Below are 72,089 nucleotides of genomic sequence, written 5' to 3'. Positions count from 1 at the left end.
AACTTATCAAATTTGAAATTTGGGTGGATTTCCCACAAGTCACACATGCTGTGAATTCAAATCACATCCTTGTCTCTCATAAGTACTGTCCTATTTTCATAGATTACACGTCCCAGTTTTTGGTATAATGTATAGGGTCCTTGGGGTCCAGATATTAACATGTGTATTAATGTGTATATGTGCCCTTGGTATCAAGAAATTGGCAATATACTGGGGACATAAAACGTATACAATAAAAGCTGACTTGCTAAGTAAGGGACTAAATGTCAAGCGCCATAAGTTCTACAGGGGTTCAAAATTAGGTGAGACAGCATCAGACTCAGAAAAAAACTACCCGCAAAAAAGAAAGGAAACCTCTTTTTCTGAGCTTTAAATTATGGTTAGGACCTTGGATGAGGGAAGCCCCGGTGGCTCAGCAATTTAGCGCCTGCCTTTGGCCCAGGGCGTGATCCTGGAGTCCCAGTATCAAGTCCCCCATTGGGCTCCCTGCGTGGAACCTGCTCCTCCCTCTGCCTGTGTCTCTGCCTCTCTCTCTCTCTCTCAAGAATAAATAAATAAAATCTTAAAAAAAAAAAAAAAAAAAAGGACCTTGGATGAACTGATGAGTAAGAGAGCATCTGGAATCAAGATAACAAGTGGAGTATGACATAGAAGCAAACAACCTGGCCAAAGAGGGGACTTCAGGATAGGAAACAAAAGATGAGGAAAGAAGCAGAGGTGTGGACCAAACCGGGAAGAGGCTTGAACCAGGGTCAAGTACTTTCAGTTTCAATGGATAGACAGTCCTTGAGAGGCTTTTTGAGAAGTCGAGTACTAAGCTACTAAGCGGGTTGCTCTTGTAGAACACATTAGAAAGACAGGATGGGGGGATCCCTGGGTGGCGCAGCGGTTTGGCGCTTGCCTTTGGCCCAGGGCGCGATCCTGGAAACCCGGGATCGAATCCCACGTCAGGCTCCCGGTGCATGGAGCCTGCTTCTCTCTCTGCCTCTCTCTCTCTCTCTCTCTCTCCCTCCCTGTGTGACTATCATAAATAAATAAAAATTGAAAAAAAAAAAAAAAAAGACAGGATGGAACGTGGAGAGAGCCATTAGGAGGAAATTATTGCCACAGGGCCCCAGGAATCTGGTAATAGGAATGCAAAAGAAGGAAACCAAACAAAGGAAATATCAGTAGAGCCTATAGAAGCTGTGATTGCTTGGCAAGGAAGAAGAGATGAAAGAAGACCTAAGAAAGGAATTGTATTGAAAGAGGAAGAGGAATCAGCAGTTTGGGAAGAGAATGGGATTGATTTTCAAGCTTGGAGGGGCAGCTTTTGTGTTCAGGTGGTCATGTCTGGGGCTGCTGAAGATACACGGAAAAGACAAAGCTAGAGAGAGAAATCTGGAATTCTGGTCCAGCCACAGTAGCTGGACAATGAAACGGAATGAAATTCCCTGAGGAGGATAATGTAGGTAGAGAAAAACAGAACTTAGCAAATGCCTCTCCTAGAGGAGGAGAGGAAGGGAGGCCTTTTGTGGAAGCCAGATTATCTGTCATAGAGGCGGCTTATGGGCAAACAGGCTTAAGCAACGGAATGTAGAAAGGACCACAGAGACCCCCCTGGCCAACTACACACAGGTTCATCGGGGGATGCACCTCAAAATACCAGCTACATGGGGTGCTTGGGTGGCTCAGTGGTTGAGCATCTGCCTTTGGCTCAGGTCATGATCCTGGGGCCCTGGGATTAAGTCCTGCATCAAGCTGGAAGCCTCCTACTCCTTCTGCTTATGTCTCTACCTCTGTCTTTGTGTCTCTCATGAATAAATAAATAAAATCTTAAAAAAAAGAAAAAAAAAACTAGCTACTTACAACCAGGCACGGTTACCAAAAAAGAGAATTAAATATGCTGCTGCACTTTTAAGTACAGCCCCACCCACTGCCTGCTGGCACACAGCCTCTCCTCTGCTGCCCTGCCCGCAGCTCCCTGGTCGTGTATTTAACAAACTTCTATCTCTTTTGTCCTGCCTGGGGTGAATTCTGTCAACCTCCCCCACCACCCACTTGTCACCCAGTCATCACCCCACATTTGGGGCCCCCATCTGATCAGGAGAGATACCATATTTAGACACAATAGATGTCAGTGCAGGAAACGAAATATGTAATATGAGTGATGATAATTATTATCTTAAGTTCTTCTCTCAACATTATTAAAATAATATTATATATTATAATATTATTATTGATATTATTCAGGCAAATATAAGATGCTGAAAATTTACTGAAGAATAATGAAAAAAAAAATATCAATCAAAACTCTTCATGAGGGGGATCCCTGGGTGGTGCAGTGGTTTAGCGCCTGCCTTTGGCCCAGCACACGATCCTGGAGACCCGGGATCGAATCCCACATCGGGCTCCCGGTGCATGGAGCCTGCTTCTCCCTCTGCCTGTGTCTCTGCCTCTCTCTCTCTCTGTGACTATCATACATAAATAAATAAAAATTAAAAAGAAAAAATAAAAACCCTTTAAAAAAAAAACTCTTCATGAATGCTGCCAATAGAAATTATAACATATCAAGAGAGATAACTATGGAATGTTTTCAAATTAAATATATATATATTGTTCACTTACATGAGATATGGGCTAGTAAAGTATTTGGGTTGTGTTTTTTTTCTTTTTAAGATTTTATTTATTGGGATCCCTGGGTGGCGCAGCGGTTTGGCACCTGCCTTTGGCCCAGGGCGCGATCCTGGAGACTCAGGATCGAATCCCACGTCGGGCTCCCGGTGCATGGAGCCTGCTTCTCCCTCTGCCTATGTCTCTGTCTCTGTCTCTCTCTCTCTCTGTGACTATCATAAAAAAATAAAAAATAAATTTTAAAAAAAAGATTTTATTTATTTATTTATTTGACAGAGAGAGAGAGAGAGAGAGAGAGAGCATGAGCAGGGGGAGGGGCAGAGGGAGAAGCAAGCTCCCCACTGAGCAGGGAGCCCCTTATGAGGCTCTATGCCAGGACCCTTAGATCATAGCCTGAGCCGAAGGCAGAGGCTTAACTGACTTGAGCGACCCAGGCACCCCACTAATAAAGTATTTATACAAATACTTGAGTTAATAATGAATACAAAATTTCTAGGAAGAATAAGATGAAATTATCCCTAATAATTACATATTTATGTATGGGGAAATAAATCACTTATGCTAGCTCCCTAGTCAATTAACTAGTTTGATTTTTAAAAATAAATTGACCAATAGGATTCATGCATGTGATTGATTATTTTAGAATCATGTGTCCACATGGACAAAGCCAAATATATTCAAAGATATGCTTAAATCCTAATTATTCACTAACAATTTATAGAAACTTCTCCAACCTACTCAGCTATGAGTACCTGAATTCTAACTGCATTGATCCCATTTGTACCTTATGTCAAAAAACAAAATAAAATTTGGAAATAATTACTTTGTATACAAGCATGAAAGTACTGTTGATGAATTTTTATGGAACTGCTGAATTATTGGTAGAACTTAGAGATTGATATTAAAACCAGGAGGCTATTTGGTAAAATAGTACGGATTTGGAAGTCAGGCAAACTTAAATCCAGACAGAACATTAAGAGGATTACATGAGTGAATGAGTAGATGTATACACATAAGTGTTTAGTTAAAAAATTTTTTTTAAATAAAGAAGTGTTTAGTTAATGTTGCTTAATAATTAGTTACGGATATTCTGATTTCACAAGCTCATGAACAACACAGAAAACCAGACATATTAATCACCAATTAAAAGAAAGTAAAATGGGGGCACCTGGGTGGCTCAGTGGTTGAGCCTCTGCTTTTGGCTCAAGTTGTGATCCCGGGGTCCTGGGATAGAGTCCTGCATCGAACTCCCTGCAAGGAGCCTGCTTTTCCCTCTGCCTGTGTCTCTGCCTCTCTCTCTGTGTCTCTCATGAATAAATAAATAAAATCTTTTTAAAAAAATATAAAATAAAGTAAAATGATGCAATAATGATAATGGTTATTGTTGTTATTATTATTATTATTATGTGCTTACCGTGTTATTGTTATCCCCATTTTATAGAATGAGAAACTGAGACCTAGAGAGGTCATATAAATTGCCCAATGTCACACAGTTAATAAAGACTACATTCAAACCCAGATTTGCTGACTCCACAGTCTGGGATCTTCAACACAAATGGACTCTGGAAGGAGAAAGGAGGAGGTTCTTGATGCAAGAGGCAAGAGACAGCACAGAGAGGGTAATAGGAGATCAGGAATTATTTTACTGAGTTTAAAAGGACAGCTGCTTAAAGAGCAGGGGTTTGGTAGACAAAGAAATAAAATTTCGCAGGCAAAAAAAGAAAAGAATTACAAACACCCAAGATGTGGCTGGTTCACAGAGGGCATGTGGAGAAGATAAAAGACAAGGTCAGAAAGATCAGCAGGAACATGCCCTCAAGAGCTCAATACCCCCTGAAGAAGCACGGGAATGTCATGATCTTGGGACATTAATGTGTGCAAAAGATAGGAGGAGGCAGAAACTGTAACAGTCCAGGCGAAGATAACAGGAGCCTACACTACGGATGGAAAGGCAGGAACAGTGTGAAAATACGACAAAGTAGAATCTACACAGTTTAATGCTGATGGGACATCGTGGGTAAAGGGGATGGGTGGGGGGTGGGGGAGACTCTAGACTAACTTCTGGCTTCTGACTAAGGCAACTACACAAAAGATGGCTTTTTCCTCTTGAAGACTCTAGGGAGAGGAGCCAGTCTGAAAGGGGAAATAATGAATCTTACATTGGACTTTTTGTGTTTGGAATGCCTCTAAGACATCCAGACAGAGATGTATATAGTAAGGTAGTAAAAAAAAAAATACATGTCTGTCACTCAGAAGTGATTTCTTAATATCTATTAATATCAAATGGATGTAGCCCTTCCAAATGTACAACATTCTTTTGTTAATTTGAAAAGCATTCTTCTATGTATCGAAATACAAAGCTATAGATTTAATAACATACACCAGTGAGCATAATCATACTACTGGTCAACAACAGATCTCTGATGTGAAAGCCAGTCTGTCAACCTTGGATCTGTCCATTAGACTACACTGCCTCCATGTGTATCCACTCTGCAATAGCAGAAGCAAAGTACATCATCTACATCGTTTTAGGAAATATATTCAAATGCTTGGAGGCCAAATGTAATCCAATGGGACAGATTCTTAGTCTATGTAACCTTTTAAGAAATATTTTGGGAGTTCTACCATAGTTTGGTATTTCCCAGAATAAACCCTTAATTCAATAATAATTTCTGTATGGCCTAAAAAAGAGTTATTTGGTAATCTGAAAGGATTTTATTCTTAGTTTAATTAAGTTACCAAGAAGTAATGGACCAATTAGAAATAAGGGCTAGAAGTAAAATGTAATTACTTGCTATACTATCTTCCTGTGGTCTTCAGCCAAAAGCACCAAAGGTCAGAATTTATGTCTGTATCAATAAAAAAACCAAAGCATAGTGAGCATACTCTGAAGATTTAGATTTTTTAGATTTGTCTACCAAGACAATACAGAATGATTTTTCTAGACTGTGGGAGAGAGGACTCACACAAATTCTACAGAATATGGTTAGCACTTACCCAGGCAGACAGAAAAAGAAATGCCTCCTTTCTACAAAAGTAGACACTGTAAAAATCCAAAAAGAGGTGACAATTATGAGGGGAAGGAAAGAAGAAATTGAAAAGGATATACTGATCTGGGGTTTTAAAACCCAAATTTTCTTACCTTCTGAGACTTTTGATAAAGGAAGAGGATGCTATGCAGATTATGAGGTAGCTGGGATTTGAACCCAAGACTGAAACCTATGTATGTCTTCAAATTTTATCCTTTCAATCACCCTGTTTTCTGCCTTTTAGCAAAGAAGGCTAACTATTATCTTCCCAAACCCCAAGTCAAAATATCTGAGTTCTTCTCATCAACCACCACCTGGAGAAGAGTTTGTCACTCAGGATTCTAAGTCCTAAGAGGGGAAAATCTAAGATATAGGTCACCTACTTTTTCATTAATGTAGTCAGTGATTAAATATTGACTACTTACTCTGTGCTAGGCACTGTTCTAGTTATTGCATATGTACAGCATGGAAGATGGGTTAGGGGATCCCTGGGTGGCTCAGGGGTTTAGCGCCTGCCTTTGGACCAGGGCCTGATCCTGGAGTCCTGGGATCGAGTTCCGCATTGGGCTTCCTTCATGGAGCCTGTTTCTCTCTCTGCCTGGGTCTCTGCCTCTCTCTCTCTGTCTCTGTCTCTCTCTTTGTGACTCTCATGAATAAATAAAATCTTAAAAAAAAAAAAAAGGAAGATGGGCTAGGGAAGTGAATGAATGAATGAGTGGATGAATGATACACAGGTAGTTATAAGTGCTGGTGGTGTGGGGGAAGGAATGCTAAAGCAGAAATTTGTACTAACCTTAACCCTGAAATCAGAAGAACTAAGGACTAGCTTTGCTCTGCCACAAACTAGTGTTTGGACCTCATTCCCTGGATCTTCACTCCTCACACATCAAATGAAAGTCATTTTAAAATATAATGTATTGAAAAAATAAGTAAATAAAATACAGTATATTGAACATATATGTTTCTCCTTGTTCCTTTCCAAAACATGAGGGAGTAATATAGTAAATAGATTCACCAAAAAAAGGAAGACTTAAACCCACCAGGACAAATCGAAGAGAAGACAGGAAACAGCAGACAAGAGTGTCAACCAAATTTTAGAAGATAAAAGTAGCTGAACACTTGGTAGTTGACTTTGCAAAATTAAGGAAGCTGAAACCTAGAACGGAGAGTCAGAGGCCAAAACAAACCACTAGATAAAATAAAATGAAGTCAGAGGAAGCAGACAACGCTAGGACCAAAATGAAACTTTGGGGGCATCTGGATGGCTCAGTCGGTTAAGGGACCAGCTCTTGGGCAGCCTAGGTGGCTCAGCAGTTTAGCGCTGCCTCCAGCCCAGGGCCTGATACTAGAGACCTGGGATCGAGTCCCACGTCGGGCTCCCTGCATGGAGCCTGCTTCTCCCTCTGCCTGTCTCTCTGCCTCTCTCTCTCTCTCTCTCTCTCTGTCTCTCATGAATAAATAAATAAAATCTTTTTTAAAAAGGTGGAGGGGGGGGGAACCAGCTCTTGGTTTCAGCTTGGGTCATGATCTCAGGGTCATGAGATAGAGTCTGGCATTTGGCTCTGCTTAGCTGGGAATCTGCTTGGGACTCTCTCTTCTTCTTCTAATGCCCCTCCTTCCTGCTCTCTTGCTCTCTGTCTCCCCCTTTAAAATAAATAGATAGGGCAGACCTGGTGGCGCAGCGGTTTAGCGCCGCCTGCAGCCCGGGGTGTAATCCTGGAGACACAGGATCGAGTCCCACATTGGGCTTCCTGCATGGAGCGGCTTCTCCCTCTGCCTGTGTCTAAAATAAATAGATAAATCTTTACAAAAACAAAACTTTGAAAATAATAATATTACTGAAGAAAAAATATAATAATGTATCCATTACATTATTATATACACAGTATGCTGTAAAGAGAAAATAATCAGAAGCCATCAACAAAAACTTCTCAGAAATTAAAGGATAATAACTAAAAAAAAAGGATAATAGCAAAAATTTTAAATTTAACAGGAAAGGCGTACCTAGATGGCTCAGTCAGTTAAGCATTGGACTTTTGATCTCAGCCAAGGTCTTGATTTCAGGGTTGTGAATTCAAGCCCAATGTGGAGCCTACTTAAAAATAAAAAATTAATACATCAGAAAGATTGAAAGATAAGTTCAGAAAATCTGCTAAGAAGGGAAAAACAGATGCAAAGAGATGGAAAATGGAAGATAATAAGAAAATGAGAAGATATACACAAAAGATCTTACATCCAACTTTCAGGCATTTCAGGAAGTGAATGAAGACATGAAGAAAAGGAAATTCTTAAATCAAAAATACAAAGAATATCCTTGTCTTGTAAAGCAAGAATATACATAATGAAAGAACCCACAGCAAAAGAGAAAGTCACATCACTGCAACATTTTGTAAAGCCAGACATAAAGAAAGGATCCAAAAAGCTTCCAGGAAGGATAAAAGCCGGTTGTTTCCACACAAATGTTGAAGAATGAAAATGGCATTGGACTTTTCTCAACCACAACACTGGAATCTAGGAGACAATGCCAAAATGTCTTTGCAATTTTGATGGAAAATGACTTCCAACCATAAAATATTATGGCAAACTATTAAGTAAATATGAGGGTAAAATGAAAACACTTGAGACAAAAAATTTCTCAAAACTTTCCTTGCTATGCATCCTTTTTTGGGAAGCTGCTGGACAATGTGATCCACCAAGTCAAAAAGTCAAAAAGTCAAGAAAGAAAGAGAAATGGTGTGGCAGACGCAGTGGATCCGCTCACTAACTACTCTAACCTCCTGCTGTGCTTCTCTCATTCTTTGAGGAGCTGGAAAGCTAAAAACCACATTCATCCAATTCTCTTGAAGACTTAAGTTTTATTAATCTCGTACATGCACAGAGACTTGAGTTCAGGTCTGAGTGAAGTGGAGAATGAGAATACAACATGCATGGTATCTTTTTTGCTGCTGTGACTGTAGCAGGTGTAAAATGGCTCTGGAGCCAATGGTTGCAGTGGCAGCATCCTGAGTCCTGTTCCTGCAGACAATAGCTGTAGCATGGCCTCCTGCCCCCTCCCCCCAGCACCTTGACCAGGGCACACATGGCAGCAGCCCAACAGCCAGTCTTGTCCTATGAGTCATCCCTGGAGGCTCCATCAAGAGCCTGCCCCCCTCTCAGCTCTCTCAGCAATTATTTTCACCACTCAATTCCCGCATTAAATAATTTTCTACTTAAAAACAGCTGGAGTGGTTTTTGTTGTCTGTCCGTACCCTGACGGATTATAGGCAACAGACATTTAAGGATAGAGATCTGGGATTATGTGACCCAGGCTTTAGGAAGGAATGGGGAGCAGTTACAACTAGAAGATGAGATCCTGATAGACCATGATACCCAGTGGCATGTTACCTAAATGTGAACTGAAATGTGCCTTTTGTAGGCATGGCTTTGGTGGAGTGAGAAGCCAAAGCTCCAGCACTGGGTGCTATACAAGGCAGGGCTGAGAGGTCCAGGGGATTTTTTGCTCCCTTGGGTCCTCTTAAATCCACTCTGGATTTAAGACTTCCGCCCAGGGTGTGATCCTGGAGACTCAGGATTGAATCCCATGTCGGGCTCCCTACATGGGGCCTGCTTGCTTCTCCCTCTGCCTGTGTCTCTGCCTCAATCTCTCTGTGTCTCTCATGAATAAATAAATAAATAAAATCTTAAAAAAAAAAACCCACTCTGGGGCACTCATATCCTCCCAGCTCTGAATAAAAAGTCAGACCAGTGAGTTTCAGGCTGTTCTTAGGTAATACGATGTCCTTGTGTTCTCTTTAGGTCACACAACACACAGTCAATTCAATAGTAAGACTTAGGACATCTGGGTGGCTCAGTCAGTGAAGTGTCTGCCTTCGACCGGAATCATGATCTCGAGGTCCTGGGATTGAGTCCCGCATCAGGCTCCCTGCTCAGTGGGGAGCCTGCTTTTCCCTCTACCCTATCCCCTGACTCATGCTCTCTCGCTCTGTCTCTCAGATAAATAAATAAAATCTTAAAAAAAATAAGACTTTCCTGTCCCCGACACAGCTCTGGCTGTTGTTGCAGTGAGAAGCCTGCTATTGGGGAGAGGAGAAGGCAGTTCCCACCCTCCACCCCACCTACTTCTCCTCCCTCATCTCCCAAACTTGGGTTTTGGCTACTCATGGAAAAGAAAAGAAGGAAAGAAAGGAAAGGAAAGGAAAGGAAAGGAAAGGAAAGGAAAGGAAAGGAAAGGAAAGGAAAGGAAAGGAAAGGGGAGTGGAGAGGAGAGGAGAGGAGAAGAGAGGAGAGGAGGGGAGGGGAGGGGAGGGGAGGGGAGGGGAGGGAAGGGAAGGGAAGGGAAGGGAAGGGAAGGGAAGGGAAGGGAAGAGAAGAGAAGAGAAGAGAAAAAGCATACCTAACTGACACTGTGGTGTCATGCTTTCTGATCTCAGAAAAGATTTTAAACCAGCTTTTTTTTTTTTCCTCCTAAGCAGCTTGGTAGATTTTGTGTGCTCTTCATAGATCCCATATCACTAGAAAGCTTTCGGTGGCAAGTCCCTTCCCGTGGGTGCATGATCTGTATTCTGGCTGGTGTTTGCTACCCCTGCTGCAGTCCACAGGCATCCAGTGGTACAGCTTCAGGACAGTCCTCGTGGATGCAACCTGACACATGCATCCTGCTGCCCCAACAAAGTAGAGAAATGCAAGTTAGTCCTAACACATCGGCAACCTCTCCTTCGCTCCTCCGCTGGAAGAGATAGCCAGCAAGGCTCTCACTCTTTAGATTGCTCAGGTGTGGTTAAAATACATTCCCAAACTGCTAGGGGCACATGTGGAACTCTGTGAGTGCTCCCTTGGGGAGGAAAAGAGGAGTTCACAGAACATGACTAGCTCTCTCAAAAACTCACCTCTCATCACCAGCAACCCATAACTTAAACTATCTACATAGACAGGAGTATGTGAGTTGAATGACCAGTTTTGGGGTGTCTCCTGAAATTTCTGTATCTTAGTCTGAAAATGCTTTGGAATATGTGCTCCCATATGAAGAATTTAGGTAAAACAGCCACTACATATTGTTTTGGTTTTGTTTTTTAAGATTTTATTTATTTGAGACAGAAAGAGAGAGAGCACAAGCAGAGGGGAGGAGCAGAGGGAGAGGGAGCAGACTTGCCACTGAGCAGAGAGCCTGAAACAGGGCTTGATCCCAGGACCCTGAGATCACTACCTGAGCCACTGAGCAAGTCATACCTTAACCAACTGAGCCACCCAAGCGTCCCTAGACTGTATAATTTTTAAGGTTTCTTCTAGCTCTAAAAACTGTATGTGTGGAGGTGGGAGGTATATTTGAAGAGAAGAATAAAATGCTAGTGGTAATGGCACTGAGTTGAGGACAAAAGTTGTGCACATGTGCGGGGAGGGGTGTGGTTGGGATAGGTGTAGCAGTTGGCCACACAACATTTATTCCCTGTTCACTCTCCCTGAAAGCCTTGAAAGACAGGCAGAAAGAATGACCATTCAAGACTTCAAAGACCTATTGGCCAGACACCATCATTTGAAGAGAACTGAAGATGGTGGTTTAGGAAACAAAAAACCTTTTTTTCCTCTTCTTTTTGAGATCTTTAGGCTCTTAGGGAAATATCATTTTGTATATTTAATTAAGGGAGGATCATAACAATGACTCTTGTAATACACTAGGTCTCCAGGCACCTGGCTGGTTCAGTTGGTGAAGCATGCAACTCTTGATCTCAGGGTTGTAAGTTCAAGCCCCACGTTGGGTGTAGAGATTACTTAAAATCTTTAAAACGTCTCTATGTTTTTAATAAAAATAAATGGGTGCTCTTTTGCAGCAACTCCGTGAATGCATTACTGAAGAATGCAGGCTGCATTTCAAGCTGCCATTCTTAATGAAATGTTGCTTGAGAGAAAATGTAGTAAAAGCTAAATCATTTCTTAAAGAATAATAAGAGCCTAAGCATTTAGCTTTCGTAAGATGAATAGGTCCTGAACACTCTTTGGTGGACTTCCAATCAGAAATAAATGGCATCTGAGAAGGTTTAGAATTGGAAGAGAGCCAATTCTTTCTCTTTGCTCCCCCTCAATAATATTGGTTTTTGAGCATTTGTGTAGAGAAAAATTTTCTAAATGTTTTAGGTCTGTGATTAGAGGAAAATTTGCTTCTACACTCACAGTTGAGAAATTCCAACAAAATTGCTTTCTTTAATGATCTTGAAATTCATTGTGTTGATTTATACCCTAACCTTTGAGTCATTTACTTTCCAGTGATGGGAATCATGAAGTAAGGAAAAACTGAAGTGATCAATCATCAAGTAGTCACCCTTAGCAAAACTGTCAATTTGATAGGTAAAAATTGGGTATCATTGATTTAATTTGCATTTCTTTGATTACTAGTGAGGTGGGGCATTTTTTCAGTGCTTACTGGCCATTTATATTTCTTCATATCTGAATAACCTGCTCACCGATAGAAATAATCTTTTGATAAGTCAGATGGCAATTTCCACCAGAATAAAGACAAACTATATTTCAGCACCTCTCTTTTTCAATTTGTACCTTAATGATACTGCTTGTAGATGAGTAGATTACAGGTATCTAGCCATAAAACAAAAAACTAACTAAAAGATTAACCTTCTTAAATGTGGATAACTTTTAAATGCTTTTGCTAGGGACACCTGGGTAGTTCAGCGTTTGAGCATCTGCCTTTGGCTTAGGGTGTGATCCTGGGGTCTAGGATCAAGTCCCACATCAGGCTCCCTGCATGGGGCCTGCTTCTCCCTCTGCCTGTGTCTCTGCCTCTCCCTCTATGTCGCTCATGAATAAATAAATAAAATATTTTTAAAAATTTTTTTGCTATAACTGATCTGCTATTTTCAGACAAAAATGCTTCTAAAAAGTCAACTGTTCTAACAAATTCTTACCCTTAAAAGACAGATATCAATGTTTAATTTGCTTATCAATTATAAACTTATACAAGTTAACTTCTTGAGTTGCTGACATGAATTTTCATCTTAAATGATTGAGATAGACACGTAGTTTCATCTAATGTAAAATTTTTCCAGGTTAAGCTCCTAAAGTCATGCTTCATTACATTGAACTTTAGGGTCTGAAGACCCTTGCATCTTTGTGCTAGAATGAATTCGAAACTACTGCTTGGAGATAATCTAGGCTCTACACAAGAGTATTCCCTGGCCTACCTCCATGACCTTCTAAGACTTTTCTGCCCTCAAAAGAGGCTGTCAATCCTATTCCTAGCCCAGATCACTATTAATATTTATGGATCTACCTTGAACTCCACTCCAGGTACATGTCATTGAGAATGACATTGAACACAGTACTTATCCAAAGTAAGACATAATATTTCTGGAAGATTGACTGAATGGGTTATTTCCCCCATTCGTGCTAAGATCTATCCCTAGGAAAGACCAAACCAGAAGAGAAGTGGACGTTGGCCTCTGACAATTCTGTTCTTGCTAAATTAAACTCAGACATGATGTCATTGGCCTACACCTAGGGGAATTGATATGAAACAATCAAACTCACTGGCTTCTCACTTTCTTGACCTCCTCCTCTTTGTAGACATTCTTCATCTATACCACCTGAGGTATCTATTTTCCAGAGTCACGTCCTGAATATCATCACCAGAAATGGTACCACCTACTTCCAAATTCACAAATATAACATCCCAACCTCTTTACTGCCCATCCACCTTCTTTACCCAAGGAGTGCACTCCCACAATCTTCATCTCATTGAGTACCTATCAATACCACTACTACCACCATTTCAATTGATCATTTCAAGTTTTGTCCTCACTTTCTTCTTTACCCACCTTAGGTACAATGTCCTAAATTTATGATCATACATGTAATTTAAATTTAAAAATCCAAGGGCAGGGGTACCCAGGTGACTCAGTCAGTTAAATGTTCGACTACCTGGGTGGCTCAGTCAGTTAGTTAAGTGTCTGACTCTTGATTTTGGCTCGGGTCATGATCTCAGGATCCTAGGATCTAGCCCTGCAAAGGGCTCAGGGCTCAGTGGGGAGTCTGCTTGAGGATTTCTCTCCCTCTCCCTCTGCCCCTTCTCTGCTCATGTGTGCACACATACTCTTTCTCAAATAAATAAACCTTTAAAAAAATAAAAATAAAAATCCAAGGGTGTATCTTGCTTTAGCTATAGCTTGATGCTAGGATCAGATGTCATAAGGACCCAGTTTCTTTTCTGGGTTTAAGAGCTGTGCTTCCTCTGTGTTGGTTCCACCCTCAGGCAGGCATTCTCCTCATGATGGCAAGAGAGCTGTATTCACTAGCCTCAAAACTCCAAATCCAACTGAAAGAGAGATTCTCTTTTTAAATAGCTTTCACTAAAGTTCTGAAATTCACTGAGAATCACTGAAACAATGAGCATGTAACATCTCCTTCTGGTTTTCAAGAATGTGAATATGATGCTGGTGCTTCTATGATGGCTTTGGGGGTGAAAACCACATGTGGAGCAGGGCAGAACAACAGTATCGATAGAGCCTAGGTCCCTACCTTTGTAAAGCTGCCCTGTTTGTCCTAGAGAGCCCAACTTCATACTTCCTTTATATGAAGGAGAAATAAATTTCCATCTTATTTAAGCCATTGGTATTTTGTTATTTTTGTGTTTTCTGTCACTCATAGCCTAATCTAATGCTAACACTAATAGATGCAAAATATATGGTGTTGAGCCTGACCAAGGCATTTCAAGAGCTCTGTATAGCATGAAAATGTAAAAAGCAAACAGGAAATAGAAGATGAAGGAAATCCAATGGTACCGAAGCATATCTGTTATGCCATCCTCAAAAGTTTAAATGTTATTCTTTAAGCAATGCGTATAAGTATATACATAGGGTATTTGAAATAGTTTGAGATAGCTGTACTATGATTAGATTATTCTATGTTAGAAAGCTTCTTGAAGATCTTTTGGAGTTGAACAAAACCAGAGGAATTGAGTTTGTAACAACTTTGGTAAGAGATAAGAAGGGTCAAAGTCAGGGCAACAGTATTGAGGAAGGCAAAGTGTAGACAGATTTGAAAGATATATACAGGTAGAACTGACCAGAGTTTGGTCAACCTGAATAACTTCTGAAGCAATAGAGACAGACAGACACTGTTACAAGACTACAACCAACTGGGCTACCTGGGTAGCATAGTTGGTTGAATAGCCGACTCTTGGTTTAAGCTCAGGTCATGATCTCAGGGTCCTGGGAATAAGCCCTAAATCCAGCTCTGCATTCAGCATGGAGTCTGCTTTAGGATTCTCTCTCTCTCTTTCTGCCCCTCCCCCTGCTCTATCACACACAAGCGGACAAGCCCACTCTCTCTCTCTTTCAAATAAATAAATACATCTTAAAAAGAAAAAATACTACAACTAACTGATATAGAAGTCCAAACAAGCATTCCAGAGGGATAACATGAAAAAAATGCAGCTACCCATTCCAGTAGATTTTTCATTCATCACCCAAGTATATATATATTTCTCACAAAAGCCCTGAGATTCACATGCATGCTGTGTCTGAATGAATGTACATAGTTTATTGGAGTGTACACATATTTAAATCACTCTTACATATCAGTTATCATTTGGATCAGTTCTTCCTCTTTTGGCAGGTAAGATATCTGCAGTCTACTGCTTCAGGCAGGCATATGAACTGTAACTTTCTCACTTTCTCTTTCTACAATTCAGCTTTTTCTTTGAGTCTCCATTCCACTTAATGACCTAATGTAGTCATTGAGGATCCCTCCCACCCCGCCCCGACATCACAGGTTTAAACTTTGTCTATTCAGTACCTTTTTTACCTTTCCATGTTTTTTTTTTTTTTTTTTACCTTTCCATGTTTATTCAGGTCATTTAAATTCCTGGAAGTTGATATGAGCTCACTGTATTGGAGGCTGAGAGTGGAATTAGACATTGGTCCAACTGAAAAATGGCAAAAGCCTTCACTAATGCAAGGGCTAGAATCGTATCTTTTAAGTATAGAGGAGTATATAGAATAAATTCTACCATTCACATGCCCTTCAAGGGACAAATAAAACAAAATAAAAATAATGCCTACACATGTGAGAAAATTATATTTTTAAAGTGTGAATTGACTTCTGATTCACTTTGGATGAAATGCCCTATTCAGAAAAGAACTGTGAAAATCATAATTTTTTAGGGTATTGAGAATGGCATGAACATATACTTCAAATTGACTTCTAATTTTATGCAATTATTTTAGTTCACTCTATTCATAAACTTGGGAAAAGTCTATTTGTCTTGAACAGTCTCCTAAGACAGTTAAATGAGACTAGCTATCCAGTTCATTTTTTTTTTTAATTTTTATTTATTTATGATAGTCACAGAGAGAGAGAGAGGCAGAGACACAGGCAGAGGAAGAAGCAGGCTCCATGCACCGGGAGCCCGACGTGGGATTCGATCCCGGGTCTCCAGGATCGCGCCCTGGGCCAAAGGCAGGCACCAAACCGCTGCGCCACCCAGGGATCCCCTAGCTATCCAGTTCAAATCAGAACTTTGGTGCCAACGCAATCAGCCCCTGATTTTGAGAATCAGGTATGGAGTGTAGTGAGGATGTTAATCACTTCATATGGAGCCTTTGGCCATCTGTATCATGACTCCCCTGGTAGAACTTTTAGGAAAATAGCTAGTTTTGACGTCAAATTTATGATCAAAATTAATCCTTAGTAGGCAAAGATTATACAACACTTAACTTATAAATACAAAACTGTAACTGATACACCTCGTTTGTATTCTCCATACCCAGAAATATTTTTAAATCCCATCCAAAGTCTTCAGTCTTCATATCTGAAATCAAACGTCACTTTTTTTTTTAAGGATTGTATTTATTTATTCACAAGAGACACACACACACACAGAGGCAGAGACGCAGGCAGAGGGAGAAGCAGACTCCATTCAGGGAGCCTGATGTGGGACTCAATCCGGGCACTCCAAGATCACGCCCTGGGCCAAAGGCAGACTCTCAACCACTCAGCTACACAGGCATCCCTGTTGCTATCTTTTCCATTTAAAGACCCCTTATCAGGGGCACCTGACTGGATCAGTCAGTAAAACAGGCAACTCTTGATCTCAAGGTTGTATGTTCAAGCCCTATATTTGATGTAGAGTTTACTTAAAAATAAAATCTTGAAAAAGAAAATAAATATCCTTTATCCTTTATAAGGATATAAATATATCCTAAAGGATATATAAATATCCTTTATAAGTTACCCTGATTTTATCTTCTAGAGGTAACCTTATGGAAACCTTAAATTTATTCGACAAATACTTATTGTCTGTTATAATCCAAGTACTGTGCTAGGCACTGGGATACAACCATGAATAAAACAGTCCCTCTTGGGGGAGGCAGACAATAAGTAAAATGCATATCAAGTTATGTGATGATAAGTGCTATGGAGAAAAATAAAGCAGACAAGAGGGTTGGGGTACAGTTTTGCATATAGTAGAGAAGGAAAGCTTCATGAAGATCTTCAAGTGGAGCTTGAGTGAGGTGAAAGAGCAAGTCATGCAAAGATGAAATGAAAGAGCCCTTCCAGAGGGAGTAGTGGGTAAAAAGGTGCTGAGGTGGCAGCCTGCCTCTCATGTTTGAGGAACATCAAGGAGCCCAGTATGTTGTAAAGGTAATGAAGGGAAGATAGAAGATGAGGCCCAAGAGGGAATGAGAGATCAAGGAGTTTGACTTTTCCTGTGAGATAAGAAGCCATTAGTTCCTGACCACAGACGTGACAAGATCTGACTTACATCTTGCAGGATCACTGTAGCTGCCAGGTTAAAATAAAAAATGGTACTAGCATGGCAAGACCTAACTAGATCTATTACAGTAATCCGGACCAGAGCTGATGGCAGCTCAGACCGTGGTGGCAGAGGTGAAAGTGGTGAGAAATGGTTAGAATCTAGATATATTTTGAATATATAACCTATGGAATTTGTTGATGGAATACTTATGCGGGAAATGAGAAAGCGTGGAATCAAGAATGAGATGTTTGGCCAAAGAAGACATGCAGATGGCCAACAGACACATGGAAAGATGCTTGACATCACTCATCAGCAAAATACAAATCAAAACCACGATAAGCCATATGACACCTGTCAGAATGGCTAAAATTAACAACAGGTGTTGGAGAGGATGCAGAGAAAGGGGAACCCTCTTACTTTGTTGGTGAGAATGCAAATTGGTGCAGCCACTCTGGAAAACAGTATGGAGGTGCCTCAAAAAGTTAAAAATAGAGCAGCCCGGGGGGCTCAGCGGTTTAGCGCCACCTTCAGCCCAGGGCATGATCCTGGAGACCCAGGATCAGGTCCCACGGCGGGCTCCCTGCACAAAGCCTGTTTCTCCCTCTGCCTGTGTCTCCGCCTCTCAGTCTGTGTCTCTCATGAATAAATAAATAAAGTCTTTTTTAAAAAAAAGTTAAAAATAGAACAACTCTATGATCCAGCACTACTAGGTATTGAGCCAAAGGATACAAAAATACTGATTTGAAGGGGCACATGCACCCCAGGGTTTATAGCAGCATTATCAACAATAACTGAATTATAGAAAGAGCTCAAACGTCCATTGCCTGTTGAATGGATAAAGATGTGGTACACGCACACGCAATGGAATACTACTCAGTCATAAAAAGAATGAAATCTTGCCATTTGCAACAACATGTACAGAGCAAGAGATTATTATGCTCAGTGAAATATGTCATTAGAGAAAGACAAATACCATAAGATTTCACTCATTTTGGGATTTAAGAAACAAAACAAATAAGCACAGGTGTTTGGTGAGCAACTAAAGTACAATGCTTCCATTTACTGAGGTGCTGAAGACTCAGAGAGGAACAGGTTGATCTTGCTGTTGTCTCACCCATAAACCCTAACACCCAAACTGAGTATATGATATACAAAGTACGTCTGAGTGTTCAGTGTAGCATTCATATAGACCATGGGGACAACAGAAGATGCATTAGAGATCGTCTCACTCACTAACTTTGGAAATGTTTTAGTTTCAAAAGAAATTTTACATCTTGAACCAGCACACCTACATGTAAGTACACACAGAGACATATACATTACTGAAACAAAAGTCTCATGAAACAAACATCTTTATTAGGTATGATGTATTCTGGTATTTTTTAAATATTTTACTTATTTATTCATGAGTGACAGAGAGAGAGGCGGAGACACAGGCGGAGGGAGAAGCAGGCTCCATGCAAGGAGCCTGATGTGGAACTTGATCCCGGGTCTCCAGGATCACGCCCCAGGCTAAAGGCGGCGCTAAACCGCTGAGCCACCCGGGCTGCCCTGGTGTTTTGTTTTGTTTGAATTCTGGCAGTTACCCCCCAAATTGATTTTATAGCCCCCAGTTTGAAAAACACTGATATAGATCAACGTTTTTAGTGTCTAGATGAGGAAACAGAGAACCAGAGAGATTTAGTGACTTTAAAAAGTCTCCATAGTTAGCGGCAACATGGGAACCTCCATGTAGGTCCCTTGACTCCTGGTCAATAAACAACAAAAAGAAGGCTAGATCCTCCTTTCTGGCATTTCTCGTATTTTCACTTTCCTTTAAAAATATATACATATTAAAGCAGAATATCCTGAGTAAGTTTAAGTAGCTTTCTTAAATAAATGTGCCCTCCCTGTGTGACTTATTTATTAAGCTTAAACTTCTACAAACACTTCTAATTAAAATATTATTTGTACTCAGCATAACCCAAATATACTTAAAATTATAATTATTCATGGATTAGTCAAAGGCAAATCTTAGGGATCATAAAATCATTTAATTTTAGTTCATCAAGCAGCTCACTGGTTCCATGAAGACTACGCATGTACAGAAGCTCAGGATCATAGAGAATTATGGTTAACAGCTCATTTCCACTCAGTGAGCATTTATAGAGCACCACAATGTGCCAGCTCTGTGTGCTGGGGAAATAACAATGAATTACAATGTAGTCAGCCAGTCAAACCAATAGCCATAATTCAGTAATGAGACATATTATAGAAGATATGAGATATCATAGAAGTACAGAGTACTCTTTGCTTAACTGCTATGAGAACACCGATGAGTGAAAAATCAATTTTCCTTGGGGGCATGAGTGGTTTAGAAAGATTACAAAGGGGAGGTAATATTTGTTGTGGGCCTGGAAGATGAATAGAAATTTGCTGACCAGGGACATCTGGGTGGCTCAGTGGTTGAGCATCTGCCTTTGGCCCAGGGCGTGATTCTGGAGTCCCGGGATCAAGTCCCACATCGGACTCCCTGCATGGAGTCTGCTTCTCCCTTTGCCTGTGTCTCTGTCTCTCTCCCTGCGTCTCTCATGAATAAATAAATAAAATCTTTTAAAAAATTTGCTGACCAAATGAATAATGAAAAGGAGAGGATACAATAGCATGGGGGAAAAAGGTAAGGCTTGAGTAGCATATCATGTAGAGGAGTCATTGACTAAATCACAGAAGCCACACTCTGGACCTGTATTACATGATTAGGTATTCAGACCTTATCCTGGGGTGAATGAGTCACCAAAGGCACTCAATGTCATAATTCTAGAAGCAATGTGGATCTAAATGGGAGGCCGTCATGGAATGAATTCTATCCCTCACAAAAGATGCAAAGAAGTCCTAATGTCTCATACTTCAGAATGTGCCTTATTTAGAAACAGTCTTTGCAGATGATGAAGCTAAAATGAGGTCATTATGGTGGGCCCTGATCCAATATGAGTGGTGTCCTCATAAAAAGGGGGAAATGTGTGGGCAGCCTGGGTGGCTCAGTGGTTTAGTGCCACCTTCAGCCCAGAGCATAATCCTGGAGACTGGGGATTGAATCCCACGTCGGGTTCCCAGCATGGAGCCTGCTTCTCCTTCTGCTTGTGTCTCTGCCTCTCTCTCTCTCTCTCTGTCTCTCATGAATAAATAAATAAAATCTTTAAAAGGGGGGGGGATCTGTGGACACAGACATGTACAGTGGGAAAATTTTGTGAAGAGACACAGGAAAAAAGCCATGTCATAATGGAGGACTGGGATGATATACCTTCATGCCACAGAATGCTAAAGACTGCCCAGCAAACCACCATGAGCTAGGCAAGGGCCTGGAACAGATTCTACCTCACAGCCCAAAGAAGGAATCAACCCTGGAACACCTTGGACTTCTAGCCTCTGAGGCAATAAATTTGTTACTTTAAGCCATTCTGCTAGTGGCACTTTGTTACAACAGCCCTGGGAAACTAACATGGAGGTCACTGAGCAGTACAGTCTGAAGTGATAAGAGATTGAACAAAGACAATGACAGTGGGAAGTTCAGAAAATGTCATAAATCTGAAAGATACTGCTGAGGTCAAAGTGCTGGGATTTGATAATTGGCTGAATATGCCAAAGGAGAGAGAGAGAGAGAGAGGAGCCCAAGATGGGTGCAGCTGTTATTCTAGCTTAATCAACTAAGCATAGTGTCTAAACTACCTTAGACCTATGGAGTCTTATGTGAGATCTCTCCTGAGGCCAGGGACCTTATAAATAGCCCCATGCCTCTTCCTCTGGCTAATAGTATCTAACTATGCTTCTGAGCTCTCATTCAAATCTTTCTTTGGGCTGGTTTCCCAGTTGACTTGTAGCTATGGTCTGCTCTATCTACCTAGTCCCTGTAAGAGGCTTCACTTGACTTGCCTACTTTCCTTTCCATTTTTGTTTTGTCCAGGATGCTACATATTAGATTATCCTTAGCTCTGCCTTTAGACCAATTCCATCCCTCCCATATACACAGCACAAACCACTAGCCTCCAGATTCAGTACCACCATCTCCCATTTATTTAGGGAGCTAGAATAGATACTAAAGACATTAACCCACTAGGAAAGGAAAACATAGCAAGAAATATGATTTCAAGGGTGCCTGCGTGGCTCAGTCAGTTAAAGTGTCTGCCCTCAGCTCAGGTCCTGGGATAGAGCCCCACATCCAGCTTCCTGCTCAGCGGGAGTCTGCTTCTCCCCCTCCTCTGGCTGCCGCTCCCCCTGCTTATATGGCTCTTTCTCTCAGATACTAAAATCTTTAAAAAAAAAAAAAAAAAAAGAAATATGATTTCACTTTTGGACATTATAAAGATTATATTTTTGACACAAAAGGAAGCCACTGACCAATCCTTTCTCCAGAACTGCTAATACCCCATATACCCCATCCAAAGGGGATTGGCTTGCTACATGTTCCTGTCTTGCTGGCCATACTATCTTTGGTATAAACACCTGTTCCAAACCAGGCCAACAAGATTGTCTCTGGAGAAAAATGGAAATCGGTCTCTGTATGTGTCTAGATATCTAAGATGGAACTCGAGACAACTATCATTTTCTCTAAGGACCAAGCAGGAGACAAAGCTGGTTTGCAGAGAGGTAAAAAGTAAGCAGATGTTAAAAGGAAGTAAATATCAGAGAGACAGAGACCCACACTGACTGTGCTTCTTTACAGCTTTCCCTTTCCCGGTTCCAATCCCTTTATGACACCATCTGCATTCCTGCCTGTGGATTGTGTAAAAATACCTCTGTATCTTTATGATAAGTGGATTTGTCTTTTTATATCACCCTAACTGGAGTTTGTTTCAAAGAATCCTAACCAACACAGATGTGTTGAGTTTGAAATGTGTATCCAACACCTAAGTGGAGAGGTTGTTGGAAATGTGGGTCTGAAGACAGAGCAGAGGTTGAGGGCGGACACATGGTGTGGGTAAAGGAGTAACTGAAGTCACGAGTTGATGAGGTCACCAGAAGCAGCTCAAAGTAATAGAAAAAAAAAGGAGAGGAAGAAAGGAAAAATGGGTCTCTTAGGAACGTTAATATTTAAGAAACAGATGAAAGAAAAAGGAAATAAAATATCCAGTCCAGTATGGCTGCTGGACCCTTATCAGAAAAGCAAAAGCTTTACCAAAGGCCCTACTTTAAGTCTCATTGGTCAGAACTCTGACACTGGCCATCCCTACTTAGAGAAGGACTCTGCAGATGGAGATGGATAGGAGCTGACACCCAATCAGCTTTTAACAACAGATTATAATCAACCAGAACTACCGGGAGGTGAAGAATGAAAGCTACAGATAGATGTTGGGGCAGCCCCATAGGGGCTTTGATAAAAGTCCCTGACAACCTACCAAAAGCAGTTCCAGAGGGACACCTGGTGGCTCAGTCAGTGGAGTGTGGGACTCTTGAGCTCCAGATTGTCAGTTCAAGTCTCACCTTGGATTTACAGTTTACTTAAAAATAAGATATTTTTAAAGCAATTTCATTAAGTATGGAGAAGGCTGCTGTTGAAGACTAACTGGTGGATGGAAAATGAGTACAGATGGTTCTTTCCTAAAGTCTGAAAAGGAGAATAATGGTGGGAGTGAAGATCTAAAGAAGCATAAGGTAAAGTTCTGTCTGGCTTTAGGATTTGTGACTACATGAGCATGTTTATAGGCTGAGGAGCCCAAGCGATTAGAGCTATACATACTGTGATAAAAAGATCAACTATTGGGTAAAAAAATGCAAAATCCCTTGGGTGATGGGGATTAAATGTGATATTGAAAGTGATACCTTTGTCTCCAAAACAAGAGAGGAAGATAAGGATGAACGACAATTGTGCAGGTTCGGTTATGGGTATGAAAAACAAAAAAGTGGAGTTGTCGAAAACTCTTATTTTGGCAAAAATACACTTTAAAACTGTTTTTAAGTTTCAAAAGCTAGGCCATAAATTCACCATTCCCCGATTTGAAGAAAGGCATGAAGCAACAGCAAGGTCGCATCAAAATTCAGGTGTGCTTATCTATATTTGGATCCCGGATCTGACTTGGCGAGGTAGAGACCCCTCCAGCGTGAGCATCTCCACATTTCACTACCCCCCCTCCCCGGGGCTGGGAGACCCGGAGAGGATGCAGCAGCCCCCGGCATTCTTCTCACTATTCCGCGGCACAAGGAGTGAGGACGGTGCCGGTGGAGCAGGAGCCATGGTCATGACGAGCGCTTGCTAGAAGCATCCAGAACTTGCTCTGCAAATTTATTTCGATTCTGTTCTTCGCTCCTTCACCTTGAGCGCGGCGGAGGTGGCGCCGAGCGAAGCGAGACAGCAGCACGCCGTCAGCGGGCACCCGCAGCGGCCCGGGACCGCGGCCGTGCGCCTGGGACCGCTCTGGCCCGCGGAAGGAAACGCAGCCGACGGGGCCGCCGCACGGCCTCCGCGACTTGCACGCGCCCCGCCACTCTGGCCAGCCCGCCCCACGCCCGCAGGAAACCGACTCTCACTTTTCATTGGCTGAGCCTCGCGGAGGGGACCCCTTCCTTCATTGTCATTGGCTGCCGCTGCCGTCACGTCCCCTCGCCACACCCACCTTCCCGGCGGCGCCCAGGGAGCGTCGGGGGAGAGAGAGTTCCCGGGGGCGGGGCCGGGAGTCGCGCGCATCCCCCCCCGGGTCCCCTCCCTCCCCCTGTCCCTCCGCCCCGCGCCGCGGCCCCCGCCCCGCCCCTTGGCCCCAGGCCCCGCCCCCACCCCGCCGGGGCCCGCCCCTCCCTCCAGAGAGGGCGGGGACCAGGCGGCGGCCGCAGTCGCCGGAAGATGCTGGAAGCCGGCAGGCGGGCGGCCGGGCGGTGCTGAAGGGACAGTTCCCGCCGCCAAACTTGCGGGGCGGCGGGAGGGCGGCTGCGGCTGCCCCGAGCCCGCGGGGGGCGGGAGCCATGGAGACCATCTGGATCTACCAGTTCCGCCTCATCGTGATCGGGGACTCCACGGTGGGCAAGTCGTGCCTCCTGCACCGCTTCACCCAGGGCCGTTTCCCCGGGCTGCGCTCCCCCGCCTGCGACCCCACGGTCGGCGTGGACTTCTTCTCGCGCCTGCTGGAGATCGAGCCGGGCAAGAGGATCAAGCTGCAGCTGTGGGACACCGCGGGGCAGGAGCGCTTCAGGTAGGGCCGCCGGGACCCCGGGGGACCGCCCCGCCCGGCTGGGAGGCGGCTCCGGCCCTGCCCTCTCCAAAGTGCAAACACTCCGCCACCCTCGCTTCCCCTTCGCCCCTCCTCTTCCAGGGACGACTTCCTCCTCCGCAATTTCTCACTTCTTTCTTTGGCGCCCATTTCCTGCGCCTTGCCTTTCCCGCCTCAACAGGGCCCCCCCCCCACTCAGGACACCCCCACTGCGGGACCCCCCCACGACAGGGCCCTCCCTCACTGCGAGACACCCCCCCCTGCACGGCCCCCCCCGACTGCGGGACCCCCCCACTCTGGGACACCCCCCACTCCAGGACGTCTCCCTCTTGCCCGGCTCTGCATGCCCCTGGCTCCGTCTGCCGGTGCTGTGGTCCCCAACTCTTCAGCACCCCTCCCCCTGCTGCCTGCTCCCCAAACTCGGCGCCCCTCGCCGCGCACACCCCGCCCCTCTGGGCTCCCCTCCCGCGCCTCTGCTCCATGCGGCCCGGGAGAACTGCAAAGTGGGGTTCCAGCGAGCCGGAGCTCCAGCCCAGCCTGCTGCATGAGCTCATTGGGCCGCGTTCGGAGAGGGAGGAGGAAGCGGTAATGGTTGGAACACCTCGCCCCACCGAATGTGGTCATCAGAAACGCTGGGCCATGTGACCCGTGGGAATGTGTCTTAGGGAGCAGCTGGATGGATCATGGGGGCACAGGCACAGCACGAGGGCGGGGGGGGGTTCCTTGTTTGTGTAGTAAGGGCTGAGTTGTCTTTAGAAGTTTGTCATCATTGGTGGTTTGGTGGAGAAGAGAGAGACACTGAGATTTTGTCACGAACTTTTTCTTTATGCTATCTGTAATGGGTGCTTAACGTTCCAGGGTGAGCATGCATCAGAAAATGCGATTTGAATAGAGAGGGAGGGATCCAAATGAAGAGTCTCCTTCTAAATGTGTTCATTCAGACCCCGAAGGAAGGATTTTGCAAAGAACTCATGTTACATAAATAAAAACTAAATGCAATTTGTATGCATTTCCTGGGTGTTTGAAACTGAACCGCATAATAAAGCATTATTTCAAATTCCTAGGATTTGGGAACACTTTTTTTTTTTTTTTTTTAGAGGAAGGTAGGAAATCTGATATACCATGATGTTTTGGGTTGTTTGTTTTGTTTGTTCTTAAGACTGCATTGTCACCTGAAACTCACTTAAGCAAGCATTTCGCAATCTTCAGCAAGTACTGTTTGTGAAATGCAGTAGTCCATGAGGGGCCTTCCCAAACATGGCTTCTCCTCACCGGCCCTAGCCAGCGTCCCTTCCAATGAGATCAGCCTACTCCTGTGAGGATGTTCCAACTTTTAAAGTTCTGGCTTTCATTCCCAGCTGCACACGGATTCAGACAGATGATAAGTGAACTGCTTAGCTTGCTTATACCTTCATTTACTCCTATATATGAAGAGGAAAGATGGTAAGGCCAGCCCTTCTGAGAGATGTTAAAGGCTACTCTTAAAGCTTTGAATTGTACAATACCTAGAATTCCTTGAAGAATTTTGTTTTTCCTTTTCAAGAATCCTCTTTTAGTTAAAATGGAATTTCACATTTGTGATTCTCATCTGTAAAATGGGGTCATAAGGGTCTCTTAAGATTCCTTCTAGTTTTACCATTGCAAGATTGATTGTAAATTCCTTCGCTTGTCATCTCAATCAAATGAAACAAGATACTTTGTGGCCCAGGGATGCCTGGGTGGCTCAGCAGTTAAGTGTCTGCCTTCGGCTCAGGCCGTGATCCTGGAGTCCCAGGATCCAGTCCACATCGGGCTGCTTGGAGCCTGCTTCTCCCTCTGCCTGTGTCTCTGCCTCTCTCTCTCTCTCTCTCTCTCTCTGTGTGTGTGTCTCTCTTGAATAAATAAATAAAATCTTTAAAAAAAAAAGCATTAAAAAAAAAAGCATTTACAATAGGTCTTATTCTACCTTTTAAAATGAATGTAATAAAAACATATTCTTTATGCCTTAAACTTCTAAAAACTAGTGGGTTGCAACTACAAGAAACATAAGTAGCAAAATCTTACTGTATTATTTCCTAAAAAGTAGACCCTCAACTTATTGACAAGAAGGTAAAGGATAATTCATTTGTTAGACTTTAAACTCCTTCCTGCTAAATAGATCATTGTTTTTTAATGCATTTGAGCACATGTAAATAGTAATTTGTTTTATATACATTATTAAAACCAAACAATACCTCTCCCATAATAATACAAGGACATTTAGGGAATGTTTACTGACAATGAGTCATGTTTTATTTTGTCTGGCTCTTTACCAAAGATATATTCATAAATACATACATATTTCAGTAGCTACGTCCAAATACTTGGTTTTCTGTTTAGCAGAATGTTTCACCATAAAATTACATTTGAAACAATCCTTGTTAAGCCATTCTGTATCTTTAGCAAAAAAAATTGATACTTCTTTGAGTAGTAGATTTCCTTACACATTTTATTTCTTAGAAAGATACTCTAGTTCATAAAGATATTAGTCATATCATATCATTAGGAATTCATGGGAAATTTTATATTTGAAGGCTATTGTTGATTAGATATAAATTAGCAAAAAGGAATCTGCTTTAGACAACTAGGCTATAGCTTGAAAGCATTAAAAAAAATAATGAGCGGGTAATTATGACCATACTTAGCCTTAGTTTTCTTCCCCCTCCACTTGAGATATGACAAATAAAGCTTTAATTTTCAATGTTCAGATTAACACAGCTAGAAGACAAGAATTACTTGCAAAAAGTAAGAGGAACCAAATCAAAATGATAAAGGTTTACAAAAATAATGTATACATGAGCACATAAATTTTAATGTTTTTATTATGTGTGTTAATGAGGATAAATGTCAAATTACTGTATTAAAGAGAGTCAAAATTACAGCGCCTTCATTAAAGATAAAATTTATTTCTCTGTGTTTAAGAGTCTCAAGGTAATTGGTCTGTGTTGGTGGAGGGACTGTGCTCTGAGCCATCATTCAGATACTTTTCTTTTTAATTTTCTGCCAACCCTAAGATATCATCATCTTCGTGAACACTGTGTTCCTGCACATCGGAAGGAAAAAGAAAAGCTCTAAATCAAGCAACGTTCCCTCTTTTTTTTAAAGTAGGCTCCATACCTAATATGGGTCTTGTACTTACAACCCCAAGATCAAGAGTTGCACATTCCACCACCAGACAGCCAGTCACTCCAAGCAATATTCTTTATAAGCAAGTGAGACCACTATGGTACAGATCACTTCAGCTCTAAGTACACTGAGAAGAAATTAGTTACAAGACCCCAGTTTGACTGGGCTTACCATGTGCCCACGAAGAAGGGAAGGTGGATCTGGCATTGTGGGCTTTGCAGGGAAACTAGCAATCACCACTTTTAAATTTTAATCATCACAGTGGACAAAGTTTAGCAGGAAAGGAAGCAAGAATATCATATGACACAGCATCAATAAGGATAAATATTAGAAGGTGCTAGAAGTATGGAGAGCATCAAATATAAGAATATAAATTTTGAACTTCCCGTAGAAAGCACTTATAGCAACATGAAGATAAAATGAGATAAAGAAGTGGCAATGTTGGCTGTAAGGATAGAAAACTTCAAGGCTTCAAACCAGATTTTGCCTTTTATTTCTTGTTGTCTGATCTCTGATATGTTATAGATATAGCCAATGATTATAAAGCTCAGACATAAAGAGAATAGTATCCTCCTGGTGCAGTGCTTCTCAAACTGTGTCCTGCAGAACAGTTAGCCCTTGGGATTCTTTTTAAAAATGAATTCTGTGACCAGGTAAATTTGGGAATCCCTGTATTCCATGTAACACTCTCTTAGAAATTGATATCAAAAGCTCTCAGAACTCTTGCAGCAAGGAAGCCTGTTTAACTTGGATTAAACCATCATGTCTCAAGTTTATTTGACAGGTTATTTTTAAAATGTAAAAATCTATGATAACTCATGTTCAGAGGAGTCTAACCTGAGAGAAGCTCTGGTGATGAGTTGCTGGAGTCCCATCCTTTGAGCAGAATCCCTGACCTGTTGAGGTGTAGAGCAATGGAAGACCTTCTGAGGTTCCTCAGCCAGCTAATTAACTTGGCAAAGGGCTATGACTCATATGTGCTATCTAAGGGACAGCCCTGCCCTTCACTGGCCCCCCCAAAATCTGAGGGTGGCCTCGAACTAACACAGTGAATATTCAGGGGTTCTCCCTAGCCTTCAGTCTGCCGTGTTATCTCCTTTGACTCCTCTTCTGCTGAGTATCTTTCTCCTCCTCTCTTTCAGCTGCTGATTTTTATTTTTCTATTACCCCACTCCTCTGTCTTCCCTCTTCCCTTTCCTCCCACCCTCCATCCTTTTCTCTCCTCCCTTCTTAGTGCATCTCTTACTCTCTCATTTCGCTTCATCTATCCCCTGGCTGCCTTCTGTCCCTGTCTTCCCCTGCCCCTTCAAAACATTCATATGAACTTAATGTTGAAAAGTAGCTTAATTTATGTTCTCTGTTTTTTGGTTTGTTTGTTTGTTTGTTTTAAGGGCAAACAACATGAAAGTTTTATATTTCTCCTTAAGAGAACTTTTTTTGGGGACTACTGGATGAATCAGTGGTTGAGTGTCTGCTTTCGGCTCAGGTCCTGATCCTGGAATGTAAGATGGAGTCCCACATCAGGCTACTTGTGGGGAACCTACTTCTCCCTCTGCCTATGTCTCTGCTTCTCTCTCTCTCTCTGTGTCTCTCATGAATAAATAAATAAAATATTTAAAAGAGAGAGAACTTTTTAATTTATTGATTGGTTTTAAAGATTGGTTTATTTGAGAGAGAGAGAGCATGCCCACAAGTGGGAAGAGGGGCAGAGGAAGAGAGAGAGCCCTCAGGCAGACTCCCCACTGAGAGAGGAGCCCAATACAGGGCTCGACCCATGACCCACGAGATCATGACCTGAGCCAAAACCAAGAGCCAGATGCTTAACCGACGGAACCACCCACGGACCCCTTAACAGAACTTTTAAAATCCCTACACGAAAATGGTTTGTTTTTTGATTCCTACCCTCTTTACTGCAGTTCATAGTCTTCAATAGAAAAAGATTTTTAGATCCTGGATTGAAAGGTTCATAACTACATATGTTTCAGAGCGGAAATTGTTGGCAATTAAGTGCCATAGTCATTGCCGTCGTCTCCTGTCGTTCAAAGTTTTTAGAAACCATAAAATCAACACTCTATTTGTGTTGAGTAATCAGATAAAATAATGTCTTGGTTAAAATTACTTGTGTTGTAAGTAACAGAAATCTAGCCAAATATGTTTGGGTAATAGGGGATAAATCATAAATGACCCAGATCTCATGAATGACAGAAGCTCATGGGACATGCAGGTGTCAGGAAGTCTGGGAACCCCAACAGCAAGCGTTTGTGGGTTTTCCCTCTGGTTCTCTGACTCTGCCAACTCCCAGTTCTCTCATGTCTGAGCCTCTACTCAGATTCTGGGAAGAAAATAGTCTCATGGGCTACTTGACAATTTCATTTGCTCCTTATTGACTACAGCTAATCAGCTTTCTCATAAAGTTTAAGATACATATTACACAGATATAAATATACTAGGTATGGATCATGTGTCATACAATGGAAATATATCTACAAGGATCTACTTTTTGGAAAAGAGAAATTCACAGAAGGAAGTGAGCAATCATCCCCCAAAGTATTTCTTTTGTGGTGTTTCATGGTAATATGGTATATGAGAAGGAGCAAGCATCATTTCTACCAGCTGTAGCAGGATGTGAAGCGATGACACATGTAGCCAGACATATTCTTATTCTGTAAAGATTATTTTTTTAAAGATTTGTTTATTCATTTGAGAGAGAGTGAATGAGAGAGAGGGCAAGAAGGGGGAGGGGTCAAAGGGAGAAGCAGGCTCCCCGCTGAACAGGAAGCCCAATGCAGGACTCCATTCCAGGACCCTGGGATCATGACCTGAGACCAAGGCAACCAACTGAGCCACCCAGGCGCCCATATTCTGTCAAGACTACTACTGCCCTGTCCCCTCAGGGAATTCAGCCCATTTTGAGTGACTATATAGTCAACACAATCCAGAAACTAGCTAGTAATTTGAAAAATCTGTAATTATCTTTCTTTTTTTAAAATTTTTATTTATTTATGATAGTCACAGAGAGAGAGAGAGAGAGAGAGGCAGAGACATAGGCAGAGGGAGAAGCAGGCTCCATGCACCGGGAGCCCGACGTGGGATTCGATCCCGGGTCTCCAGGATCGCGCCCTGGGCCAAAGGCAGGTGCTAAACCGCTGTGCCACCCAAGGATCCCCTGTAATTATCTTTCTTAATGTCTTTTTTCTTCAAAAACTCAATGAATTTAACCACAACCTCAATGCCCTATTGGTATATGAAGGTGACTGAACCTCCTGAGCTAAACTAAATATTGTTCCCCAGAGGTCTCAAGGTCTTGGGTGAACAGTAGGCAAAATTACAAAGTAAGCAAGGTGCATTCTTGGGGACCCTTTGGGCTTCCCCACTTTTCTTCCCTTCCACATTCTGGGTAGCAAGACCTTGACCTATTCATCCGTTCTCCCTCACGTCCCTTAATAGTCTATCTTAGCTTCAGAGACAGACACATGATTATTAATGTTTGAAGACAACTTAATAAGGGTCTTGCCAGGAGTATTTATATTCTAAAGGAGGATGACCAGTTACCGAGGGAATGCCGCCTCATCTTGATGCTTCTTTGAGGGCAGAATCATAGATGATATAGCTGGTGAGGGGTGGAAAATCCTCTCTTGATGCTACAGGGATGACCATCTCTTCTGGCACAGGCCCCATATTTTAGCTTTCAAAACAAGGTGTAGGAAAAAAAGTACAGAGATTACCACAGTAGTTTTCACTTGAAGAAAAGCACTTTGCTCAGTCTGTGAGAAAGAGAGGAAGTTTCTAGCCATCATTAGGCAGTTTGGCTAGCATATACAGATTTCTGAACATTAACCTTTCATAGCCATGTTACTTAAAAGTTTAAAGATTTTAAACTTTCTTGGGGATGCCTGGGTGGCTCAATTGGTTAAGCATCTACCTTTGACTTATGTCATGATTTTGGGATCCTGGGATTGAACCCCACATGGGGCTCCCTGCTCAGCGAGGAGTCTGCTTCTCCCTCTGCCTCTAGTACTACCCCCACTTGTGCTGTCTCAGTCATTATCTCTGTCTTTCAAATATATAAAATCTTAAAAAATAGTAACTTTAGTTAACCTAATCCTGACTTAGAGGAATCTTCTTTCTTCTAGTCTGCTCTGTCAAGCAGTGGAAAAGGTGAGCCACCCAACTGATACTGAGGTATGCACACACCAGGGAATAGCTGAAATTGCTTTAATAAGGTATTTTAATTATTTCCAAAACGAAGTACCTGCAAAGCCTATACTTTATCATTTTAATAAATCTCTAAATGTCAGTATGTTTTAATCAATTCTGATAATATTATAATTCAGGGAAGTTCACTTTAAAAATTACCACCCCACACACTCTCTCTGGCTTATCATGAAACATCTTACAATGGTGGTAAAACATTGTTTTCTGAAAGGAATCACTTTATGTAATAAAGTACTGATTTGACCTTCAAGAGTTTCAGAAAAGCATGAAACAAAGATCAAAGTATGTTTTAAATTTACAAATGTATTTCTAGTTTAAGCTGTGAAAGAGTTTCAGAGTACAGGTAAGTGGTTCTGTGTTGATTGCTACCTGGCATATTTTAGTTTGGCTTAAAATCTCAACAGCGTTCTCAGAAGTGTTCTTGAAACATAGTGAAGGTTTTCTGTTTTCCTTCCTATGGTAGCAATTCATTTTTAACTTAGGAACAACTTGCTAAAGTTAAATTACTTTATTACTGACAGTAAGACCATCCACTGGGTTCAATAGCAAAGATATAAAGAAGCTATCAAAAATATCTCAGTGCCAGCTCATCAGGCTCCCTGCAGGGAGCCTGCTTCTCCCTCTGTCTATGGCTCTGTGTGTCTCTCATGAATAAATAAGTAAAATCTTAAAAAAAAAAAAAAAAAAAAAGTCTCGGTGCCAAAAAATACTGAAGTGAGGGAACAGACATTTCTCTTAGGCTTGTTTCTACCTCGCTAACATGGTGAGTGCATCAGAAATCATGTGTGAAAGTCTTTGTCAAGCCACGCCCAAAAGGTCAGCAATGACTTTTCTTGGCAAAATGTGCTCTTTCACTAGGCTTATTTTTTTAAATTTATTTGTTTTTGTTTTAGTAATCTCTGCCCCCAATGTGGGGTTCAAACTTATGGCCCCTGAGATCAAGAGTTGTGTGCTCTTCCAACTCAGTCAGCCGGGCCAATTTTTTTTTCTAATTTTTGGATGATTGGTCATAGTTTCTTCTTAAATTATCTTCCTGGACTAAGAATGTTAGTGTGGTTTTTCTTTGATTTTTTAGTTGTTGTTGTTTCTAAGATTATTTATTTGAGAGAGAGAGAGAGAACAGAGACAGGGGCAGAGGGAGAAGGAGAAGGAAAGCCAAGCAGACTCTGTGCAGAGTACAGAGCCCAATGCAGGGCTCATTTCACGACCCTGAGATCATGACCTGAGCTGTAAGTAAGACTCGAACACACAATCACCTGTGCCCGATAGGCGCCCTTAGTCTTTCTAAATGTATTTTATTTTTGTAGGACTTAGTGTGCTATAGCCCAACATAGGTAAAACTTAGGGACAGCTTTAGTGACAGATTCCTGCCTCAAAATGCAAAAGAATGGCCCAAATGGAACCCTCTCGGAGAAGAGACTAAGAAAGAATACTCCAAACAGGAGTTAGATAGATGTTAAGAACTTCCTGGCATATTGAAGAAAGATTATAATTTCTTAAATTCTAGGCATTGCCTCTTGTTTTTCTTCAGTGTAGTGTTTTTCAGAGTGATGTTAATAGGTGTAATTTGAGAAGTTTCCTTGGTCAAATAGTTTGGGAAATGCTGGGCTGTTGCAGGATTTCTCAGAGCTTTTAATATATAGTTATAATAATAGACATTGTGAATACCCAAGGTAGGTACAGTGTTTCCCTAACCCAGAGTCCTTTTACATAGAGCATTTTAGGAACTGATAGGTTGGTAGGTAGAGCATTTTAGGAAACAATGCTTAAAAAAAAAAAGTATTGGCAATACCTTAAATTTTAGGAAAATATTTGAGAATCTCTCAAGGTTTCTTCGTTCATGTGATTCTCCATGTCTTTTTCTGGTGCTTCTGGGTATGATTTTCATCAGGTTTCTCTTTTAAAACTCTTGCTGTTTTAGGAAAGGATCCAGTAGCTTTTGAGAGTCCCTCAAGTTTTGTGGCCTCATTCAAAATTAAGAGGTTGAAAAAAAAAAAAAGAAAAAGAAAAAAAAAATTAAGAGGTTGATCTTCTTGCCTGGCTTCTAGCCACTTGTCACACTTTTACAGTATCTTTAGCACTTGTTCTAAGCACAAAATCTCCCAGGTAGAATCAGTAGAAAAACTGGAAAAAAGGTTAAAGGAGTGAGTGGATGGAACTTCTTAATTTTGGATTTTTTAGCTATAAAAGGGCTACCATAGAAAGGCTTTAGGAAAGCAAATGTTGGGCAGCCCTGGTGGCTCAGTGGTTTAGTGCTGCCTTTCGCCCAGGGCCTGATCCTGCGGACCTGGGATCAAGTCCCACATCAGGCTCCCTGCATGGGGCCTGCTTCTCCCTCTGACTGAGTCTCTGCCTCTCTCTCTCTCACTGCGTCTCTCATGAATAAATGAATAAAATCTTTAAAAAAAAAAAAAGGAAAACCAATGTTAACAAAGCAAATATGAGGTGAAATTTAAGACCAATTTGGTAGAATAGATGGATAGACTCTGAAAAGAGAATTAAAAGTGAAAGAGAAGATATGGTTAGTTGTATAGCAGAGGACCATTGGCAGCAAAGAAAAGTAATGAGAAAGTGGGGAAACAGGCGCATAAAAGAAGCTGCCGAGGGTTGTCTGGGTGGCTCAGTCGGTGAAGTGTCTGCCTTCGGCTCAGGTCACTATCTCAGGGTCCTGGGATCGAGACATGTCATCTGGCTTCCTGCTCAGCAAGGGGTCTGCTTCTCCCTCTCCCTCTGCTACTTCCCCTGCTTGTGTGCACAGCTTACTCTCTCTTTCTCTCTCAAATAAATAAACAAATAAAATGTTTAAAAAAAAAAAAGCTGCAGGGGTCAGCCACACTGATATCCACATGCTGGCCACTTTAATATATAAATAACTGCAGCCACAGGACCAGGAAAGAACAGACAGGTGATCTGATAACAACAGTCTCAGTTTTCTTTTCTTTTCTTTTCTTTTTTTAAGATTTTATTTATTTATTCATGAGAGACACACAGAGAGAGGCAGAGACGCAGGCAGAGGGAGAAGCAGGCTCCATGCAGGTAGCCCGATGTGGGACTTGATCCTGGGACTCCAGGATCACGCCCTGGGCCAAAGGCAGGCACTCAACCACTGAACCACCCAGGCATCCCCTCAGCTTTCAATAATACAGTCAATGTCCAGAAAGGCTTTAGCTTGCCCCAGAGGGATAGCTCCTCAGCAGTTTTGCTCAAGGACCCGTTTCTCTTAATTCCATCTGTATTCAGTTATCTTCTGCACCATGCCTCCTGTCATGATTGAGAAGAGTTTTATTGGCATATTGTGCAATTTCTGTCCTGAAAAGTATTCTGTTTGCACACAGTCTCCCCCTGCTCCTGTCTTCTCTATACCCGCATTGATTAACCTCTCCACCCAAACCATTATTTTACTGCTATGTTCAGAAAACAAAGGGGAAATAGCTTGACACAACAGTAGCAATGGTGATCACTGATAGCAAACATTTGTGCCCACACTGACCCTTCCTTCCCCTCCATGCAGTACTCAGGGATTGCACTGCTACATTTTGTGGCAGGAGTCAGCCCTGCCGCTGCTGTGGACAGACAGACTTGTAGGAAGCATCTCACCTTGTTAGACAAGGAGAGCTGTCGAGTATTGGCCAAAGCTACCAGCAAACATTGGCTCTGGTGTCCTAAAATTTCATACGTGCTGCAGAGTAGCTTTCCAGTCCTTAATGCTGTCCCATTTTTTTTTCTGAAGAAGTTGAAATCAACTAGGATGATTTACTTATGGAAATCCTGGCACTGATGTAGCTTAACTGTATGTCAAGCACTAGATGTAATAATAGATACAAAAATAAGTAACATATAGGGACACCTGAGTGGCTCAGTGGGTTAGGCATCCAACTTTTGGTTTCAGCTCAGATCATGATCTCAGGGTCCTGGGATTGAACCCCACATTAGGCTCCGTGCTCAGTGCAGAGTCTGCTTGAGATCTCTCTACCTCTCTCTCTCTAAAATGAATAAATAAACATTTTAAAAAGAAATAAGTAAGATATAATCTCACTTTCAAGGTCCATGCTGTCTCTGTACTGAGTATAGACTATGCTCCTGTAACTAAGAGACTAACCAATTAGGGCACCTTAAATAATGCAGGACTTCATTTCTCCTTCTGCAACAGTCTGAGTGAATGGTTCTGGGCTGTCAGGGTGGCTCTGCCTCAGGATTCTTCAGTCTTTGCCATTTCCCAGCGAGCAGGAAGAAGGAGAACCCCTACTGCAAACGGCTTCTCCAAGTAGATGGGTCGCAGACTGCACACAAAACCTCTTGTGTCCCATTCATCTAGATTTGGTGACATGACCACAGCTGACTATAAGAGAGCTGGGGAGCACAGTCTCCACATGAGTGCTAGTGCCAGCTAAAACTGGTGGTTCTGTCACTAAAGGAAGACAGAACAGACCCTGGGAGATAATTAGATGTCTTTCTCACAGACTTGTGGCAAGAAAGATAATAATCAAATAATTGCAGTAAGGACTGTAAGTACTAAAATAAGTTCCAGTGGCAGAAGAAAGGGAGGATGGGGGCTCGTTTCAGAGGACATGTCACAGAGAAGATGGCTCTTGATGCTGGGACATGTAAGATGTATGAGTAGTAGGAGAAATAACAAAAGGACTAAGTACATTGGAAAAAGAAGTGGCTTCCAGTAATAACAGCAGATTGAAAACCTGTACCTATTTTTGTCCCTTTTCCTGAAATCTCATGAAAGTGAAGATAGTTTTGTTTTGGAACCATAGACCCTCAAACAAGGAGAGTAGGTAAGGAGACAACATCAACAAAATTTTGGAAGCAGGAAAGCAGATGGAGGAATGTTAAATGAATTGGCAGATTCAAGAAAACTGACCTCTGGGATGCCTGGGTGGCTCAGCGGTTGAGCACCTGCCTTCAGCCCAGGGCATGATCCTGGAGTCCCAGGATCGAATCCCACATCAGGCTTCCTGCATGGAGCCTGCTTCTCCCTCTGCCTGTGTCTCTGCCTCTCTCTCTCTCTCTCTCTCTCTCTGTCTCATGAATAAACAAATAAAATCTTAAAAAAATAAACTAACTTCTGAGCAATTGATGGAAAAAAGCTAAAAACCAACCCAATATATGCAGCCCCAATGACTCAGGAAATGATTGGCATCAGATACTTCTGGAAGTATAAGGATGATTATCAGTCTAGTTAAGAAAGATTGGATTCTCACATCCCCACCACCATCCCACACATCAGGTGATGTCCTGTCCCCCAACATTGGCAAAAACTGGGAATCAATTCTTGGAAAAGAATTAGAGTCTCCAATTGGAAGAACCAGGCATGACTGAGGTTGGGCTCCCTTATTAGAAGTAAGGGCATTAAGTGAATGCATGTATGTTGGATGCTAATATGGTCTAGTCATTTCCCTCTGCCCCTGCTCAGCTCTCAGAATGCTGGCAGTCAGGCCGCAACCTTCAAACATTGGTGAAATTATTTCTGAAGGATCTGACTAGCCCAAGGGGAGAGGCTTAAGATACTACCATGAGTGGCACCTGGGGGATTCAGTCGGTTAAGTGACTGCCTTCAGCTCAGGTCATGATCTCCAGGTCCTGGGATTGAGTCCCGTGTTAGGCTTCCTACTCAGCAGGGAATCTGCTTCTCTCTCTCTCTTCCTCTCTCTGCCCCTTCCCACTTTTTGTTCTCTCTCTCTCTCAAATAAATAGATAAGAACTTTTTAAAAACAACAACAACAAAAGATACCAACTGGAGAGTTCTCTCAACTAAAGTGAACTAGCCCGATTTTCTGGCAAGTGGGTCTTTTGATCTCAATGAAAGATTGCAAGAAATATTAGGAGATCTGTACATAAAACCTAGAGACCAAAACAGAGACCAAAGCAACCAGAGAAACAAATTTAATAAAGGGGAAGGGAATGTTAACAAAATAAAACTGTCTTTAATTTCCTCATAGAGATAATGGGAAAATATTACAATCGAAAGAAGAACAGGGTACTATTTTTTAGAGGAATATTTTGAGAACAGACAAGCTTTTAGAAACACAGTAGAAAAAAAAAACACTCCAAAAGAGAAAGAAAATAGAGGGGAAAGATTATATTAAAAATTAGAAGATAGTCCAAAAGGTTTGACACACAAGTAACAGGTGTTCCAGAGAGAAGAGAAAAAACAGAGTGGAGAAATCCTCAATGAAGCAATTCAAGAAAATTTTCCAAGATTTAGGGACCTGAGTTTTCAGATGGGAAGGACCTAGCACAGTAGACAAAGGTGGACAGAGTCTAAGGGACGTGGTCGTGAAATTCTAGAACACTGGCACCACAAGACCTTCAGTGGGGAGGGAAAAATCAGGAATCATGTTGGTTTCAGGTTTCCTGAAAACATCAGTGGAAGGTAGAAGGCAACAGAGAGACTGCAAAATTCTGGAAGAATTCTACGTCTGACTCAGTTGAGTCATTCATTGAGTCGTCATTCACCTGGGAGAGCAGAATAAACCACACATGCAAGATTTTGAAATAGTACCCCCTGTGTCTCTGTAAGGAAGGTGCTTGAGAATGTGCGCTCCCCACACACACACACATAGAGGAGGAAGCCAGGAATGAAGAACACGGAGGATCCAGGGATGAGGAAGCTACGCCGGAAGACAGGCAGAGGTAATGCCCAGGAAGATAACAGTCCCCTCTGCTGCAGGTGCCAGGGACAGCCCAGCTGGACTGTTGGAGCAGATGGCTGGAGGGGAGACCCTCTTGGCAAGATGAAAAAGAAATGCTAATGAGAACTCCTTAAAAGAACAAAATTGGCAGAGAGTTTAGAATTGGATTGTTGTTGGTTTGTTTCTTTTGTATATATATTTTTTATAGAAGTTCGATTTGCCAGTATAAAACCTAGTGCTCATCCCATCAAGTGCCCTTCTCAGTGCCCATCACCAGTGGTTGTTTTTCTTTTCTTTTTTTTTTTTTTAAAGACTTATTTATTTATTCATTCAGAGAGAGTGAAGAGAGAAGCGAGACACAGGCAGAGGGAGAAGCAGGCTCCATGCAGGAAGCTGGATGTGGGACTCGATCCTGGGTCTCCAGGATCACACCCTGGGCTGCAGGCAGCGCTAAACCGCTGCGCCACTGGGGCTGCCCCCTGCTTGTTTTTCTTAAAGAGCTTAATTATTTGAGAGAGAGTTTGAGTGCATGAGCAGGGGGGAGGGGCAGACCCCACTGAGCAGAGAGCCCAATTCAGGGCTTGATCCCAGGACCTTGAGATCATGACCCAAGTTGAAGGCAGACACTTAACCAACTGAGCCACCAGGCACCCCTGGAATTGGATTATTCAGCTTAGCAAAAAGAAAAAGATGTGGGGGTGGATATCGGATGTTTCTTTTCTTTAGGACACATGGGAGGAATAGATTCCCCCTCTCTCTTACAGAGACAGAATCGTGAGGTTCATTGTGGCCAGTGGATTTGAGCAGAAGTAGCACATGGTGGTTTTAAAAATCAGCCCAGATTCTTTACAATTCTTCCCTCCAGCAGGTGGGTGGTTTGTTATTAGGACAAGCCTGGCCTATCTTTATGAATACACAAGGTAATTATTAACTTTAGAAAACGTTGTGCGGGAAAGGAGAAGTCACAGTGTAGTTCAGGCTCAGCAATGAGATGAATGTCCATGATCAGAACAACACGAATGCCAAGAAATGATCTACCTAAAATTATGATGTAATGATACTGGCAAGTTGGGTCCTGGGGGGATATAAGGATGTGTGGTAAGTGCACATGTAACTTAGATAAAATCACGAACTTAGACAAAGACAGAGGGATGCCGGGGTGGCTCAGTCGGTTGAGCATCCAACTCTTGGTTTCCGCTTGGGTCCTGATCTCAGGGTCATTGGGTCGAACCCCATGTCAGGCTCCCCACTCAAGCAGTCGGCTTGTCCCTCTCCCTCTGCTCCTCCCCTGTTCTTCTCTCTCTCAAATAATACATAAAATCTTAAAAAAAAGAAAAAAGAAAAGAAAAGAACATGAGCATAATCTGTTCAAATGACTTGAAAATAAAAGCTGCATAATTTTAGAGATAGAATGAAATGAGAAAAGGCTAAACACCAATTATAAATTCTAAGATGTGGAGAGGTATACAAAAGTATGTGAAACAGAGCAGCACAGAGGAAGTCAAATGGAACCAGACATAAGTCACAAAAATGGTGGAAGAGTTATAACCCAAGATATTCTTTAATTGTGTTAGATCACATGATGCACTGTATTATATGGAGAATAAAATAATTATGAGAAGATGATCATCATCTTATTTTAATTTGGCAGAGGATGCCAGAAAGTGTTGGAGTGAGTGCTGAAGTCTTTTGTACATTTTCTGGTCACATACTAAAGAGAAAACAAGCATCCTTTCATTATCACCTTGCAGACAATTAGCAAAGTCAGAAACCGTTCCCATTAATTTCCAGATAAACTATTTTGATTTTCACACATAACTTATTCTACCTCCCATAATCCACCTGCAAAGTACAATTTGAATTACTACCAACTTTAAACAGTAATTCTTCAGAAAATGCAGATGATTTCACCTATATGCTTATAAGTATGTGCAATTACTCAGCCCATTTCTCTTTCAGCTTCACAGATCCCTACTATGAATATTGAAAGAACAGTTTTTTGGTATTTTGGTATTTCTCTGTTACTCTCTCATTTGCTTGGCATTTGCATGCTACTTGGGCACAGTCTGACAGTATAAACTTACTCAGTTGTTGATGTATTCCTTACAAATATCCGTAGGACTCATCGTGCCTGGTTCTGTGTTAGACACTAGGGTTACAGCATTCCAGAAAAACTGACAACAATCATTGCATTCATGGAGTTCGTTATATAATGAGGGGAGTCAGGCTAGAACCAAATATACTAGAAAAACAATCTAGGAGATCAGTGTTGAGTGCTGTGGAGTAAAATGGAAGATGAGAGGAGATGAGAGCATGCAAGGAGATGGAATGGCCTCGCTATCATCAAGTGATGATATGTCATAAAAGGAAAATAGAAGGTGGTCATGGGAATGGACTCACATTCAGAGAGAGGATATGGCCCGTTAGGTCTCATCGGTTATGTATATATAGCCTCTGCAGCCTCAGACTTCTATTTTATGCAAAGACCCTGGGATTGCACAAAGAAAAAGCACTTTAACCTTTGTATGTATGGAGAAAGGTGTCCGAGGTTAGGAGCTTCAAGCTTTGAAATCTCAGGGCAGAGAGAGGGGCTGTTAGAGTCACTAATAATAAACGAAGAGGAGAAACTTGTGTTTTTGCCTCTTGAAAGCAATCATAAGGACTTGGATCACAAGGCAAGTGAGGCAGGTAAATACAGCATCAACACAACGATGGTTCCCAGAAGGGCAGTAGCAATGTAATGTCATGGAGGGAAGCACTCGCCAGGCTGATGCATTCGTAGGCTGCTTGCTGCTGTCAGCCTTTGGCATCAAAGTACTTCTATCCTCTAAATGCCTATTTTACAGCTGGCAAAGCCACAAGAAGGGCATTTCCAGGATGGATCCATCATCTGGTTCTTTTTACCCAAGTAAGTCAGCAAGTGCTCTGTATTTTGTTGCTTTTTTAAAACGCCTGTGGACATCCACCACAACTCATATTAATAGCATGTACGATTTAGATAGTCTTGCCACTTTCAGATAAAATTTTATAATAAGTAAATAGAACATAAATAATCGTGTGCACTCCAAGACCTGTGGACTTTTGTTGTTGACAACAGCATCTTGTTTTCAGTTTCCTTCAGGAAACTAGATAACTGTTTGAGATACTTTACACTTTTTAGAATCTCAGTAATCCTGTCATTTGGGTCACAAAAATTCCAAATTCCCCAAGGCTAATCATTCACACCTGATTGCATTGCTCCTAGTTAAGGAATTCCTTGTAAATGTAAGTGAACCCTAGTACTCTCTATATCACTTGTCTACATATTATTTTAGGGAAAAAAATTAAGAGGAAAATTAACATAAATTAGTTGACCATTTTTCTTTCCTAAAGCAAAAATACTATAAGAACCGGCTTTGCAGATGATTAGTTAAAAGAAAATGTGGTATATACATACAATTGAATGATTATTCAGCCATAAAAAGGAAGGAAATGCTGTCACCTGCTACAACGTGGGTGAATCTTGAAGACATTATGCTAAGTGAAAGTAGATTGGTACATGGGGCGCCTGGGTGGCTCGGTTGGTGAAGCATCTGCCTTTGGCCCAGGTCATGATCTCAGGGTCCTGGGACAGAGCCCCGAATTGGGCTCCCTGCTCAGTGTGGAGCCTGCTTCTCCCTCTTCCCCTCCCTACTCCCTGTGCTTATACTCTCTGTGTCAAAAAATAAAATCTTAAAAAAGAAGATAGCCAGTTACTGAAGGCAAATACTATGTGATTCTATGGATGTGAGGTATCTAAAGTGATCAGACTCTGAGGATCAGAAAGAATAGTGGTTGCCAGGGGCTGGGAGCCAGGAGGAGGAAATGAGTTGCTGTTCACTGGGCATGAAGTTTCAGTCATGCAAGATGAAACAGTTCTAGAGATTTGGTATACAGCTTTGTGCTTACATTTTAAAAATTGTTAAGAGGTGATGGGGCACCTGGGTGGCTCAATCAGCCAAAAATCTGCCTTTGGCTCAGGTCATGATCCCAGGGTCCTGATTAGCCCCGGCTCTCTGGCTCTCTGCTCAGTGGCGAGTCTGCTTCTCCCTCTGCCCCTCCCCCTACTCATACACGTGCTTTCTCTCTCAAATAAATAAATAAGATCTTAAAAAAAAAATTAAGAGGTGGATCTCATGTGTTTTTACCAGAATAATTTCAAAAAAGAATGAGTTTTGGCCTCATGAAACTATGTTGAAGATTATAAAATATTTGTGTTTTATGTCCTCCTTCTCTTACAAAACATGGGGACTATTATCAGCCAGGTCTGTGGTTGCCAGCACCAAAACCAGCTTGAGGACCATAATCTAAAATTAATGTTTCTGGAAGCATGTCTGAGGCACAGAGCCTTGACCGGAAGCTAGAAAGACCAGGCTTGGAATGATTGAGAAGATCCCAGGAGCTCTGGGCAACAAGAACCACAGGAAGCCAGGATGGTCCTCATGATCTTGTTGCTCCCTTGCTGCCATTCGCCCACTGCCATAAGAAGCTCCAAATGACCAATTGGCAGTCTCAGCTAGTTCAGTAGAAGCATCACAGGGTTCTCTGGTGAAATCATTCCTCCCTTGGATAGTAAAACCTTCCCATCAGCAGAGTTCAGAGTCACAGGGATTAGGAGCAACAAAAAATTGTAGTGACTCATTAAGTGTAATTGTGAGAGGCACCATCACCCCACTTCCACCCTTTGTTTGCCAGACCACAGCATCTGTTTATGAGGAAACCACCTCCTACTCTAGCCCTCACTTGTTTAAAACACGTGCAGCCTGAATCATGCCAAAATCTTACAAGGTATTTTCTCCTGGATGGCGTCAGCCCACTTCCCCGTCTCTGCCTCTGCTAAATGAAATCTTTGGTCTGCAGCAAAGTGTGGGATATCACATCTGTATATAAGGGATTCCATAAGTCCATGGATGGTGGTACAGCATGTTTTCAGTCCAGATTAAATGTGTGTTACAGTGTCCCCTCCATGATGGTCCCCCCCCCCCCCCCAGAGAAAGATACCACATCTCAAGTGTCAGCAGCTGCTGGAAAACCAACTTGAACAGTGACAGGGAAGAGAAAGTCTTGTTGAGCCCAATCACAGCCTCCATCTCTCTGCCATGATCACTTTGAGTCCAAACTGGGGTAAAAATACAGACCAATAATTACACCAGGATATTTTGTTTCACCAGTTACTAGGAACTCCTCCACAGAGGGGAGGGAGTTCGGGGTGAATAGTCACATAGAATACAAATATTCACATGTCCTAGACACATCAGCATACATCTCCCCAGACCTCCTTATCAGTCCTCCAATCTTGCTTTCTCCACTGTGCCAAACCCTTGGCCTCTGCTCATGAATTGGTGTGGATCCTTACCTACATCTTTCCATCTCTCTCTCTGGAAAAAGTACAAGAAGTCCACAGGTGGGAGGGGCTCTCTTTTGCACTAACCTTCAAGTTCACTATTGAGTGGGGCTGACCAATGCCAGTGTGCTATGCAGAACCATCTGTAGGGTTTTTTTTCCTCTTTAGTTATAGGGAAATCCACATAGGGCCACAGGTTGAGAGGGTCCTGCAAAAGTAGGCTTTCTGAGTGTGTGAGCCTTGTTAGTGTGGGTCCCCTCAGGTTCCACTCCCATCTTGCTTATGTTTATGACTTACACTTATTGACAAAGTTCCAGCTGGGTCAAACAGAAAACACCTAACTCTTGATCACCCCTCAGATTACACAGTCACTGGTGTTCCAGGCATTTAGTCTCTATCAAAGCCAGGTTGTAAGCCAAGAACTTTCTCAAAAGCATAGTAGCTCTTGACAAAGAGCATACCTTTATTCCAAATGCCACTCCTACCTTTATTCCAAAATGCCACTCCTGTGATTGTCCAGTGGAACCTTCTCCAGGCTTGACAGAGCATCCCAGTACTGCTATAGGTACTTCTGGAAGGCACCATTAGATCTGATGGACCATGAGCCAAGTAGCAAAGCTGCTTGCATTGTAGCTTGGACCAGTACGGGGGTTTCTCTTGCTTTCAGCACTATTAGAGCTGGTAGCCTTTTGGGTCTCCTATTTAATGGATCAGAGAAGTAAATTCAAACATTATACAAGTGTCCTCCACAATCCAAAAAGGCCCATTAAGTATTATGCTTTCTTCTTCTTGGTGGGGGACATAAGATACAACAGCTTGTCTTTGGGGAGGTTTTAATAGCATACCTCGGATTAAGGGATCCCCTCCCCCAAGAAACTTCACAGATTACTATTATATTTTCATGGGATATATATTTAGGGTATATATATTTATTTATATTTATGTTTAATTTATCCATTCTTCTCTAGCCACTAACATGCTCATCACATCTCAGTGACCTTGGTGTGAGAATATAACACACTGCTAATAGATCTTAATATTGGGCACCTTTCTTTTTTTGCACTGCTAGTATCTGTTTCCTCAAACTTCCTCACTCTCTCTGCCATTTATCCCCTTTCCCCAATGGCTGTGTTCATGGTTTTACCAAATCAACCACTTATTCCCTAAGACTGTACTGAGTGCCCACGATGTGCCAGGCACTTAAGAATCACTGCATATTCAGTAGTGAGCATAGACATGGCACCTGCCTGCCTTTCGCAATTAACAAACCAATATCCTGAATTCAGAAAGTGGAAAGAGGTGGAGAAGGATGGTACGCAAGAGTACTAACCTTGAACACAGTTAATTCTGCCCACCAGCCTGAGAAACAGATTTTAACCAAATGGCCACCATTTTTCCTTCAATGGAGGTGTCCAATAAGAGGAGTAAAGTGTTCCTCCAGTTCTCTTTCATGAGGAGAAAAAGGTTGAAACGGAAATCCTATTTCGTCCTATGGTAGAAGTCTAAGTGTGAGGGAAGAGGGAGAAGAGTTTCTCCTGCTAAGAGCAGTATTCCTTGGCAGTGTGGAGTGTCTACTTGGGATTGGTTATAATTAATTCATAGGGGCACCAGCCTACCTGGTTGAGTGATTTTCCCCAGAAACATTCAGCAGCATGCTGGACTGATCCAGAGATACAGATGAGTATAGCAGTGGGGGAAGAGCTTGGGAATGTAGATGTTTCCAAGAAAACAATTATAGTGATATCTCCTAGAACTACGGTATGGATGGAGGTAAAAATAGGAGGGTATTAATGGATAGAAAGTAGTAGAATTACTCAGTGGATTACAAATCTGGATAAAATTTAAAAATTATCACTAAAAATATGCTGCAGGCTATGAGATTTTGATCAAAAAGTAGTATGTAAATTTCCAGTTTGGGAAGTAGTGAATTTCTGATGATGAAAAGAAAGTAGATGAGAAAAGCAGAATGAAGAGGATAGTTCATTAGAAACAAAAAAAATCAAGTAACAGAAATGACACCAGACAGCCCATCCAAATGGATGTTGAAATCAGTGAGCAGAATGACAGGAATTGAGATGGAAAGAAAAACAAAGTGCTGAAGTCTTCAGCTTATAGAGGATGACCCAGCAGTTAGCGAATGACAACAGATGATCTGGCCAGAAGGCATAAGCCTCAAAGGAGCAGGGAAGTTTTTGGTTTTTGTTTTTACAACAGGGGTTGGAGGAGAATTATCTGGAATGGGCACTGGGGAAAGCAGAAACCACCTCCTCCTGGTCCTATAGAATGAGCAATTTGAGCATGTTGAGGAGTCTGTTCTGTGAAAATGGGGGAGGGGTTGCTAATAGTGTAGCTTTCAAGGTGTAAAAGAAGCAGTAGGTTTCTTTTATACTCAAAACTAGATTGGGGTGCCAGCTGGCTCAGTCAGGAGAGTGTGCAACTCTTGATCTCCGGGTTGTGACTTTGAGCCCTTCGTTAAGTGCAGAGATTAGTCAAAAATAAAATCTCTGAAAAAACAAAACCAGATCTTTCACTTGGGAGGAACAAGGATCTACTAAGAGCTTGTATCCCTGAAACTGTCTGCCATGATTCATCTTCCCCATTTTACCAGTGTCATGTTGGATGTAGGGGGTGCTGGGTCCCCTTTCCAGTCATGCCACAGAGTAGCTTCATAACTCTCAATTTTCCCATAACACTCCTGAGACCAGATTGGAATCCATTCATTTATTTCTCTCTCCTTTCCTTCTCTTCCCTCCTTCCTTCCATTTCTCCCTCCCCTAATTTTTCCCCCTTCTTAAAAATCATCCATTCATTCAGTGAGACTTTCAAAGCCCAAAAGGAAATAGGTAAGGTAATTTGCAGCAAGATGTTGTTGCTTATAAAGAATTGTTACTGGGACGCCTAGGTGGCTCAGCGGTTGAGCGTCTACCTTCGGCCCAAGGAGTGATCCTGGAGTCCCAGGATCGAGTCCCACATCAGGCTTCCTGCATGGAGCCTGCTTCTCTCTCTGCCTATGTTTCTGCCTGTGTGTGTGTGTGTGCGCGTGCGCACACACATCTTGGGAAAAAAAAAAAAGAATTGTTACTCATCATCAACTCTGGATTTTTTTTAAATTTAAATAAAATTTTTAAGATTTTATTTATTTACTCATGAGAGACAGAGAGAGGCAGAGATACAGGCAGAGGGAGAGGCAGGCTCCATACAGGGAGCCCAATGTGGGACTCGATCCCGGGTCTCCAGGATCATGCCCTAGGCTGAAGGTGGCGCTAAACTGCTGAGTCACCCAGGCTGCCCAACTCTGGAATTCCTTATAGGGAAGCTGACCTACATAGTTCTTTCAGGATCTGTACCCTACTTCTTCTGATACTTCCAAGAACTCCTAGAGACCTAAGCGTGACCCAAAAGAGCAGGCCCGGAAAAAGCTAAATGTTCCTTACCCCCTTCTAGAAGACCTAACTCTCACATTCTAGTTTTCAGGCTGTAGGCTTGTCTCTTCCCCTGAATAATTGACAGCAGGGATGCCCAATTATTTTAGGGAAAACCTACCCCCTGGGACAACTATATCTGAATGGGAAGGCTAACGTATCAGAATTCTAAACCTCTTATCCATACCCACATATAGAAACTGAAGATCAAGTTATTATGTAGAAAATGACGGATGTCATATTGAGACCTTTTATTCCAGCTAATCAATTATTAATAAGGGCTGTTTTAGAGTGTACATGGCATATACTTTGCTGTAATTTTGTTCTATAGAATTTGCCAACTGTATTCCAAATATGTTTGCAAAATTAGATATAAAGGGCTAGAAAACATGCCATTCTCTACAGTGTGAGATATGGCTCTGCCTAATATACAAGCGTTTCAGCATTGAGTTTTCAACCACAAAAGCATGTTTTTGTAAATTAAACTCATGGTAGATTAAATAGGAGGGGGAATCAAAGTAATGCAGGCTTGGTGCTGAGTAAATTAAAGCTTTCAGTCTAGTAACAGCCTTAATGTCGTTTCTCTTACAGCACTGCACATCTGCCTGAATTCACACATGTCAAGATAAGTAGCAAAACAATAACAAATTATCCCTCAATGTTTTTTAAAGCAACTTAAATGAACCCCATTATTTGAAGCCTGTGAAAGATAGTGGGAGATTTTTCTTACTAACAGTGGCTATGTAATCCAGTAGTCCTTGAGAAAACATTCCTAAAATAGTCACTTGAGGGCAGCCCGGGTGGCTCTGCAGTTTAGCGCCACCTTTGGCCCAGGGTGTGATCCTGGAGTTCTGGAATCGAGTCCCACGTCACGCTCTCTGCATGGAGCCTGCTTCTCCCTCTACTTGTGTCTCTGCCTCTCTTTCTCTCTGTGTCTCTTATGAATAAATAAATAAAATCTTTAAAAAAAATAGTCACTTGACAGTCTCTACTAAGAATTCTCAGGAGAGGGCGCCTGGGTGGCCCAGTCTTTTAAGCGTCCCATTCTTGGTTTCAGCTCAGGTCATGATCTCAGGCTCATGATATGGAGGCCTGTATCAGGGGAGTCTTCTGTGGATTCTCTCCATCAGCCCCTGTCCCTGTGTTCCCTCTCTCTCTCTCTAAAATAAATCTTTAAAACAAATTCTGAGGAGAAGCAGGGAAGCAAATGAAAGGGAAAGAAAAAAGAGGTCAAATACTTTCTTCCCACACCCACAACAAATGGTGCTTGTGATTTCAAGAGGAAGGATAATGAAGGAATGCAACAGGTGGAGAGAGTACCAGGCCTTCCACAAAGATCTTGGGTGGTCAAATGAGTTTACTTAATGATCATCTCAATGCTCAAGATCATTGACAACTTAGAAACAGACATTTGCAATCTCTGCCTCGTACAACATTTAGCACTTTCCCTCTCCAATAAGACTAATCAATCCAATATAACAAATACTAAGCAACATATATCATTTCCCAGGTAATATGATTGTCAGATACCTAGAGGAAAAATGACCCTCAAGGAGTCTTGAATTGAATGGGAGACATACCAACCGGTCCAATCAGCACATTGTGAAAATGGATATAATCATAATGGCAGTATGCCAAAGGCTCAATGGAGTTATAACAGGATTTCCTAAGAGGACAAAAGGTCAGTGGCAGGGAAAGCTTCTCTATACATGATTTTTTAAAAGATTTATTTATTTATTCATGAAAGACACAGAGAGAGATGCAGAGACACAGGCAGAGGCTGAAGCAGGCTTTTCACGGGGAACCCGATGTGGGACTCAATCCTGGATCCTGGGATCACACTCTGAGCTGAAGGCAAACGCTCAACTGCTGAGCCACCCAGGCATCCCTATACATGATTTTTGAACTGATTCTTGAAGGAGAAATAGGAGGGTAGAAGACATTCTGGGTAGAAAAAATAATGCATGTAAAGGCAAGAAATACAGAACAGTGTAGCCTTACCACCTTGCCTCATGATTCAGTCAGGAAATAGCACATGTGAAGGGTTAACTGAAAGTTTAGCAAAGTGACTATTTCTAGAAATGTGGGCAAGGTGAACAGCATCAATCAAGGATGGTGAGGCATTCAAAGTTAGCCACAGTGAGAAGCCATCTACCACCTGACCAACAGAGGGAAGAGAATGAGATTACCTGAACCTGGTGGAACCCATTAGAAAGGTGCTATTCAAGGGGAACCACAACCAGAAGCAGGAACATAGCTGCTGTGAAGCCAAGAGTGGAGATGGAGAGGAGGGTACGTAGCTGGACCTCTTTGCTACCCAGCTGGTGCTCCCATTGGCTGAACCTCACTGCAAGCCCAAGGGCGAGGGAGTTTGGGAAAGCTTTGAGGCCCAGAGAAGAGCAGAGACTAGATCTAGAGGGACAGATGGAATCCCTAGCACACCTCAGATTCACACTCCATGTGCCAACAATTTCCTGTTTCTTGAAGAGGTATCACACAGGACTGTAGCTGTGACTCACATTATAACAGGTGCACCCTCGTTTCTTCTTCAATGGATAGAGAGGGGCTTCTTGCATTAAATAACAGGAAGAGAGATTTTTAAGATCTGGTTGGCTGGACAACCTCTGCCCTTTACCATATCTTTCTATATTCCTATTTTTAATCACAGTAATGTAATAATTACTCAAGCAGATAGTTGAAAATAAAAACAGTCCTAAGTGCAAGATAACATACCACTTAAGTTCTTTTTGTCTATCTAAAAATAACTACACTTTAAATGTTCTGTCAGTGGATGAAACTGGCTTGCCTATTAGTTTCAGAATATTTTTGTCCACTTAAGACACTTCATATTTGGAGTGCCCCGATGGCTCGGTCACTCAGTGAAGCATCTGCCTTTGGCTAGGGTCTTGATCCCAGCCAGGGTCCTGAGATTGAGCCCCGAGCTGGGCTCCCTGCTCAGAGGTGAGTCTGCTTCTCCCTCTCCCTCTGCCTCTCTCCCTGCTCTTGCTCGCTTGCTCTCTCCTCTCAAATAAATAAAATCTTTTTTAAAAAGACACATCATATTTGATTTATAAATTCTGGTCCAGGTTACCTTCAAATTTTATTATGGTGCTACATTGTTTGAAAGAGGAGAAGCAGAAAAATTTGTCCCTTTACAACCTGTTTTTCTATTTCTTTTTCAGATCAATAACTCGATCTTATTACCGCAACTCAGTTGGTGGATTTTTAGTATTTGACATTACCAACCGACGATCTTTCGAACACGTGAAAGATTGGCTAGAAGAAGCAAAAATGCACGTTCAGCCATTTCGGATTGTATTTCTGCTGGTGGGACATAAGTGTGACTTGGCTTCGCGACGTCAGGTTACGAGAGAAGAAGCCGAAAAACTGTCGGCAGACTGCGGTATGAAGTATATAGAAACCTCTGCAAAAGATGCCACAAATGTTGAGGAATCCTTTACGATCTTGACAAGAGACATATATGAACTTATTAAGAGGGGGGAAATTTGTATTCAGGATGGCTGGGAAGGAGTTAAAAGTGGTTTTGTTCCGAATACTGTGCATTCTTCTGAGGAAGCAGTAAAGCCCAGGAAAGAGTGTTTCTGCTGACTTCACACAGGCCACAGAACTAACGTGAACAGATTGGGCGTCATCTCAGGATAAATACCAACATTAACTTCATTCAGAGTGATGCAATGAAAGCATTTAAGCAACAGTTACAAACCCATGCTAACGCTTTTTAGTAAGTGTTTAATTCAGAGCACTCTGCTCTCTTGCCACACTACCAGATTGGGTATTTTGCTAAATTATCGGGCAGAGCAGACAACTTTTTCTTGAAACTGGAGTGTCTACATACAGAATTACTCCCATTCTCTCTTTGTTAGCATATAGCTGACCTTAATGTCCACATATTTCAATATTACTCATTTTTCTTGACAGTTTGAAATGGGTTTTTTGTGCATATATAGTCTGATCGAAAACATTTGATCAGGAATTATATTCTCATGAGTTACTTTGTTAATACTGAATAGTAAAGTGGATTTAAAAGTGCATAGTTCGCTTTCAAAGTAAACAATCTCAGAGGTCTCATCAACTAGGACTAAGTAACAACTCCTGCTTAAGGTACCATTGCTTTTAACCAGTCTTCGAAATATTTATGCTCCCTTAATTTGCCTGAACATAAGGAAATAAGTTTTATACTCATTTTTGTTCTCTGACTTATTGCTCTTGATAATTTTATGTTTTGTAAAAATATCTAAGGATCCAAGCAAAATATTTTATTGCAAATATTTATAAAAATAAAAATGAAAGACCATTCATCAGCAAATGTTTTGATGTTATACTATATTGTCCTTATTTAGACAAGAAAAACAAGTTTATTTATATGCCAACATTTTCAAAGAAAGTAAATGCAATTTACCTTGAACTATTGTCAAAATTATCAGTATAGGTAAATATGGAATGTTTTTAGTATTTGCTTTTTTGTCCAAGTAAGTTACTTAATTTTCCCGTTTCTGGTACAAGAAAAGTATAGGAAAGACTTTTCTGGACAAGGAAGATTGGGTACATGTTTGATATATTTAGCATTCAAATTATATTTCAATAAAATTAAAGATAGAATAATAATAATGAGTTAAGGCCATAAAATGACTTCTGAGTTTTATAATTTTTATCTTATTGATTAAATTCTCCTCCTGGAAGGAACATTTTGATCACAAACTCAAGTATTTATAACATACATTTTTGTTGTTAACCATTCCTAATCACAAAGGGGCACCAAATGCAGCCCCCTTTTTAGAATCATGCGTTTTACTGTTAAAATAGGAGCTCCATTTGTTTGGAAAACAGTGATAATGGTAGAAAGAATATTTAACTAGAAATCAAAAAATCTGTGTCCTAAGCTTGCCTCTGCTGTACCATTTGAACATGAGCGAGTCACTTAACCTCACTAAGCATCATGTGTATCAGTGCTCTTAATTGTAAAACTTATTTTGAGAATCAAGTGGATATGTGAAAAAGCTTCGTAAATAGAGAAAGCATTATGCAAATATAAGCATGATATCAGCTGCTCATGGGCATCCTATTACATTTACAATGGATGAGAATTTTGTTTTCCTGTGGTCTTTCTCTTCATCCCCACATTCTGCAGAGAGACCAGAAGAATGTGCATGCTTTCATGAACCTTGGGGATCATTCCATTTCATGTGTGCCCTCTGCCCTCTTGCCCTGAAGCCCCCACCCCCACCCCATCCTCCAAGGTGGAAATGATAGGGAAAGAAATCCCAGGAGACTTGATTCAATCAGAAGTCCTGTTTGAATGTGGGTTTTGTGCATCTTTGAAGTGGATATTTAATTATATTTTAAATACTTGAACATTTTCTCGGTTCATGGAAGTATTTTTAATAGCACTTATGGAGAGAATATAAATTATAACATCACTGTAAGATTTTGAAGTTATATTGTCACCATTTTCTTGATATCTTTGTATTAATTCCATTCAAGTGAGGTTCAAACTGTAACTGATCAGATAAGAATTGCTGTCCCCCAAAAATGTGAAGTCATCTATTTTTACTGCTACAATTTTAAATCTTATATTACAATTTTCCATCGGTCCAAAATGGCACCAACTCAAAAACTGAGTAGCTAACAATTTAAAGTACAGTCACCTGTGCCTACTTGTTTATTAAACAGCTAAAATATAAAATAAGATTTAATTTTCAGTGGACACCCTTTATAATACTATCGTTGGGGTCAGACTAATATTGGGGCTAAAGGGTATGATTTGTTCCAAGATTTAGAATAGAACTAAAAGGTCAGAAGAAACAAATGGGGGCAGCCCGGGTGGCTCAGCAGTTTAGCGCCACCTTCACCCCAGGGTGTGATCCTGGAGTCCAGGGATTGAGTCCCATATCAGGCTCCCTACATAGAGCCTGCTTCTCCCTCTGCCTATGTTTCTGCCTCTCTCTCTCTGTGTTTCTCGTGAATAAATAAAATCTTTTTTAAAAAAGAAGAAGAAACAAATGGAAATGCAAGGCCCCCAAAAGTGGATACTTCCCCAAGATCACACAAAAGCAGAAGTCTAGTTGGGGCACTTTCCATTACTGTGCTATGTCAAGGGTGTGGGTATGCACGCGTGTGTGTATGGCGGGGCGGGGGCGGGGGTAAAGCAGGGGAGGGGGGAAGCAAAGAGAAAATATGATCTAGCTGAATCCACAAAATACTAAAACTGGGCCATAGCATTTTGAGGTTATAGAAGAATTGTTTGTGGTGCAACAATACTAAAATGAATAACTGCAAGATCTGAGTTCCTACACAAGATTGCCAAACATCTGTATAACCTTAGCTAGATATTTTTATCCATATATATATCCATATATATATAAAATAACTGACCTATTTTCTTACACATAATTACGGAGAATGTGGATAATGATGCCAAAACAGTGAAAATATTTGCTCCAGGCAAAACATTTGACTAAGTGTCTTAGAAGTCAGGTATAGTTGAATCAGATATAATTAAAATTATTTAATTTAAAAAGTACTTAATTTAAATTTAAGTCTATTTGAATTTAAAATACAAAATTAATGGATGATGTAGCTAATTACTACATATTTTAAATAAACATTGATAAACATGAAATAAAACATCTATCTGATCATATAACACACTTGTCCCTGACAAATACTTCTCATCTTGAGTTGCTTTAACGCTTTCAGCGCATGTGGTAATTTTAATTAATGGCAAGCCTAAGCCAAAATGATTTTGTAAACAGAATGCTTTTAAATGTGGCCTTTATATACATAATAGTAGCAAACAAGATTTCTCTGAGAGTTTATGCTAGGTTTCCAAAAACCTCAAAGTACTCCATGATTTTTTTTTTTAGTGGCAACCAAAGCAGCCTTTATTATTATGAAGATAACTTTGCCAATCTATTTATCCAACTTTACAGTGTTCAAAAACTGAATCTATGGATTAATAAAATCCTTTTGAGTGCTTTTAATTTTATATTGCCTTTGGTTCAATCAAGTACAAAGCTTCCATTGACTTCAAAGAGTGCACTGTATTTGAATAATTTCCTTAGGTCTGACAGTGACAAGGATTTGAAAGACTAAAGACCCATTTCGTAAGCTAATTCATTTTTTCCTCAGTAACTGCCTGGAGATATTCAGTCGGAAATGCAAAGGAAACTTGTAATCTTTAAGAAGAAAAAAAGGACAGAAAGACTATAAAAGCTTTCAGGTTAGATCCTTTGTATTTTAAAATCGAATACATTCCACAGCTGATAAATAGCCATCTCTGCTTCAAAACCTTTCTGAAATCCCAATGTTTTCACTAAACTTTCTGAATGACAATCTTTACCTGATCTTAAAATAATTAATAAACTATTCTCCCCAACTTGGATGAACTGCTGCATGACTTGGTATTTCTATGATCCTAATTACTGATGAAGGTAGACACATGAGTGTTGAGCTGTGACAATCTATACCAATCATTACAGATTCTAGTTCACTTACTACACATAATCATGATATAGAATAAATGAAGAGAAGAAAATTTAAAGATTATATTTTAAATTAGTGCTCCTTGTTGTTCTATCTCTGGAAAAAAAATTGTCTTTTTTTTTTTTAAATAGTGCCTAAAACATTGTTTTATCGATGTGCTCTTCGGTGACTGGTAATTAATGGTTATTATGTTGAATTAATCCTATTAAATGTGGATTCCATATTCATGGTTTTGATTTCTACCTTCCATAGAGAAACAAACGTGCTTTGCTACAATCATTTTTTTTAGAATGACAGCCAACGAAAGAAAGGTATGATATACATTTTTTTGAAGTATGTTATTAGTGTTATTTGATTTTAAATAATGAATAAAGAGAATGAGAACTATGGTTGTCACAGGATTGTTACATTATCCATCTTCAGTGAACCATCTTTAGTGGTGTTTTCAAAACAGAATTGGCTATTTAACTGCAATTAAATGTCTGTGTGTGTGTTTACAAATGAAATGAAAGTAAGAATCAGATCTAAAATCCCATATATATTACATAATACCCTGGTGAAGTGGGGCTGAACCCCATAATCAAACATTTATATATGTGCAGAAAAATTATGAACATTTACACTAAAAATGTCTATAACAAACATTTATATATGTGCAGAAAAATTATGAACATTTACACTAAAAATGTCTATAAATAACCCATCATCAGCTGAGGTCAGAGCTTTTTGAGTTTAAGAATTATGAAAAAGAATCATGGTCTTTTATTATGCCTTAACAGATAATACAGAATTTGTGACCTTTTTCTAATTGAGTTTGCCTTTGTCATGCTTTGGTCTTCCACACAGCAAGAGCTTATTAAATTTTGAATTGATATGTTTAATCACACAGAAAAAAATTTCATAGCTTCTGCACATATAACTAGTTACACATGTAAAATATTTGCAACACTTGGCACATAGTAAGCACTCAATAAATGTCATCTTTTATTTTTGTTTTTAATAGTATTCTTATAACCACCGAATTGCCAAGAAGCCAGTTTTAATCTCCAGGGTGTGCCAGCAACTGATTGTTGATAATGGCAGTCTTATAGATCATAAGGGTCATGACTCTTTGAAATGGTCTGAATCTTAGAATCAGGGGAGAATGCTTTAGCAGGACAAACAGAAGATGATAGAGTTCTTGGGGATGGCTGGCATTCACCAATGCATCTGACCAAATGGACAGGTGCTCAGAAGAGTGCAGCCATTGTGTTTTCACAGCTATGCTAGACACAATCATCACCAGAACAGTTTAGTGCATGTGCACAGTGTGATAAGGACCGTGGGTCAAAGGATTGGGCTTCTTATGTGTGAAATGGCTATCAATCGGTAGCATTGTTTTTTAAAAGACGTTTGGGAAGTAGCTTTATTGACATAGAATTCACATATGGCACCATTCACCCATTTCAGATCTATCATTAGATGGTTTTTCAGATACTGCAAGTTATGCAACCATCACCACAAACCACTTTTAGAGTATTTTTGTTACCTCAAAAAGAAATCCCCATACCTTCAGCTATCACTCCTAACACCTCTCCCACCTCATACCACCTGAGTTTTAAATAATCACTAAATCTACTTTGTGTCTCTATTTGCCTATACTGGACATTTTATAAAATTGTAATCAAATAATATGTGGTCTTTTGTGACAATATGTGGTCTTTTGTGACTGGCTTCCCTAAGTTGGCATGTTTTTAAGGTACTACCATTATTTATTTTTTTTATTTTTTTAGTAAGCTCTATGCCCGACATGGGGCTTGAATCCATGACTCTGAGATCAAGAATTGCATGTTCTTCTTACTGACCCAGCCAGACACCCCAATACCATTATTTGAATAAAAGAATCCCCACTATGTAAAAAATACTAGCTCATTGTACAAAATTTGGAAAATACAGAAAAATAGAAAGAAGAGGGGCACCTGAATGGCTCAGTCAATTAAGTGTCTGGCTCTTGGTTTCGTTCAGGTGGTGATCTCAGGATTGAGTCCCGTGTCAGGCCCAAGCTCAGCAAAGAGTCTGCTTGTCCCTCTCCCTCCACTCATGCTTTCTCTCTCTCTCTCTCTCTCTCAAAAAAATAAATAAAATCTTAAAAAAAGAAAAGAAAAATAGAAGAGAGAAAAATTGTCTTTAGACTCATCATCTGAAAAATGACTATTTCAATATTCAACATATTTCCCCATTTTTTAAAGATTTTATTTATTCATGAGAGACACAGAGAGGCAGAGACATGGGCAGAGGGAGAAGCAGGCTCCCTGCGGGGAGCCAATGCAGGACTCAATCCCAGGACCCCGGGATCACGACCTGAGCCAAAGGCAGATGCTCAACCACTGAGCCACCCAGGGGTCCCCATATTTCCTCTTTGTAACAATATAGCTATATTGTGAAAAGAAAAATAGCTAATAATAGACATAAAGTGGAAAGTGAAGACTTCCTTTTAGCTCTCCAACTCCATTTCCCTGTAAGAGGCAATCACTACTCACAGTTTTATGTTTATCTTTCTTGTCTTTTTCCTATGCATTTACACATATAATACACATATAGTGGATGAGGGACCACACAGATGAGATCAGTTATAACATTATTCTGTAACTTGCTCTTTGCACATAAAAGGGTTTTGGAAATCTCTTCCATTTTGATACACATTGATCTTGACAGCCTCATAGAGTGACATATATAGTGGGAAATACGATTTATTTCACCAGTCTCAATAATAGACGTTTAGATTGTTTCCAAATTTTTGCTAATATAAATAATGTTACAATAAATATGTCAGTGAACATATTTTTTGGGAATATGTGTGAGTAATTTTATGTAATGTAATCTCAGAAATGTGCTGGGTCAAAGGTCATTACACATATGTTTTTTAGTAGATCTTGCCAAATTTCCTTTAAAAAGGGTAGGTCAGGGCAGCCTGGGTGACTCAGTGGTTTAGCATTGCCTTTGGCCCAGGGCCTGATCCTGGAGACCCAGGATTGAGTCCCACATCAGGCTCCTTGCATGGAGCCTGCTTCTCCCTCTGCCTGTGTCTCTGCCTCTCTCTCTCCCTGTGTCTGTCATGAATAAATAAATAAAATCTTTAAAAAATAAAATAAAATAAAAGGGTAGGTCAGTGATATCTTCAACAAGAGTTTATAAGAACATTTGTGTTTTTTTCTTTTTTTTAAGATTTTATTTATTTATTCATGAGAGACACACAGAAGGAGAGAGGCAGAGACACAGGCAGAGGGAGAAGCAGGCTCCATGCAGGGAGCCCAACATGGGACTCGATCCTGGGTCTCCAGGATCACACCCTAGGCCGAAGGCAGGTGCTAAACCACTGAGCCACCCGGGCTGCCCATAAGAACACTTGTTTCCTTAGATCCTTCATTAATATCAAATAAGGCCAAAAATTTGACATATTGACAAATAATGGGCAAAAATAGTCTCATTTTATTTTAATTTTTTAAAATATTTTATTTTATTCATGAGAGACACAAATAGAGCGAGGCAGAGATACAGGCAGAGGGAGAAGCAGGCTCCATGCAAGAAGTCTGATGGGGGACTCGATCCCGGGACTCTGCAATCATGCCTTGAGCCAAAGGCAGACACCCAACCGCTGAGCCATCCAAGGCATCCTTATTTTACTTATTTTTTTTTTAATATTCTCTTTTTAACTTGCATTTTTCTGTTCTAAGACTGAACTGCATTCATGAATTTCTTTTTTGGTGAACTATCTACTAATATCCTTTTCCAATTTTCAATTGGATTATTAGAATTTTTCTTACTGATTTTTTTAGGACCATTTTCTATTTGTTTTGTGTTTTAAGATTATTCCCTTGAAGCCAGTTATAGCTTGTGTATGTTATTTTTTGTAAAGTTTTCATTTTTCTTTAGAACTTCTAGGATTTATATCTTGACTAGGAAATTCTTCCCTGGCCCAAAATTATACAACGCTGTCCTATATTTTGCTTTTTATGTTCACAGTTTTTATGTCAGAATTTATTTGTGCATGGTGTGACATAGGGATTTTTTTCTGAATAGTCTATTATTTCAATGTTATGTCTTCCTTTCTCCAAATACTTGAATTTACATATTTATCACAAAAGACTTGCTTATTTATATTTTAGCTCTCTCTGTGTCTGTTCAGAATCTTTCTCCAGACTTCAGTTTCACGGCTTATGTGTCTGTTGTTGAGCTAATTCCACACTTTCATTTATAGAAGTTTTTTATTAGTTTAGTTGTGTTTTTTAAGTGGGCTCCATGCCCAGCATGGAGCCCAACATGGTTTGAACTCACAACCCTGAGATCAAGAACTGAGCTGAGATCAAGAGTCACATGCTTAACTGAGTGAGCCAGCCAGGCATTCTTGAATTTTTTTTTTTTTTTAAGATTTTAAGTATCTCTGCACCCAACATGGGGCTCAAACTCCCAATTCCCAGATCAAGAGTCAAGAGTCATATGCTGCCCCAAGTAAGCCAGCCTGAATCATTTATTGAAGTTTTAAAATATGGTATCAGAATGGCTAACCCATTTGCTATAATCTCCTCCCACATGCATCAACACCCAGACTGGTCTCTAAATACTATTTCCCTTTTAAAATAAAAGGCACCAGTGGCACCTGGATGGCTCAGTCAGATAAGCATCTGTCTTTGGCTCAGGTCATGATCCTAGAGCCCTAGGATCGAGTCCTATATCTCCTATATCGGGCTCCCTGCTCAGCAGGGAGTCTGCTTCTCCCTCTCCCTCTGCCCCTCCTCCCTGCTCATTCCCTCTCTCTCAAATAAATAAATCAAATCTTTAAAAATAAAATAAAAGGCACCAGCGCTCTTTGGAGAAATGGCTGCTTTTTGGTCTGGGGCAAGAAATGAACACAAGCTTGGACATGTTGTCACACGAGAAGGTAAAAGAAGTGATGCAAGAATACTACGGACATACTGAAAGAACATAGAAGCAAACCTGAAAAGGCTGAAGCTGGGACAATATGAGCATCAAAATGAAAAATAGTGGAGTAAAATAGCATTAAATATTTTTAAATCTATGAGTTCAAACGACAGTAAGAAAAACTTTCATTTCTTTGGCGCCTGCGTGGCTCAGTTGGTTAAGCATTTGAATCTTGATTTCAGTTCAGGTGGTGATCTCATGGGTCCTGGGATTGAGCCTTGCACCAGGCTCCAAACTCAGTGGGGAGTCTGTTTAAGGATTCTCTCCCTCCACCCCTCCCCCTCCATTCATGCTTTCTCGCACCCTCTCTCTTTCTCAAAAATAAATAAATATATCTTTTTTTTTTTTTTTAGATTTTATTTATTTATTCATGGGAGACACACAGAGAGAGGCAGAGACATATACATAGGCAGAGGGAGAAGCAGACTCCCTGTGTGGAGGCCGAGAAAATTAAGGCCATTCCACTTTAAGTTCAGCGTTAGCACAAGTACAGCCATCCCAGGCCCCAGTGAATAAAAGCTGAAATTTACATTACTTCAGTTACAGGAGAAAAAAAAAAACCAGCTTACAGCTTGACGTCCTAGAAAGCCCCATAATAGAATGAGAACAGAGCCCAAGCCAGTGGCTGGAAGCCCCATATCAGAATGAGAACAGAGCTCAATGCCCTTGAAAGCCCCATATCAGAATGTAAACAGAACTTGAGGAATTCCTCCAGCCCTTCTGGAGGTCCCCTAGACCAGCCCATAAAACTAAGCTGAAACCCCTCTGGGTCCAAGTCCCTGCTCCTCTGTGTCGGGTATACTAGGACCCAAACTCGAGCTTGTAAATAAACCCTCGTGTGTTTGCATCTGTGTTGTCTCCTTGGTGGTTTCTCAGATTCGCAATCTTGGGCATAACACCTGTGGGGAACCTGATGTGAGACTAGATCCTGGGACCCTGGAGTCTTGACCCGAGTCAAAGGCAGACACTGAGCCACTCAGGTGCCCCAATAAATAAGTCTTTAAAAAACCCAACTCCTATTTCTTTTTTTTTTTTTTAAGGTTTTGTTTATTTATTCATGAGAGACGGAGAGAGAGAGGCAAAGACACAGTCAGAGGGAGAAGTAGGCTCCTCGCAGGAAGTCCAATGTAGGACTTGATCCTGGATCCCGAGATCACACCCTGAGCCAAAGGCAGATGCTCAGCCACTGAGCCACCCAGGCGTCCCACAACTCATATTTCTATTCCATGATTCCCAGACCCGTGTATTCAGGCTATAGTGGAGCCCACAGGATATAATGGTCTCTGATCCAGAGCATATACCGTACCATGTAAGACAGAACCCCATACTTCCAGGTTCCATCTTCTAAATGTCTCTATAACAGAGTCTTCGGTAAGTTCTTTCACCTTTCAATAAGGCCAGCTGCTTCTAGTGATACAGAATGTGGTAAAACCAAATAATTCCATAAGCATGGGTCTCCTGCTGCACTTCCTTTGCTGTGAAATTAGTTTCTTGATCAGACACAGTGCTATGGGGGATGCCATCAGCTGGATAAGGCATCCTGCGAGTTCAGGATTGGCATTGTAGTTGAAAGCATTGCAGATGTGAGGGTAAAACCATCCAGAATATGTATCTGTTCTAGTAAGAACAAATCTCTGCACCTTCCAAGATGAAAAAAGTTCAGTGTAATTATTCTGCAGTGGGTGGCTGGTTGGTCCCTGTCTAGGGGACCCGCAGGACCACACCCAGTGCTCAATCTTGGATATGCCCCTTCTATCTTTTATAAGGGAGTGTTGCTGTGCTCGGTGGTCATGACTCACGACTCATGGCCACATAGTCATTTGGTGCTTCGTGGTCAGGCTCTTCACCTCTACCAGTGCCCAGCTTTATGCCAGAGTTGTTTTTAACAAAGCATAGACAGAGTAACCCGTCAGTTAACAAGCTACATGTGATTTTGGCTCAAGTCATGATTTCAGGGTTGTGAGACTGAGCACTGTGTGAGGCTCTGTACTCAGTGGGGGGTCTGCTTGAGATTCTCTCTCTCTCTCAAATGAATAAATAAAATCTCTTAAAAATAATAATAAAATAAAAAGGTATATAATTCAGTGCACCTGAGTGGCTCAGTGGTTGAGTGTCTGCCTTCGGGTCAGGTCATGCCCAGGGTCCTAGGATTGAATCCACATCAGAGTCCCCGGAGGGAGCCTATTTCTCCCTCTGCCTATGTCTCTGCCTCTCTCTCTCTGTGTCTCTCGTGAATAAATAAAATCTTTTTTAAAAAAAATACGTATTATTCTCTGCTATCGATGGAATGACTTTGAGCAGGAACCCTAGGGGCTGCTTGTGATTGTCCCATTGGGTCTCACCAGAGACTCCACAATGTGTCTTTCCTAGAAACCACTAATGGCACAGGGTCTGCTGATTTTTGGCCCAAGCAGCAGGGACCCTTACACTACAATTTGGACCCACTTGTAGAGCCCTTTCCTCTTCTGGAAACCTGGTATATGGGTAAGAGCAGTATTATCTGGTGTGGACTAAGTTGTCTTCAGGACCTGAGGAAGCCCACCAGGATTTGTACTTCCAACTTCATGATAAGATGCAACAGTTTGTTCTGTGATTTAGATGGAATGTCTCAGCATGTAGTTGATCACCAGACCCTCAAAAATTCTACTCTTGCGGCAGGTTCTAGAATCCTCCTAGGATTTATTTTTGTACCTCTGCAGTACATACATGTCATGAAGGCTTTCAGCATATTAGCCAGTCATTTCTCATAAAGGACATCCTTTATCAATATGATACTATGCAGGATGCTAACATAGTTCGGATGTCTTTGGACTGTAGTATGAAAAAAGATGGGGAAGTAAGGGCAAAACTGTAATTCTTCACTCTTGTCTGTTCCATATGAATGAGAACTGCTTCTGATCATCTTTTCTGATGAGGTGAGAAAGAATGTATTCACAAAATCAAAAGCCTTATGCCATTTACCCAGGACCATTGAGCTCCAACAGCAAGGATAGCACATCTGGAACAGGATAATGCTACAATGTGGTGCTATTGGTGCTGCAATTGGTTGAGTTTGGTCATCTACTTGTCCTCCAAAATAAGGACAAGACTGGTGAATTCCATGGAGATGTGATGAGGATTATCACCCCCGAATTCTAGAATCTTTAAGAATAGCCCTCAGGATATAATATTTATTTTTTATTTTAAAAAGATTTTATTTTAAAAAAATTAAAAAAATAAATAAAAATAAAAGATTTATTTATTTATTTATTTATTTATTTATTTATTTATTTAAGCCAGAGAGAGAATGAGCAGGCAGAGGGGCAGAGGGAGATGGAGAAGCAGACTCCCCGCAGAGCAGGGAGCCCCACATGAAGTCCATCCCAGGACCCTGAGACCATGACCTCAATCAAAGGCAGACACTTAAACGATGAGCCACCCAGGTGCCCCCAAGATATAATATTTATTCTCTTGGCCAAGGCTGAGACTCTTTGGCCTTCCCCATTTTGCTAGCTTTTAGTTTTCAGGCTAATTACCCAATATGGTGTGCCAGCTACCAGGTGTGTCTATTTCAATTATGCATCAGCAGTCCAGGGGGAAAGGACCACTATGTGAGTCTGTAGATGCAGTGGACCCACTGTGAGCTGAAACTCAAGTGTATCATTTATTACCTGGTCCCCATATGTCCCCATTCTAACAGTGGGACCACAATGACACTTCAGATTTTGAATGTCTATGTCAACTTGTATCCTGTGTCAAATGGTCCTTGAAATAATTGGGTATTCACTTTTCCTAAATGCAAAGTTACTGAACTAAATGGCTGTAGATCTCTTTGGGAAAAGACTTCTCCAGATGTTGTGGGGTCCTTCCTTCTGGGGATCCAACTTCTTTGAAAGTCAATAGATTCTGGGTGAAAACCGGGCAATCATACATCCTTGATTTTTTTTTTTTTTTGATAGTATACATTGACATGTACCACTCTGGCTGTCCATCTTTTTAGCAACATAGCCACTGTATTAGGGTTCCCCAAAGGATTAGTTCCAGAAAACCAATAAGATGTATACATTGAAGATACTCATTATGAGAAATTAGCTCATAAAATTATGGGGTCTGACAAGTCCAGCATCTGCAGGATGGGGTGAGAGGTTTGAGACCCAGGAGAGTCAAAATTCCTGCTTGAGTCTGAAGGCCATTGCTGGAGAATCAAGAGGAGTCAATGTTGTAGAGGAAATCCAAAGTCAGTCTGCTGGACAATTCTCTTGCTCAGGGAAGGGGAGTCTATTTGTTTTATTCAGGCCTTCAGCTGACTGGATGGAATCCAGCTCCTTTAGTCAAAGTCTACTGATTTAAATGTCAATCTCATCCAAAAATTACTCTCACAGAAATACCCAGAAAAATATTTGACCAAATATCTGGGCACCCGGTGGCTCAGGCAAGTTGACACATAAACCATCAAGGACACCATGTCCTATTAACCATCTCAATAACTCTCTGCTGACCAGGCCCCCCTGACTTTAAGGTACATTATAAGTGTGTCCATATTCTGATGGTTAAGGGTTGCCACCTAGTGTTTGTTGTTTTAGACTCCTATTAGCCCAGTTCCTATCAGGAAGCCAGTTCTGTAGGACCTCTCCTACCACCAGCCATAGCCTACAGAGGAAAGCCATACCTGCACTTATTGAGTGATACAGCTGACCCTCTTACCAGGACATTCCTTCTTGCCTTGGTATATGATGTATTCTCCAGGCCTTCCACTGAAGCACCGCCACTGGGAGAATTTTCCACTCTACATTGTACATCCACTTCAGCAAGCTCACTTCTCTGAGCATTTTAACCCTTTCTTCTGCTATCGGTCATAACAGTTCTAGCATTTCAACTTCATGTATTGACATTACTTCCTCTCTGTTTCTGGAGGGCAACCTATGAGAAAGTTGGTACCATTTCCTGGGGTTCTTGTCAGAGCATTAAATCTAAGATCCTATGAAAATGCCCCCAAATCAATAATATATCCCTTATCCACCCTATTTCTGGCCTATTGATTAAGCACATTCAGAAGCTAGTAGCATGCCCAGTCCCCCAGGACCTGCCACCATGTATAGGCAGTCTTGCTGTTTCTCTTGGGATGTAGTCTCTTTTCTCCCTTATCAGGCCCAGTATATTCTTGACTGGGTTATATTGTGTCTTAACCCTGATTCAGGCCTGGAGGGGAAGCACATGTTGCCTTTTGAAAGAAAAAAAATCTCTGCATCATCAACAAGCCAAGGGCAAGTTCTTAATGGGAAGGGGTGGGCTCTCAGGCTCAGAGGTTGAAGGGAAGTCTGATGATTCAAGATTCTGTAGGCCATCATGTCTGAGGACTGGATGTCCTCAGGCCATGGGTCAGCTTCCCCTTCTTTTTCAATCAGGCCCCTGACTGTGGCATAGAAGACCTGCCTTGTCAGAGTTGAAGTCTCTCTGGAGCTCAGCTACTCTGATGAGTAAGTCCTGGGCCTGGTATTTGGCTTTCTTTACCTTCCCACTGTCAAGAGATGACAGCCTCTGTGTAAGTTACCAGGGAGACTGAGTCTCACGTGTAGTTTGCAATTGGCAATTAATGCCCTCAGATTTTCAACATCTTTTTTTTTGTACTTAGCGATAGCCACCCAATACCATTGTTCTTATAGTTACTATCGTTACCTTCCTATACTTGGCCTGTCTTATTCAGACACCTTATATAGTGCACCAGCTAATGACTTTCCTTCCAGCATTTCTCAATTAATTCACCACCGGACAAAGTGTTAACAATCTGGGATGGTGTCCTCATCATAATAGTAAGAAGTGACTCAGCTCTAAAACCCCATTTTAGCTGCTTCTCTGTTGAAACTCTTCTTCCTGGTAGCAACTGTCACAGGACAGATTTTTCAGGAAGCTGACTCTGAGACAGAGTTAGGTGGTGATGGCCCAGCCTTTTATTCTTTTGTTGATAAGTTGTAGAAGTTGGGCCTTGAGTGAAGTGGCTCCCTATAATTTAGGCAATCCCCAAGGGAATAGACAACTGAATGTTGCCAGTGGACAGCGAGCTAGGACAACACACCTTTCATCAGAGTGGGGAATCTCAGAAGTTTACAAGTTAGAATATTAACCGTTTGGGTTGTATTGATTTAACTGTAAAAAAGAAGTAGCCATCAGGGAAAACTGAATATTAAATAATGATATCAAGACATGGTGTGTTGATTGTTTAGTACAATATTAGTTTATTGTTGTGTTTTCATTTATTTTTTAAGATTTATTTATTCATGAGAGACACACACAGAGAGAGAGGGAGAGAGAGAGAGAGAGGCAGAGACATAGGCAGAAGGAGAGGCAGGCTCTTCACAGGAACCCGATGCAGGACTCGATCCTGGATCCCAGGATCACAACTTGAGCTGAAGGCAGCCACCCAACCGCTGAGACACCCAGGCATCCCTATTGTCATGTTTTTAGATTGAATCCTTGCCTCTTACAGATGCATATTAAAATGCGGATGGCAGGCTATCTGGGATTTGTTTCAAAATAACAGATTGGAAGTATACATGAGACAAGAGTGACTATGAATTGCTGGTATGGATAGAAGATAAAATAATGGACCATCTCCCAAAGATGTCCATGTCCTGATCTCCAGAATGAAAAAGAATTTTGTAGGTGTGATTTAGGATCTTAATTAGTGGGAAGATGATCCTAGATTACCCAGGTGAGCCTCATGTAATCACAAGAGTCTTTATAAGAGGGAGGCAAGAGGGTCAAACCCTAAAAGAAAAGATGACCCTGTGCCAATAGAAGCAGGGGAAGCAGGGTCAAAGAGAGAAAATGCTCTGCTGCTTGCTGTCTAGATGGAGGAGGGAACCACCTGCCAAAGAATGCAGGCAGCTGCTAGAAGGTGGAAAAGGTAAGGAACAGATTCTTCCTGAAAACTTCAGAAGAAATGCAGATACGTTGACACCTTAACTTTTGACTTTCAACCTCCAGAACTGTAAGGGAATAATCTGTGCTGTTTGAAGTGACTAAATTTATGATAATTTGTTACAGCAGCAGTATGAATCTAATACTGTAGGCATATGGAGTTCTATTGTGATATTTTTCTACTTTCGTGAAATTTCTTAGGATGAAAAAGTGTTCTGAAAGATAAAAGAAATCAGCATTGAAAAAATAAATGTAATATAGGTTAATATGTAGCTGGGCAAGTCCTCATTTGTTTGTTTGTTTTTTATATTTTGTTATTCTTTCTCCTTTGTTTTTAAAAAAAAAATTTTTCTTTACTGTTCTTCTACATGTTTCTTCCAAATACATTTTAAATCAGCTTGTCAAGTTTCTGTAAACAAAAAAAAAAAATCATGTAAGTATTTTATCAGAATTTTATTGAATATACAAATTAATTTAGGGGAAACCATATCAAAGGTAAATGTATGGGCACCTGGGTGGCTCAGTCAGTTAGGCATCTGCCTTCAGCTCAGGTCATGATCTCAGGATCCTGGGATTCAGCCAAGCATCAGGCTCACTGTTCAGCAGGAAGTTGGCTTCTCCCTCTTCCTCTGCCTAGCCCCAAAGCTCTCTCTCTCTCTCTCTTTCCTTCTCTCTTACTATCTCAAATAAATAAATAAATAAATAAATAAATAAATAAATAAAATCTTTAAAAAAATAAAAGGTAAATGTAAGAAGTTTCCCTGCTAGTCTGAGCTGATTTTTGTGTATGTCCAGCGGATGGACTCCAGCTATAGTACCTTGTAAGCTGCATGAGTTGAAGAAGGGCTGTTGTATTCCAGCCACCTCATCAGCAATTGCGGGGGTGAGTTCTATTCAGAGAGAAGAGAAGAAAAGAAGACACTTGGCCTCCCTTTCAAGATATATTCTCCAGCATAGCTTTACTACCATACCATAAATATTTTATGCCCTACTGGTCCCCTTGTGCTTGTTGACCATTGGCATAATTAGTTTCTAACTGTATTATCTGAAATCATCAATACATTATGGTTTTGGTTTTTTTTTTTTTTTAAGATTTTATTTATTTATTCATGAGAGACACAGAGAGAGAGAAAGAAAGGCAGAGACACAGGCAGAGGGAGAAGCAGGCTCCATGCAGGAAGCCCGATGCGGGACTCCATCCCAGGTCCCCAGGATCAGGCCTTGGACTGAGGGCGGTGCTAAACCGCTGGGTCACCCAGATTGTCCCAGGTTTTGGTTTTTTAAAAGATTTTATTGATTTATTATTTGACACAGAGAGAACATAGAAGGAGAACAGAAGAAGGAGAGGGAGAAGCAGGCTCCCCACCAAAAGGGAGCCCAACACGGGGCAGGATCCCAGGACCCCAGGATCATGACCTGAGCCCTAGGCAAACCCTTCACGACTGAGCCACCCAGGGACCCCTGAAATCACCAATGTATTGTAAACGATGGAGCTTAGTGAGGCTGAATACAACCAGCATTGATCCTGAACATTTTGAAGTATTCCCTGGAGATTAACAAAATAAAACAAAAGAGTGAAGGGCATAAATGGAGGTTGGTACACGAAGTGGCAAAAGTTAGGTTTTGATATTGATGTGACACCAGGGCTCCTGGCTGGCTCAGTCGGTAGAGCATGTGACCCTTGATCTCAGGGTTGTGAGTTTGAGCCCTGCATTGAGTATAGAGATTACTAAAATAAATAAACTTGAAAAATGTATTGATGTGACTTCATTGCCTAGTGTTGTGAAGCCTGGGAATGTTTTAATTTCATAAGTCATAAGTAATTTATTAAGCAAAATACAGCAGACACATCCTTTGTGCTACAATGACTGGATTGCTTTAGCACAGAAAAATACTTTGACAATTAACTTTGGGTTTCATTCAATTAGGAAATTGAGTTTTGGGTAGAAAGTCTGTAAATTCTATTGCTAAGATATTATTTTCATAATTCATCCTTATCTTGCAAATTGTCTAAACAATTTAAAAAATAAATTGGATAAGGCTTTTGAATGATAGTAGCTTGAGTAAAAATTCTATTATTGAGTAAAATTCTATTATTATAGAATTTTAAAATAAAATTCTAATAAGATGTGAGGTCTCCAAGTGATAGCATGAAAAAAAAATTATAATTGGCCAACAGCTGCTAATTTCTGCTTCTACTTAGCACTAATTAGGCAAGATAAAGTTGCTTGTTTTTTCTGGTACTGGGAAAGTGAATAGTTATCTGTGTAATTATAGATAATGAAACAAGTATTAAAAGTATCAGGGTGTCTGTGTGTTTTTTCCAGGTTCTTTGAAATCCCCCTTAAGCCCAAAGTCAAGGTCATCCGAGACAGCAGATCCTGCCTCTGCAGTTAACTGATGTACCACTAGGGGAGGCTATGAGATGGAGCTTTGAACACTCCCCACCCCAGGGGCTGCAAATCCCACAGTACTCCCTGGTGGACGCCAGGAAACAGAGTTAAGACCTCTGACTCCTCTTCTTTTTCCAAGAAGGAAGGTTTCTACCTGCTGGTGAACTGTTCGGTGGGAGAGGAAGGGGAAAAGGATGAGGTTGACTTGGGCACTGAAACAAACAGGCCCAGCAGAAATGTCAGAAAACTTGGAACTCATTTGCAGGTTAACCACTCCTCTCCTACATGTAGAAGAGTTAGGGTATATCATGAGAGTGAAACAGGGGAGATCCGCAGATGGGACAGAAGCAAAGATCTAGAGTTTGCGTCTTTGATGAGGCAGCCTCAGAGAAGAGAAGAAAAATCCGGTCTTGAAGTGAAGGTTCAACCCCACAGTTCAAGCAAAACATGCCTTGAGCATGTTTCTGTTGATAATTTTTCTGTGAAACCGTCCTTCAGACAAGAGGAGCACTAAATCCCAAGTCACCGCCACGAGCTGATATGGTGGAAGATAATTCGACTCCAAGAACGTTCATAGGATACAACCCAACAAGCTGGTTAAAATACCTGTTGGTGCTGAGTGAAATAAGTCAATCGGAGAAGGACAAACATATGTTCTCATTCATTTGGGGAATATAAATAATAGTGAAAGGGAATAGAAGGGAAGGGAGAAGAAGTGGGTAGGAAATATCAGAAAGGGAGACAGAACATAAAGACTCCTAACTCTGGGAAACGAACTAGGGGTGGTGGAAGGGGAGGAGGGCGGGGGAGTGGGGGTGAATGGGTGATGGGCACTGAGGGGGGCACTTGACGGGATGAGCACTGGGTGTTATTCTGTATGTTGGCAAATTGAACACCAATAAAAAATAAATTTATTATTAAAAAAATAAAAATAAATAAACAAAAAAATAAAATAAAATACCTGTTGGTTCCAGAAATCATATACCCAATCACTGGTTTTTCAAGAATTGACGATTTTGGGGCCTCATGGTGTTGTTTTGCAAAACTGTTCTTTTAAAAAAGATATTATTTATTTATTCATGAAAGACACACAGAGAGAGGCAGAGACACAGGCAGAGGGAGTAGAAGCAGGCTCCCTGTGGGGAGCCCCATGTGGGACTCCATCCAGGAACCCCGGGAACATGCCCTGAGCAAAAGGCAGACGCTCAACCACTGAGCCACCCAGGCATCCCTGCAATACTTTTCATCTTTAGACTCTTTTTCTATTTTTCAGGATTTGTGGGTTACTTTCTATTATATAAGTAGAATATCATAAACCTCATATTATTTAATTCATCCTTGTCTAGAAAATACAATTAAATCATAAGCTTCAGGCATTGGTTAAACAATTGTTAGTGAAGAAGCTGGAAAGAATAGGTGACAATTCACCAGTTGTTTTGAGAACATTAGCCTCAAACTATATATTAAATTTTGTTCCCCAGAGGTGCCCTGGGTGGCTCAGTTGGTTGTGTCTTGCCTTTGGCTCAGTTTATGATCTCAGGGTCCTGGGATCAAAACCCAGTTTGGGCTCCCTGCTCAACGGTGTACCCTTCCATCCCGCTCATGCTCTCTCTCTCACTCTCTCTCAAATAAAGCAAATCTTTTAAAAAAAATTTTCTCCAGAATTCTCAGTACTTCAGCCCATGTTTCTCCCTGGGTTCCCTGCCCTTCTAATAAGGATCAAGAGAATTCCTAGAGCTCCTGGCTGGCCCAGTTGATGGAGTGTGCAACTCTTGATCTTGGGGCTGTGAGTTCAAGTCCCACATTGGGTGTAGAGATTACATAAAAATCTTTAAATAAAAGAGAGAGAGAGAATTCCCAAGAATCCTCTCAATTTGAATGGAGTAGGAAGACCCTCCCCAGTTTCCACACTTTTAACTGTCACAGAGAAGGGGGAATGCTGGAACTCTGTTTCTGGCAAGATGCCCACCCCGCCTTACTGCCTGACTCTCCCCCACTATTTGCTCTTATCCCATTAAAACCAATCTCATTATGCCATTAGCCTTGTTATGTCTATATCCACAAGAAGTCCCAGTGCCTCAGTTACCCTTGGCACTTACCCCCTTCTGGTTCTATCTCCCATTACCCCAGCCTCCAAGCCTCCGGACAGGCAGTAAAACCCTCTGTATCCTCAAACTCTTTACTTTTTTATTCACCCCCAAAGTCACTGCTTCTCCTGCATCTCTCACAGGATGGCTGATGTACCACCAGCCTGGAGTCCGTGTGCTGGTCTTCTTTGGTTCCTGCTGCCACTTCCAAATCATTCTCTCCCTAGAAGCACTCAGTTTTGAGTCAGGTGTCAATGGACGACCCACCCGTTAGCCCTCCTTGTCACAGTAATACATCGACCCCCTAGGTCATGCTCTTTCTCCTTAATTAAAGTTCTGACTATCGTTCTCTCCAACATGACCCTTATCATAATTCTTAGTGATTTAAATATTAACACAGAAGATTATGAATACCCTGGTGTTTTAGTAGGGTTTCTTCTGAAACAAGGACTTGACATACCGGTAGGTTATTTGGGAGATAATCCAGGAATCAGGAACTAGGGAGCAAGGAGAATGAGACAGAGAAGATGGAAAATCCTTTGTAAAGGGTGGCATGAAGGTCACTACCATGAACACAGGAGACTTGAGTCCGTTGACAACATTGTCTCTCAAAGGACTGGAAGCTGGGTCCCTTACTCCCTGGCTCCTGATCCTATTGGTTGAGGGTTGTTCCCTGAAGCATTATCTTCCTCACATTGGCTGCACGTGCCTGTGAACCTAGAGGCTCCTGGGCTCAGGGAGAAGACCTTGAAGTGACAGCAGAGAGGAGAGGTGGGAAGCTGCCAGGGGAAGACTGAAGTGTTCTCCACCATAGTTGCTGCTGAAATCAGAAATGGGTTAAGGGATGTGACTAGGATGCCAGAAGCATCTGGGATGCCTAGCTTCTCA

The 72,089-nt window shown here is 41.4% G+C and overlaps 1 protein-coding gene across 1 annotated transcript; it reads left to right on the top strand.

Annotated features, from left to right (window-relative positions):
- The first annotated feature begins 24,186 nt into the window (after positions 1-24,186).
- Positions 24,187-55,252, top strand: RAB39A (RAB39A, member RAS oncogene family). Its single transcript, XM_026006784.2, has 2 exons — positions 24,187-24,560; positions 50,545-55,252. The coding sequence occupies exons 1-2, from the start codon at positions 24,334-24,336 to the stop codon at positions 50,969-50,971; spliced, it is 654 nt and encodes a 217-aa protein (XP_025862569.1). The 5' UTR covers positions 24,187-24,333; the 3' UTR covers positions 50,972-55,252.
- Positions 55,253-72,089: the final 16,837 nt, after the last annotated feature.

This window comes from Vulpes vulpes, chromosome 12 (genome assembly GCF_048418805.1).
Source record: "Vulpes vulpes isolate BD-2025 chromosome 12, VulVul3, whole genome shotgun sequence".
Lineage (NCBI taxonomy): Eukaryota > Metazoa > Chordata > Mammalia > Carnivora > Canidae > Vulpes > Vulpes vulpes.
Note: the sequence above shows the minus strand (reverse complement) of the source record. Positions and strands in the feature narration are given on the sequence as shown.

What these genes read in the sequence shown, in the direction of transcription:
- RAB39A (XM_026006784.2), top strand. Translation starts at nt 24,334, where the DNA reads ATGGAGACCATCTGGATCTACCAGTTCCGCCTCATCGTGATCGGGGAC. An exon ending in GCGGGGCAGGAGCGCTTCAG is followed by an intron (nt 24,561 to 50,544) that starts GTAGGGCCGCCG and finishes TTTCTTTTTCAG; the next exon opens with ATCAATAACTCGATCTTATT.